Source organism: Cryptomeria japonica, chromosome 5 (genome assembly GCF_030272615.1).
Source record: "Cryptomeria japonica chromosome 5, Sugi_1.0, whole genome shotgun sequence".
NCBI lineage: Eukaryota > Viridiplantae > Streptophyta > Pinopsida > Cupressales > Cupressaceae > Cryptomeria > Cryptomeria japonica.
Window position 1 is genome coordinate 753,131,753 of NC_081409.1, and position 72,089 is coordinate 753,203,841.

Below are 72,089 nucleotides of genomic sequence, written 5' to 3' on the forward strand. Positions count from 1 at the left end.
TTGGATCATAACCAACTTTATGGGTCTAATAAGCTCCCTTTAACAACCATCTCCAAGTTTATGCAATCATCAACTTGTCCCTTCATTGTAGACTATCATTTCATGAGAGTTTGGACAATGAATCACATAATATCAGTGCCAAACCTTCAAAGATAATCTACCATTCATGTCATAGATAACATTTACTACCCTTTTCACCAAATCAAATCTTTCATATCATCTTACAACCCTTTAAACATTAATCAAGATCCAAACAATGCATTATGTTGTCCCAGTTATGAGAGTTTGGTAGACCAGTACTATGTTATTAATATCTTGCAAACCCAAAAATATCTAGAAGATCACTTCGGTGAGACTATAGAAAACTACATTTCTAATACCAATTCCAACAATCATCAAGATCCAACGGTTCATTTGACAGTTATGCCCCCCATACTGAAACGTATTTTTACTTATAACTTTATTTATATTTCACGTCAATGGCTCAAACTAAGTTCAAATTAAAGTTGATTCATTTCATCAACATTCCCAATCGATTTTAGGGTTCATCCAATCCATTTGATAAGACAAATATCCATTAGAGGAGCAAATACAACGTGACTGTCAACATAACAACAGATAGAGGGCTACACAAAACAAAATACATCTTCATTACTTCTTCCAAAACCATTACAAATATTTTATATTCATGGTGTACATTTCCTCCCTTGCAAACCATTTCATCCATCTCTAAGAAATTACATTCAAATTGGTGCCAAACACCATGACTGTCACCTTCAACCTGCAGATTGGGTAACAGGCAAAGGTATAAAGTTACTCCACTGACAATGTCTTCCTCCAACCTTGTCACCATGACTCAAATTCGACCATTACATGAAATATATAAGATATTTCCCCTATAATTGATTAAGTACCCTTTTAGGACTGAATGGAAACCTTTTACATCAATTTTTCCAACGTTTTGCAATGTTGCACTTTGCAACTTTTTGTCAATTTTTTGCATTTTTGACATAAATGACTCTAACCCTTACATGGACACTTTTAATACTTCAAGATGAACCAAATATGATATATTACATTTAATTTACCCTTCCTTGACACTATTACACCATTTTGACCTTCTTGACCCAACTAGGACCTCAATGCACACCTTGAGCAACTTTGGACAAAATGACTCATTTAGCCTTACATATTATGATTCAATGGACTCAAATAACCTTAATACATTATGAAAGAATAAAATACAATAAAATTGCTCATATTATGGCATTTGATCTCCTGGTATGCTTGTATGCTTAGGTGCCTCTGCACCAATTGGAGCAGTAGACTCCAACAACATTTCTCACCCAAGTTTTTTCCATCTTGGGTTTTCCTCATTTATGATGGTGTTATGTGATGTGCCCTTATGTATGCTTGCATTTCATTGTCTTGGTTTATCTTATAAATAGTTCTACTAATTATTAGGATGTTAACTAATACATATACTTAGGATTTTAAGGGTAAAGAATTTGGAAACCACTGATTCACCCCCTCTCTTAGTGGCACATTGTGTCTAATAGAAGATGTATCCATGATGAGGATCTCTTCCTTGTGTGGAAGGTGTGTATCCTTAATGATGACCTCTTCCTTTTTTTCAAGATGAGTCCTTGATGAGGATATCGTCCCATTGTTTGGAAGGTGTGTATTACTAATGAGGATCACCTCCCCCTTTTTCAAAAAGTGTGTATCCTTAATCAATGATCATCTTCACCTTAATAGGAAGATGCATCCCTAATGAGGATCTCTTCCTTATTTGGAATATGTACCACTAATGAGGATCTCTTCCACCTTTGAAAGTCGTGTATCCCTAATCAAGTATTTATCCTTCTTAAATAATAATTTTTTTCTCCTTCAGTTATCAACATTTCAACATAGAAATACAATAATATCTTAATGGGGGGAATATTGCCTCTTTAGGAATTGACTAAAGTGTCCCTATGTTGTGGTATTTTTATAGTACCTTATAGTTTATGCTATCAATATTTGCAATGCTGGCCAATTATGAAGATGAGGGTGATAGGTCTATTGTAGATGGAGGCAAAATAGAGTTTGATGATAATGAAGATGATGGGGATGATAATTTTTATATTTTGGATCTTTTTTTTTGAGGTGCATTTTTGTGGTTAGGGAGGTGAAAGGCATTTCTATGGTACACTATGGAGCTATCTTTACATATAATTTCTCCCCCATTCTCAGCAACAAATTTTTAATGGTATCTTTGTTAAGAGGAGAAAACCTATCTCTTTTAATTCTTCTTAGACAATGGACACTAGTGATCTCCATTATGTCATTAGCCTCTCTATTCCCTATCATTTTGATCCCTAATCTATAGGTGGGTGGGGCTTCTTATTTGTAGTCTACCCTAATTGGGAAGCTCTTAAAGATTAGACTCAACATTTATTTAATTCACATGTAGGTTTCTAAATGGTATTCTAATGTGGATAAATTTCATTTGAAAACCATACGAAATGGTTGTATGTTATTCTCCTTCAATTCCATCAAGAATAATGATAATGTTGTCATAGTGAGCCCTTGGTTTTTTGGGAATGTGTTCCTTTATCTATGAATTTTTTTTCTTATATTTGGTGTTTCCAAGTTAAATTTGATCCCTTTTTGGGTTAGCCTCCATTAGCTTCCTCTAGAGTAATGATATGACACTATTATCTATGGGATTGATGTTTCTATAAGTCAGTTTATTCCCATTATTAAGATTACTAAATTTATAACTAGATCATCCTTTGCTTGGTTTTGTGTTGTAAAACTCCATTGACTTCTCCCTTTTTAATATTATCATGTTTACCACTTCTAAATTGTGAGGAGGTACTCTTTGTTATTCTAATATTCTCAAGATCCTATTCACACTTTAAGGTTAAAAAGATGGTTGATGCTTTTCCCCAACCTCAACCTCCTATTTTAGGTGTTGGCACAAGATTATTCTTACTTACCTATATGGATTAAGTCCTTTTGGATAATCTCTTTACTGAGAGGTTCCTTATGATACCTAGGCCTGCTATTGGTTACCTTTCTTTTAATTTTGGCTCTTCTTGAAACCCAGTAAGAAATAACTTGTTGCTCATTATGGAAAAAAATCATCAAGTCATTATGATTGGACTCATTTATATGTGTTGTTATAAGGAGCCTAATCAGAGTTGGAGGTTAAATTTTCCCCCCTTCTATTGGTGTAGTTTCCCACTAGTTTTTTTGTTTCCACTACTTGAATTTAGAACAAGAGTGTGGCCACAAAAAAATGCAATGACATTGTAGAGGTGAATATGATCCACAATGTATTACCTTCATTAGCTCACAAATGAAACATGAGGAGAGTGAAAATTAAAGAGGAATCTTTCAAAACTTTCTCGAATATAATTTTTTTTGATTCAAGATAAAGGCTCAAATCTAACAATTCTTCATTCATAAAAAAATAATCCAAATTATTACATTGTATTACATTTACAAAAACTTCCAAAATATAACTACTTGACAACTAATTGATAGCTAACTTATTTATTTTTTAACAACCTACATTATGAACTATTTTTAACAATTATTACTTGATTCTATTTACAAATTCTTTTGTCAAGCATTATCCATTATCACCAATATCACTTGAAGATGTCTCAATTATTTTGTTCTTATTTTGTTTACTATTTTTTCTTCAAACACTCAATACAACACACTAACTCTTAATGCCTTCTACCTAAAATATTATATAGTGAAATACATCTATAATATCTTATACCCATTATTACATAAGTGGAAGAGAGATATCCTTTATAGATCAAAAGTCTACATTAATTCCTAAAATCACAATACTATATACAAGAAAAAATTGTATTAAAACATTAAGTGAGTAGTGATAAAAGTAGGATTTTTGTGAAGAGAAGCCTAAACTATGTAGCCCTCATAGTACACCAAAAATCGCACAATAAATGCTTAAACAATATGAAATGGATTGAAAATAATATATTATACATTGATCTCAATTATAGGTTTATCAATAATGGGATATCTCTAGCAGTAAGATATAACTAGCAGTTGCAGGTAAAGTGCCTATTGTTTATGGTGAAAGTAGAATAACAATATTGAAAGACTAAATGAATTCAACCACAAAGCCCTATCCTAACAACAACAAAGATCCACCATAACATCTGAAGATTACCTAAGACAATGAAAATCAAATAAAATCACAAAGATTATACCATCACATGTCCAATAGGGTTTGGATCTCCATTGATCTTGCTTGATATATTTGCTCTCACATTTTATGTGTGCACAAGAGCTCAACAAAGAATGGAAATGTGGTTGCAAGCTTGATCGTATATGAAAGTTCGAATGCTAGAAGGCTTCAAAGATCGATTAGGTCCCTAGTAATGAAGGAAGCATCTCCTTATATAGAAGACACTATAACAAATGGAGGGATAAGATTGAGAGGTGTAAAAGATAAATGGTCGGCTAGGATTAGAGGGTAGGTAGAGGAAATAAGAAAATAATGAGAGGATAGGTAGTGTAGGAATCAAGAGATGAATGACATATGTCATGGGTAGAAAAGATTAATGAATTAATAAAATAAATAAAGATTCATTTAATTAATAGAGGAAATGGGATCAATTAAATAAATAAGAGTATTTATTTAATTTAGGAAAGGATAATTTAAATAAATAAATGTATTTATTTGAATGAGAAATAAGGCTAGAAGAGGATAAATGAATTAATTAAATAAATAAAGATTAATTTAATTAATAAAAGAATTAGGCTTAAATAATTAAATAAAAAAAGATATTTATTTAATTAGACAAGATAATTCTAGGTGTCTACATTTTGCCCCTCTTTGAGACTATGCAACTTGTCGCATTGTTTCAAAGAAATAAGATGAACTGATACAAAATTGCCTCAAGATGGGAATGATATGCCCCCTCGAGAGATTGAATGAAAATATCTAAAAAGATCACAGACAATCTCTCAATAAGAAAGAAAGGCTAGAATGGACTGACCGGATGGAGGGACAGAGTCATGAGATCAAGAAGATTGACACGGGGGACTAGGGCTAGGGTACTCTATAAGATAGACTACAAGGGAAAACATCCTCATTTTTATCCACACATCGAAGAGATCATAGTGTAGAGAGTGCAGAGTGTAGTCAGCAGTGATGACATTGGTGCACAGATTCGATCACGTTCACCAATATTAGAGGCCAACAAATGCAGGAGAGTTGGTAATTACCGCAAAACCTCCTTGTACCTTGTTGCATTAATTGTTGTCATAAATTCATGCTAACTAGTGCAATAAATTCTCTTTAGATATGTCAAGCCGGGGGGGAATGCTAAGGCACGTTTGCATTGGTGTCAGGCACGTCTGGGTAAGATAGGCACGTCTGGGTTGGTGCCAAGTACATCTATGATTGCAGTAGCGTTTATGTTTAATGCGAGCGCGTCTATGTATTTCAGGCATGTTCATGTAGGACAAACATGTTTATCAAGTATGCAAGTGCATTTGCATCTTCAAGGACAAATCGACAGTCCTATGGTGAACATATGCTATCGATTGGATAAGCTGCTGAGAGGATACACTCAAGAAGGTCCTCTAAGGAAGACTAGAATAGAAGATAGGGCTAGGATTGACAATTTTGTGATAGAACATACATTGCCAATCAGGAAACTACTCAAGGGGATACACTCAAGAAGAGGCCCTAGGATACGATATATTGAGGCACTTTGTGATGAATAGGGAGTACCATAAGAAATTGACAATTCTGTGATAGAAAATACATTGCCAATTGGATAATGTTGAAATTGACAATTATGTGATAGAACATATGTTGTCAATTGGATAAGCTACTCAAGAGGATACACTCAACTAGGTGCCCTAAAGATAGGATCAAAGCAACACTTTGTGATGAATAGGAAATGCCACTAGGATAGAAAGCAACACTTTGTGATGAACATGGAATGCCACTAGGATAGAAAGTAGTACTTTGTGATGAACAGGGAGTACTAAAAAGAGAAACACTTTGTGATGAACAGGGAATGCCACTAGCATATAGTGCCATATGATAGATATAAGCACTAGGATAAAAAGAAGCACTTTTTGATGAGTAGGGAATGCCACTAGGATTGACACAATTGATTTGCTTACTTGTAGGAGGACTTACCTATGTTGGAGTCATGAGAGAGATTCCCATCAAATTAGAGTTTATGACCAGAGCTGACATTTGAGGATAGAGCAACAGTTCAGGCTATGGGCTTGTGATACATTATGTATGTGCCTGTGTTTCGAGCGAACATGGGATTGCTGACTGCATTAGCTGAGAGATGGCACTCAAAGACTTGCACATTTCATTTGTAGATGAGTGAGATGATAGTCACCTTGGAGGATGCATATAGGATATTGTAGATATTGATTGATGGGGAGTTAGTTCCTTATGATCAAGAGGGAGACAGGGATGCACTAAGATGAGTGTTTCAGGATCCAAGACTGGAGATGAGGGTTGGACATGTGGCTTGGGATACCATGACGTAGACAGGATTGGCACTATTAGCGGTACTGGCATGAGTGATCAGTGGGTTCCTCTATCCAAATAGAGCGACACATGGGTTGGTTGTAGGATGGGGGAGGACTCTGGAGACATTGGTGATGAAGCACACCAAGTTTGCATGGGGATCGTTTCTATTGGAACACTTTTACTATGAGCTACATCAGTTTTTATATCATGGATTAGCAGGATTGGGAGGCAGAGTGACCTAGTTGTAGGTATGGGCTTATGAGCATCTGTTGGTTACACGACCGATACATTTTAGAGGCAGAGGACATGGGAGAAGTTATGTACATCTATATGATATGATTACTTCTCAGCCACAGATTGGGAGGCTAGAGTATTGGCATAGGGTTATCAATGAGGTGCATAGTGTGGTATGGAGGCCATACCAGGACTATGAGGAGTGGGAGGATGAAGTAGTGGAGCTTTTGTATGTATTTTGAAGAAGGTATATGATCGGTCGAACACCATATATCATTGAGAGGTAGTTGATAGAAAGGGTATGCATGTAGTTCGATAAGATAAAATGGATGCCACAGGGGTCAGGGATGTATGCATAGATGGTGAGGGATCAGGTGCATTTGGGGCAATTATTGTCTTATGATTAGGCAGTGACATAGATGCTAGAGATGGTTCCCATGGATTGGGACATTTTGGCAGATGTGGAGGATGTAGGGATGGATGCAAAGTATAGTGCATATTGGGCAAAGCATCCATTTCCATGGCTAACGAATCTAGGGGAGTCGATAGAGGGTGATGGTGGGGATGATAGTGGAGATGGTGGAGGTAGAGGCTGACGACGAAGGTGAGGGGTAGTGGCAGAGTGAAGAGTGGCTCAGAGGAGAGATGGAGGAGAGGAGAGGTAGGTGCATGTAGTGAGGGGTAGAGGTGTATTACTGTTATAGGTGCCAGTAGCACAGGTTCCCAGATAGGTACAAGGAGGGGGATTGGGACAGGGACAGGGTGAGGGGAGAGGAATTAAGGAGGATGAGCTACTATCCTTAAGGGAGATCTGCTAGGGACTGGAATATGAGATCCATGATTTGGAGAGGGATGCGGCTAGGCTCAGGAGATAGCTGAGGGACATTGAGTGGGAGAGGGATCAGGCTATTCAGCGCTACATAGAGGCTGAGGAAGCACAAAGGGAAGGAAGAATAGGACACAAGAGCTGGATATGCCTATGTTTTGTGGGCAAGGGAGGAGATAGCCTACTGGGGAAACTTGTACTATGGAGTGGTGCCACCAGATCAGCAGGCTAGGAGCTTCTGGAGACCATCGCAGACTACAACGACCACTGGGGGGAGAGACAAGAGACAGGCGTCTAGTGCTTGGGTCATGGGTCCTCCACCACCACTAGATAGAGGGGGCATGAGTGATGATCCTGGGGCGGGTCCTTCCATGGCTCAGACTCTGTCAAGGCCAACTGGCTCTGAGAGAGGGAGTTCATCATAGCCTTAGAGGGCTCCCTATGTATCAATGTTGTACCATTTTGTATAATGACACCTTCAGGTGATTTTGTATCCATATATATTTGGACATCATTGTATCATGACACTTAAGATTTTTGAGATATATATATGAGATGATTCATGCAAATATGTACATGATGAAATGCAATATTTTTGTTTGTTTATGTTTTTAATATGTTGTGCAAATATGAATGTGAATGTATGAAATGCAGATGAATATGATAATGCAAATAACTATTTACATGATGAGAATATAAAATGTGATAATATGTGTTGTGTGCAAGATATGGTGCAATTGTGATACCTATATGTATGTATGAAATGCTAATATGTGGTAATCCAGGTGCAACTACATGAAACACAAATATGTTTGGTGTGTCATTATACTTAGTCATGTGATAGAAGGCTACACAGACTCAAGAAGGATGATTAAGGTCAATCAAGAAAGGGGGATGGAAGATAGAAGATATGAAAGTGAAAGAGCTTCTTGTGCATTATAATCATTGAGATTTATTATGGCAAGTATGTTATGGCAATCCAGACATATGTTTAATCGAGAAAGTCATTGTACTCATTTGCATGGAGATAAGACAGTCGCAAACAAGGAATGCCCCAGTTCACACTAGACTCTCAGTGTCCTCATATCCTTGGACAAGTCATAGCATTACTAAGAGACAATCCATAGACAACAAATAAAAATAGGTGACGATACCCCATCCTCGCCTTTCTAGTCAAAGACATCCTAGAGATAAAATCTCTAGTCAGAGACATCCTCGAAAACCTAAAAGACATGTCACCAGAAAGATAAAATTAAAAGAAAACCAAGACTCGACACCAACATCCACTGTAGTCCTCAAGTTTAGTGTCTCCTGTCACTTTTATTAGTCTATTTGATTGTAGTCACAATGCTTACTTTTACAAAAGGATAGATAGGACTGAACCATAATCTTGTCTCAGAGTGTTGAAAGATTTGATTTGTTGAAACCCATTGTTGCCTTTGTGTCTCATCACTAAATGAATCCATGAAATTGATACTTTATTGTGGAGGAGATGAAACTTTATTATGGATTATGATCAGATATACTAAAGAAAACTGGACTCCTCGGAATGTGTGATGCTCTCAGTTCCACACCCATCACTAGACGTAGGATTCTCCTTAGCTACAAATAGGAGCTGATTTATTATGGATGGAAATGGGTGAAAAGGGAGGTTTATTATGAATGGCTAACCAATCTTAGGTAGATCAATAACAAGCCATGATGGGAATGGGTAATTTTATTATGGATGAATAGGCTGTGAATGTGTGCAAAGTGAAAGGATGAAAGTGAATCCTGAAGGAGGGAGGACCAATGTCTCTACTCATGGTGTCGGTAACCTGGTTTTCACCACAGTACCTGCCCAGGGTGCCATCAAAGTGGTTTTCATTGTTGGAAAAACTTATTTCTCTTGAGTTTTTTCAATTTTTTTTTTTTTTGTGTCACAAGGCGCCTGTTTGCCAGGTTTTCACCAAGTAACGATTTTTTTTTTTTAATGATTTTTTTGTATTTTTGAATTTTTGATTTTTTTTTTATATTTTTGAGTTAGGATACTTTGAACAACTATGTGTAAAACCTGTGAAGGTGCATGTTGTTGATAGGATCCTCCAAAGGTTCACCATCTGGAGTTGAAAGATGATATGCACTGGATCCATAGGTTGTTGTAATGATGTAAGGACCAAGCCGATTTGATTTGAACTTTCCCTTCTTCTCTCTATCTTGCTGATTTTTATGATTTTTTCTGAGAAATAAGTCACCCACCTCTAATGTGTAAGGCTTTGCCTTATGATTGTAGTTGTTTCGTTCCTGGACTGAATGATATGTATCTCAAGTGTCTGTCTTCCTTGATGAAGGAACTAAGGCAAAATTACTAGAGTGTGAACTACATAGGCCCATATGCGTGTCACCTAAAGAAGTTTGGGCATCCTTGATAACAAAGTCCCTGGAGGAAGCTCCATTAAAGGTCCATGATGTATGGCCAGAAGGGAAAGGATGTGTGGAACAAGTGGATGAGTGATGAAGGCTTATGATTGCGAAAAGAAGTGAAAGTAGGATAGAATGATGGAGACTTAGGATGAACAAGTGTTCTTTTTTACTTGAAATTGTATAACTTTTGCCCCCAGTTATTTTGATATTAGGGGATATTAACTCTTTCTCTTTTTATTTCATAGGATTTTTATCCTTGACCTTGATTTTTGTAGAATCCAATAGCTTTTGATTTTTATTTGGACTAAAGGGCTTTTCTTTATTTTTGACTTTTAGATTTTTCTTTTAAAAGTTTAATTTTTGGTCCCCAATGTTTAAGGGCTTTTGTAATTCTTGTTGATCCAAGCCTAGGAGAGGAGTGAAAATGGAATGAGTGGATGAAATGGGAAGGCTATGTGAGTTCTCAAGAGGGTTGGTGATATACTCAATAGATTCTTTGTTGGAACCACTCTTAGAACTATTGATATCAAGAGTTGCTTGCACCACTAGAGGAGATTTAGATTAGGACTTAGTAGCCACAACACTAGGTGGTTCACACCCAATTCCTTGCAAATTGTTTATAGATTGTTCCTATCAAATAAATACCTTAGGAGATATGGGAGTTGATCAACATGAAAGATATAGTCACCACATCCCAGATCTTTAACCTTGAATTTTTCTTTGAACTTTGCCTATGTGGATGTAGAAGCTTTTAATGATTCTAGATGAACATACGCTGAAGATGGAACAACTTATTGATTGGCTGGAATTATTATTTCAATTTTTGGCCTCAAATTAATGCAGTATATAAATGGATTAGGATCACCATTAACTATTACTTCAACTCCATTGTGAGGAAACTAAATGCATCGATGATATGTTGATGGAATAGCTCTCATTTCATGAATCCATGGGCATCCCAAGAGTATATTGTATGTGAGATTTAGATCAAGGACTTGACAAACCGCATCTTTCGTAACAGGCCCAACTCTGAGGGACAAGGTGGCTATGCCCTTGGATGAACCCTCTTCATCATCATATGCTTTTATGGTAATTTTGTTTGTAGCATTCACATCTTTGTCTAAATATCCCAATTGTATTATTATGTTCAAAGTACATATATTGAGACCAAATCCTCCATCTATCAGGACTCATTTTATTCAATGTTTGTGTAGGAAGGCTTCAATGTGTAAAGGTGCATTATGTGGTTGGCTCATAGAGGCGTCATCAGCTTCTGTGAATGTAAGGGAGTGTGGAATAGAAAGGTATCCCACCATGGCTTGAAAATAGTCCACGTTCAAATTAGTGGAGATGAAAGTGTCTCAAAGTTTTGTCAAAAATGGCTTTATGTGCAGGGATATGCGTAAGAGCTCAAGGATGGAGATAAGCGAGGGTGTCTTCCTTAACTATTCTACAAGGTCATACTCAGGTTTGGTTGATGAGGAAGCGATGTTTTTAGCTGGAGAACCTTGCAAAGTGAATTTACCTCGATGAGTTGTAACATTACATTCATCGGTAGGTTCGGAAGAAGATCCGATGCCTTTTAGAACAACCTTAGGTCTTTGGGTAGAGTTTTTAGGCATTTTGTCCTTTATAATAATGGTAGAGACGTAATTGTCAATTTGAAATGTGATTGACAGTCGAGTCATAGTTATAGGATGCTCTGGTATAGTTGGTCTTCTCATCTTTGGCTTTAGCTTTTCCCTTGTCATGCTTTGGGAATCGTTCCTTAAACATCTCATGTTCTTGATTGGATGAGTGTCCTTCGATCTCAATGTCTCCTCTATCAATAAGATCTTGTATAATGTTCTTCAGTCGATGACAATTTCCTATTTTATGACCCTTGCTTTTGTGATATTCGTAGTATTCATCATCATTCCACCAATTTGGTTTGACATTTGGCTCATATGGAGGCAAATCTGGAATTGTGATTATCTTGTTTGCCACTAGCTTCTTGAAACCTGACTCAAGTGGTTCTCCCAATGGGGTGTACTTCCTTTGTGATTTTGAAGTTGTTTGAGTATTCACTTGATAGTTTATAGAGCTTGATCCAGAAAAAATGATTTTGGGTCGTATTGTATTGGCATCAACAACACCATCATTGACTGTGTTCTTGTTTTTATTCCAAAATCTTGGCTTGTCTGTTCCTTTAAAGTCTTCTTTGTTTTCTTTGAATACTTTGACGATGCCTTGCTCAATGAGGACCTTCTCTATTGCTAAGTCTTTTTCCATGACATCCTTGAAGGTGGACAAACAAGCTCTTCTCGGATCATAACCAATTTCTCTATGGACATTTTTTGTGAACATCTCTACCATTTGTTTTTGTGGAATTTTACAAGAGCATTTGTTGGCTAGATTTCTCCATCTTTGTAAAAATTATGAAAAAGATTCACCATCTTTTTGTTTGGTGTTGCACAGAATGGTTACTGATATATCTGTCTCTATGTTGTCTGAGAAATGTTGGATGAAATCCTTTGCTAAATCACCACATGACTTAATTCCAAGTGGAAGTCGGGAGAACCATTCCATAGCTTGATCATCTAAGCTTTGTGGGAATAATCTCATCAAATATGTATGTTCTGCTGCTACCTCAATGCAAGCTGTGAAAAATTGTCTTATATGTACCTTGGGATCCACTTATCCTTTGTACTTATCAAACTTTGGTGTCACAAAGTGTGTAGGAAATGGAAGCATTGGAATGCTTTTGTCAAATAGATAGGGACATATGTCTCTCATTTTGTAAGTTGGCTTTTGTGTATTTATTTCCTCCATTTTCTTTTCCAAGTCCTTAATTTTCTTCTCCAAATTGTTCTTAGGTGGAGACCGACTTCTTGGACCATATCCCATGCCTGAGCCACCGGGTGGAGGAGCAGCATGTTGCATATATGGATGGTATTGATCATACACATGTTCATATGGAGGAGGTATATAATGATGTTGCATATATGGACCACTTGATATAGAGTCATGATGAGGAATGGAATATCTGTTATGTCCATGTATACCATACTCTACATACACCTCATGAGTTTTTTCTAGTGTGTTGCCCCAAAATTTGATGCGGGGTTTCCTTGTGTCCAAATTTTGAACATGCCTTTGGATATCCAATTGCTTTAGTGGTTGGTCCTTAGCATTGGTATGTGATTGAGTATATTTTTCTGTATAAGACTTCCATAATGGTTTAAGAAGGTGAGTATCATATGCTTGACCATGTGTATGTGGGACCTCGGGTTTTTGAAACAAAGATGATGGAGAGTTAGGGACAAAACGTGGTCCTCTAGTACCTCCACTATTAGGCCTCCTTTGATCCATGTTGAGGTTAGGTTGTTGCATAGGTTGATTTTCCACTATTTGAGACATGTCAAAATCATGAGGGATCTTGGCTCCACTTTGCGCCATTACTTGTAGAAAATATTGTCTATCTCTCCTCATTATTTCCTCAACCAATCGATTGAAATGGGGATCCATAATGGAGTCTTCCACTTTTGCTGAATGTACATAAAAGTTGTCCATATTTTCATTGTGTGTATCATTTTTGTTTGTAGCGTCGATGTTATCAACATTTGGAATGTTTCTATAGGCATCCATGTCAGGTAATGTGGTATGATCAAAATTGAAAAATACATCATTGTCATACTCATAGGAACTCATGTTTGCAGACTCTTGAGGTTCTTTATATTCTCTCCTAGATTTTTGGAAATGGGTTTCAACCATGAGCTACGTCTTGACCAAGATGTGTGAGACTAGATGAAAATGGAAAAGAGTATGGAAGACCAAGAGTTGGATAGAATGTAAATAAATCTAAGGTTTACTTGCAATGTCCAAAGTGTAAGACCAAGTATGTATGTAGTAGTAGTTGTTGTTTCCAAAGAGATGATAGTTTCTCTTGATGAGGTAAGTTGACCTTGACTCTAAGTAAGACCAAATGAGACCCAAAGGTGATAGACCTTGACGAGGGAACACTTAGCAAAATGTTGTTGTATGTAGTGTGTTGACAAAGTAAGATGAGGACAAGCAAGTGATGTTTTGACTCAAGTTTAGACAAATGTGAACGTAATCTAAGGTGTAAAGCAATGATGGACTTTGTGAGACCCAGAAATAGGTTGAATACTAGATGTAAACCCGAAGAAATAACCTAGGAAGCTCAAGAATTCTAAAATTGATTGCTCTTGTTTACTGGACTGTAATTTTTTCCAATTTGTGAAGTTGTTTATTGAGACCAAATCATAATTTTTTGACTATTTTTCGTGACAAGATGACACAATGTTGATGAGGACTCAATGTTTGCAAGTGTTTAGACTCAAAATGACTCAAAGAAAAGTGTGTTGTTTGATATAAAAATGTTTTGAATACACTTGAAGAAACAAAAGACACAATGTTATGATGTTTGATCTTGAATGTTTGAATGTTCAAAAGAAGATAAGTACAATTCTCATGGCTGGCCAGGACAATAGTTGTTGATCCCACATGGGGTTTTCCTTGAGGCTATGCTATTTAGAGCGGATACTTAGATGCTTGACCCCACTGGCTCCACCCTCGACGCTCACTTCTCTGAGGCACCCAAGCATCAGTCCCCATGAAAACTCCCTGTGGCAAACTTTGTATCTCTACTAAGAACCGTATGTGTGTGGGCCACTCCAGAGGTTCGACCTCCTACCCCAACAACTAGAAGGGTTTTGGCTTTCTAAAACAAAAAGGTGCTAGTAAGGGCATCTGCTCGTGTGGCCAAACATGCGGCACTTTTAGATTTGTAAATATAGAAGGCTCCCAGCCGGTACGGGTTACAACCTAATATTGATCAATTAGGTTTGATCAAACGGGTTTATGGGGAGACATAGTGTCGATATGAACTAATTAGTGCTCGTTACCCATGGCTTTCACCATGGATATAGGTATTTATAGTGGTTCGAAAGAGGTGGATTTTCTTCTCTACCACTTGGGTCATTCTCTCCTCACTAGTAGTCCTAATGACCACATGGGGAGACAAGCCCTCTAGAGATTAAACAAAAAGAGCCTATTGCTCAAGACACAAAAGACACTGGTTCAATTTTAGTGCACCAATTGAAGTGTTTAGTAATCTATGAAAACAAGGCACACAATAAAGATCAAAAACCCTTACCAAAATTTTGCAAAAAATATTTCTTAGTAGTTTTGCAATAATACCCCTCTTGCAAGCAAATGAGTTAGGTAAATTTTAGATCCAAAAGACTTTGTGAAATAGGGGCCTTCAACAAGACGTTTTTTTTTACAAATTCAAAGATCTATTTTTTCATGAGTTCTTTTGCAACAAAATTTACATCATTAAAAAAATAGAGAACCTGTAAAATTTCAAGACATTTTCATAAATGTAAGAAAATCCAAAAAAATTGCTAATTTGCTCCAAAAATCAATTTTTTATGAAAAATCATAAAAAATTCATATAAAATGCACAATTGATCAAAAAAATCTGAAATTTTTCTTGGACATTCATGATAGAATTCCAAACTTGCATAAAAAAATTTCTTGTAATATTTCCACGCAGTTCGGAAGATATGAGCAAAATAATGCAAAACCTTAATGTTTAAAGATCCGATTTTTTAGGAATTATTTTGCATCAAAATTAAAATTAAAAAAAAAAAGATCCTATGTATAATTCTGAGAGATTTGCAAAAATGTAAACAAATCCAAAAAATTCGCTAATTTTCTCTCAAAATTATTTTTTTATGAAAATGCATAACAGTTTCATAGAAAATTCAAATATGCTCCAAAAAATCTGATTTTTTTACTAAGAGTTTTTGATACTGTTCTTGACTTGCAAAAAATTATTTTATGTCAAAATTCAAACCACTCTGTCAGATCTGATCAAAATAATGAAAAACATAGATTTTTGAAAATCCGATTTTTTATGAAATATTTTGCATCAAAATTAAAATCACAAACAACATATCCTGTGTATAATTCTAAGAGATTACCAAAAATGTAATAAAATCTGACAAATTTGGTCATTTTCTCTGAAAATTAATTTTTTATGAAAATTTATAAAACATTCATAGAAAATGCAAATGTGCTCCAAAAATTCTGAATTTTGGATTGAGAGCGCTTGATACTGTCTTCAACCTTCCAACAAAATTTGGTGCAAAAATTCTATGCTATTTGTGAAATCGGATCAGATCTCTTCAAGATCTTAATTTTGTGTCCAAAACCCTAGCTACACAAGGTTATTCTCCAAATTGTTTAAAAAATAGCAATATAGGGCTAGAAAAATCTACAAAAAACATAGATCTAACAAAAATTGATGTCCCACTGGGCGTGCCAAAATGTTTATGGTAAAAATGAAAACAACAATATTGAAAGACTAAAATTGATTCAACCACAAAACCCTAGCCTAACAACAACAAAGATCCACCATAGCATATGAAGATTACCTAAGACAATGCAAATCAAATAAAATCACAACGATTATACCATCACATGTCCAATAGGGTTTGGATCTCCATTCTTCCTATCTCCATTGATCTTGCTTGATATATTTGCTCTTAGATTTTATGTGTGGACAAGAGCTCAACAAAGAATAGAAATGTGGTTGCAAGCTTGATCGCATATGAAAGTTTGAATGCTAGAAGGCTTCGAAGATTGATTAGGTCCCTAGTAATGAAGGAAGAATCTCCTTATATACAAGACACTATAAGAAATGGAGGGATAAGATTGAGAGGTGTAAAAGATAAATGGTCGGCTAGGATTAGAGGGTAGGTAGAGAAAATAAGAAAACAATGAGAGGGTAGGTAGTGTAGGAATTAAGAGATGAATGAAATGTGTCATGGGTAGAAAAGGTTAATGAATTAATTAAATAAATAAATATTCATTTAATTAATAGAGGAAATGGGATCAATTAAATAAATAAGAGTATTTATTTTATTTAGGAAAGGATAATTTAAATAAATAAATGTATTTATTTAAATGAGAAATAAGGCTAGAAGAGGGAAAATGAATTAATTAAATAAATAAAGATTCATTTAAGTAATACAAGAATTAAGCTTAAATAATTAAATAAATAAAGATATTTATTTAATTAGACAAGACAATTTTAGTTGTCTACACCTATAACAGGTCGCCGATAGGCAAGGCAGACTACGGGGGAAAGAATTTTAAGAGTGAAATGACTGAAAGAGCAGGGAATGGTTAAAATGTTGCAACAACACATACAAGTAGATAAAACATCCAACACTAAAGCCAATTAAATTGAAGCAAGAACATAACTTAGAAACATCAATATATGTGATTGGTTGAATCATATTGCATAAATCTTCTTAAAAAATCATCAAATATATTTTGAAACTCTTATTAAGAGTGAAGCATCTGATGCATAATTGTGAATAAGAAACTTTACAATAAACCTTAAAAATTTTATAGATAGTCAAAGAGATTGGAAAAATCAATCCTGCAGTGGGAGGAAAGCAAATGAAGTGAGCAAACGTGTGCAATAAATTGTATATAAAAATTGCAGATGATAGATAGAAACAAAATGAATATTTTTATTTTTAGAGAACTGTCTTAGTTCAATTTTCCTTACCTTGCATAAAATGAGTTAATTCTATATAGGAAATGATTTTGGAACCAAAGAACAAAACTAATGCATAAGTAATTTGTAAAACATCTGGAAATTGAAGCAAGAACATAATTTAGAAACATTAATATAGATGATGGTCTGAATGATATTGGATAAATCTTCATAAAAAGTTTTCAAATATATCTTCAAACTCTTATTAAGAATCAGGCATCTGATGGATATTATTTCATAAGAAAGTTTATAATATATCTTAAGAGTGTTATATATTGTCAAAGAGATCATCTAACATTAGAAATAATTACTTACAACTGAACAAAACTCATCCAAAATAAAAATAAACCAAATTTGAAAAAAATTATATTATGAATTTTGTTACATAATATTTTATTACAAGGCTTAAAATATAAAGTAAAACCCTTAAAAAATATCAAACATCTTATTGCAAATAAAAAAATCTTAGATTTATACTTTAATGTGATGGTTATTTGTGTTTAAATAAAACATTGATGTACATACAGGATAAAATGAAGCTAGAATAAAAATCTTATACTTATACTTTAATTTAATGGTTATTTGTATTTAAATTAAAAATCAATGTAGAAATAGAGAAAATAAAGGTAGAAGAGTTTTTTGAAGCGTCAAAATAAATAATATATGGGTTAAATTTATGAAAGTTGAACTGTAAGGAGAGAGGATAAGCTGTTGTTACCTTTGATTTCTATGTGATGAGAAATGGACGTTGCCAGTGTGGATTTACCTAGTCTAGCGATGGCTATAATTCGAACCAGTTTGCTAGAACAAACTTATTAACATATATTCACTTGGTCATTAATGTCCTCTAACTTATTCTGAAGTTGAAAGTATAAAAAGAACGCATTACTCAGACATTGATGTGCTATAGCTTATTTTGAAATCAAAAGTATAAACAAATGCATTTCTCTCAGCCATGATCTAGATGTATCGAGAATATATCTAATGATACACACAACATGAATGATGAACGAAATAGTAAACCAATTTGTTAAGACAGTGACAAGCTTCATAACCTACATAAGGATTTATAGAAATCCTTATCTGTCACTTGTATGCTGAACCAATCATTTTTTATTAGACTTTCTTCTCTTTACAAAAATACTATAGCTCTGTGATAGGCATTATATTTGAAAAATAAAATTACACAAAAGTGGGCATGTTAGAAAATACCTTGGAAGGCGACATAGCTGCAAAAAGGATTTATAAAAATGCTTACCTATGAGTCATGTATGCTGAACCAACAATGCTTTATCAAACTTTCTGCTCTTTATAGAAACCTGATAGCTCTATGATATGCATTGTATAGTATACTTCAAAAATAAAAATTACAAAAAACATAGGTAAAACAAAATGGGTGAAAGAAAATAAAACATATTGACTTAGACTCACCTATGATACTCTTCCTTCTATTGCAGCCTCTAAACATTTGAATTGTTGTTATGTTTTACCTTCAGTGTCATGCCTACATCAAAGTTGCTCCTACCAACCACTTTTCTAGAATCCAAATCAAAATCAAAGCAAAGAGATGAATATAAACCTCTTAACTCAGAGCAAATGAAATTTTATCATAAAATTTACTACCCCAGTATATATCATATTGCTTGAAATATATCATAATCAAGGGTCCATGCTAGTGTTCCTTTCATAGGCAATTTTAATATGAAACTTGATCGTTATCCTGGAACTTTGTAATAATTCATAAAAGAGTTGATTCTACTAGTTGTTTGAAATTTAGAATGTATTGAAGGAGTGAAAGCATGAATAAATTTTTTTTAAATAGAAAAAATGGTTTGAAAGAAAGGTGCAAGAAAATGCATGGGAAAATTGGGTATTGGAATCGTAAAATGTGAAATGTGCATAGGAAGAGAAGGGAACATATAAAATTGTTGGCATACCTGATAACAGGAGGTAAAGCTTGAATGTTGTTGTGTGCAAAAATAGGAAGTAGAGGAAGAAAAGCCTTTAATGTAGCTGTATGTGTAAACAGCAAGTAGTGGAATAAAAGTTAAATGGACGATGCAAGAAAAGAATGGACGTCATTTATCACATGCATAGTAAAAAAGAAGAGAGTGAATATATTTAAAAGGAAAAAGGGAGGAGTGGCATACCTGATGGTGTTGTTGAGTAGAGTGGATGATTGGAAGGCGATGCAAAAATCTGATTGGAGAGAGCCAATAACCTGTTTTCTTCTTTCTTCCTAATACTTGTATAAACATTGCTTTGCAATTTTGAGTACCTTTCAAAAGTGAAAGGTGGGTCTATTCTTAGACCTTGAAGTGATTTTACTACTGAGATTGCAGTGAAGGTGAGGCCTTGTTTTTCAGTCTTTCCAATATCTACTGTGGCTCTGTCCAAAGTGAGACCTTGGGATTTGTGAATAGTAATAGCCCAAGCCATTGCAAGGAAGAGTTGAGTGTGGCCACCTCAAGTAATAGGAGGTATAGGTACATATTTAGGATTTGTATTGTCCCAATGAGGACCACTATAATATTCGAACTGAACAACGATGTACTTTGGCAAGTCAAGAGGTTTAGAATTAGTATCATAGACAATGGATTTGATTTGTCCTAATGAGCCATTGACCAGGCCAACTTGTATCCATAGATTAGCAATTAACATTACTTGGTCATTGAGGGAGAGGAGTATTTCAGAAGGGAGTTGTTCATCATTATCATATCCAACGTTAGTTTTCCTTGGTACTTGTGCAACATATCACACAACAAGCAAGTGCAACTATTATAACATTTTAGTAATGTGGTGTTTGGTTGATGCATTTGTTGCAAACAAATGAATTGAATTGTCAAAGTGTTTGTTATCCTCAACAATTAGTTTAGTGGAGGATCGAGACAGAAGAGCTTCCCAATCTGTTTGGAGCAGATTGGCATTTCTAATGTTCTGGAAGATTGCATGAAATTATTGTTGGATATGCGATGAACCTTGCTAGTAGAAATTCCTATCCAAGGTAACCACAATTTTGAAAGAGTGCCATAATAGAAGATTTGTTGAATGTGATGCATACAAAGGTTTGTCCATTACAGGAGGCAGTTGACCAAGGTCACCTACAAGGATTATTGTGATACCTCCAAATGGTTCATGTTGTTTATGAGGAAATGCTTGACGTAATCTGTTGTCAATTTTCAAAAGTAATTTAGGACCCCAAAATCTCCTTTCATTAATTAGAATATATCATAATTCTTTGTATTGTTCTTGGAAGAACATTAAAGATTGGCCTGTCAAAGATTGCATATCTCTAAGAGGGATGTGTAGTGCAACATGGATTGTTGCTGCTTGAATATTATATGTAGAATGCCTGTTGTGGCAAGCACAAGAAAAGGATTGCGCTCTAGATTAGTGGAAAGGTCAAGTTTTTTCCTAATGCATTCTATCAAATAGGACTTGATGAGATGCATAATGGGTAAGAATAAGCTCAAGTGCAAGTTTTTGTTTCGCTGCCAAAGGGAAAGTATCACTGCTGGAAGAAGTTAGTTGGTGAAGGGCAGGGTGGAAATTTATTTTACTTGTGGAAATGGAGTTAGCAGTAGTATGATGAAGTGCATCAATGGGCTGAGGTGCATTCCAATCAAAGCTTAAATCGTAATCAAGTCTACCCAACATCTGGAGATCAGTGATGTTGATTTTGTTAGAAGCACCCATTTGTGAAAGGTACTCCCATTCATACTAGTCTTCATTGTGTGAATCTAAGAAATCATTATCATGAGAGTTTGCATCATTCTCTGCTATGCATTCTTCTTCTATTCCATAAATATGCCAACGTGAGTAACCATCGATGTACAATAGCTTCTAATTTGCAATGATTTTGTCTGTTGATGTACCTATATTTGTAGGAATATGACGAAAGGGTTTGTACAAGAGAAACTCACTCCAATAATAGGCTTCGAAGTTATCATCATCCTCATTTGGAGAGGTTTTAAATTATGGGTAAACATTGTCAATTGCTTATTTTTGTAGTTTTTGCCATTTGTGCTTCTTATGTTGGCTATTGTATGATAATTGTTGTGCTGATCGTATTAGTGAGACTTTTTCCAATTCAACAGGCATTTCCATATAAGCAGAAATATAAGATTTGCAAAGTTTGGCACTGTCATTTTGATCAGTAACACAGTGGAGGACCTTCCTATTAACATTAACGGAGACAAAGTGACGGCTACAACTAATAAATGGTAGCTTTTGCAACATATGGCAAGTTTCATGTGCGCTGATGTCTCGATCAACAATTATCCCCATCATGAACTTTTGGTATGCTAGCAAGATGGTATCTTTAGTATTAGTTGCAACAACTATTTTTTTAGCATGTCAACATAGATTTCTTATCTTTGTTCTATTTTTTAAGCATATTAGGAGATATATTGTAGAACAACCATTTTGGAACAAACAGGATGGCAATAAATATTTGCACACCATATTGCTAGCATAATTGGGTTGTGAATATTTAAATGATTGCCATTTCTTGCTGGTTGATAACATGGCTTGCAGTCAATATCAATAACTAGTGTTAAAAAATCCTACTCAGGCCAAGGAGCTCTATATCAGCAATGGAGTGCACAACCCTTTTTTTTAAGCAAGTATATGTAGAACATTTTGTATGCCACTACACGATATTAACCAGCTCTTCATAATCAGAGAAGGGGTCAACACATAGAATTTGGTTTGTATTAACCATGCATGGATCAAATAGTGAAGCAGTGTGGAGTCTATTGTCTCGGTGAATTTGGTTGCGAGGATTCAATGCGATCACATACTTATCAAAAAAGCACTTAGCTGATTGCACCTCATCATAGTTAGACTAGTTTGTACTGTCCATATCAAGTGCATTAGGCAACCACAAAAATCCTTGTATATGTGCAGAACCATGATGTTGCCATTCATACCTGTACCAATGGTCTTTTGATTTCAAAACTTTGTCAATAATCTCCTCATGAAATATTATGAATCTAAAATGCAAGAACAGTGTTGTAACATGTGGATTGTGGACAATGTTTTTAATAAAATATTTTTTTCTGGACTGCAAATCTACAGAGGAGTTGGCTGGAAATAATTTATGTAGTTCTAGCCATTTTATATCAGTTGCACTCAATGTAAATAAAAATGTAGGTGCTCCCAATTGGTGTACCATTGTAGTGAGGTCTTTGCGTGATCTATTCCAATAAGTTGTAGTGCCTCACAATGAAGTTGCGAAACACAATAACTGGTTTGGCAATTGATCGAAAGGTGTAGCTTGCAATGTAGCAGGAAGGAGACTTCTAAAATGGTCCTTTTGAAAACTAAAGCTGATTGTTGGGAACAGTGCCTCATTATTAGATTATAAAGATAATATCTAAATCTAACATGTTGTCCAAATCTCTGGTCATGATATCTTATCAAGTGCAAAGCATATTAATGCAAATAAACATTTTTTGTTCTTGTTTGGAGTGGGAGTGCAGATCCGTTTGGGAACAACATTGGGAAAGCCATAGTGAACAACCCTTTAGTGTTGTATTCATTAATGGGTGAGCAGCTTATTTCAGGCCAAGCTGTAACATTTTGATCATCCTTATCTAGGTGCAATATCTTTTTAATGGTATCTAGTTCATAGGTTCAACATGGCAACTTTGGGATAAATGATGATGTGGTCTCTAATTCAACTTCATCATCATTATAAAGTGCCTCTTGAGTTGCTGAAGCAGGCTATATATCAATGCAATGTGGAAGGGTATGCAACAAATTAGATATATTGGTAGATGTTTCTGGCAATAAATTAGTAGTTGCAAAGTCAATGATAACATCATTGTAGTATTGGTCATGTTGAATTTTGTAATTCAATGCATCCATGACATGGAACCTGTTTACATAACAGTCATATTTTTTGCCTTCGAGATTTGTCCTTAGAACAATAATAATCTCCAAGTGTTGGAATTTGTGTGGCAAAGCAATTGCTATTTCTGAAATGTCTTGCGGGAAATTAATGGTGTGCCCTATATATTTGTATTGACCACCCCTGGCATGGCTAACTTGCAAAATAGGAGCAACCCTTGCTATAAGAATTTATTCTACTTGTGAAATCTATTTTAAAACCATGGGTTGTTCACCAGGATCCATATTGTTTGCAATAGAGAAGCAGTGAACACCCTTTTTCATTATAGCATCTTGAGCACATGACCTCAGGTTGAGTCAATTTGACATGCATACCAACATACTTTTCTTTGTATGCTGCACATATGTGCAGGTGCGACAAGCTATCTATTCTTGTTTGGAAAGAAGCCTATGCATGTGTAAATTCAATAGATCTGAAATGGTCTAAGATTGGTTGTGTTGTACCAATGGAAGATGCATTTGTCTGTTGATCAATTGGAAAGGTTGTTTGCAAAATTGCTCGTACTACGCAATTAAGTGGGGAAACATAGTTCTATGTGGTTGGAGCACATTTAAAGGATGGGCTGCAGAGGACTTGCACAACATTTGAGGTATGGAAACACCTGTAGACTAGGTTGCAACCAAATTTTGTAATGGCTGCAGACTATTGGAAGCCATTTTTTGATTAGGGTGTTTGTATCGACACTTTATAGAAATTTTTTCTCTATGTTTTTCATAGTAAAGACTATTTTGTTCTTTCTTTCTAGATTTTTTCAAATCATATTTTTGTGCAACAGGCTCTATGGAGATATGAGAGATATTCAAGAATGCTGGTGTGTTAGAATGAGAATGAATAAAGGGAAAAGAAACAAATAGAGGGGTATTGAGTGTGTGGCACATTTGTTTGGAAGGGTATTTGTGATGCAACAATCTAAAATGCAGTGAAAAGTCTTCAATTGATAGAACCCCAATTCCCTTCCAATGGTTCTCCACCCTCCTCCATCAATTGAAGATGAATGGAATTATATTGTATGCATGGCCTATCAAGAAGGGCCGCACCTTGGCCAAGTGTGGTTGTGGAAGGGTATATATGGATGTGGTTGTCTACTTATATGCACTGCATGGCTTTTTCAGAAGGGGTGCACCTCGGCCAAGTGCATTTGTGCAAGGGTATATATTAATGTGGTTGTTTATATAAATGTAGAAACATATAGATGTAGATAAATATGTATATACATATATATGCAGTTGAAAATAGTATATAGTGAGATATGTGCAAATGCAAATACATATACAGAGGAGGCCATATATCTATTCGCATATACACATATGCATATACACCTACATAAATATATATATATACATAAACATATACATGTACATCGTCAATCATAGAAAAGAAAAACCATAGACATGTACATGGGATTAGAATTATGCACATATGTGTATGCATACAAATGGGCAAATATAAAGCTGTGATATGTTTGCAATGCTTTTTGAATCAAATTTTAAATAAGGCATATGAATGAAGCCAAACCATAATTGGATACAACAATGTTTATTTAGGTACAATAGTGGATTGCACTACACATGTATATGAAGAGAAGCAAAAGTTCTTGAAAAATGAGGATAAGTAATTTTTTTTAATCAACTTCAAAGAAAAGTGCTAAATGTGTTTTTTTTTGCAAACAAAAAGTGAATTGATTGGAGGGCCGAGACTTTAAAATTGTGGGTGTTTATATATATACACATACATACATGCATACATATATATGCATATACATATATGTGTATAATGATATAGTATGTAGTTACATATGTTCATATGCAGATAGATATATAAAGGAAAACATATTAACATATTAATCTGTGTATACACATATGCACATATACTTAGGCACACACACAATGAGATACATACACATGCACACAAATACACACACACATATATATATAAAGACAAATATTTAAATAAATTTTTATAGTAGTGACTTCAAGTTCAATTTTATTATGTAAAAATCAAATACGTGGCATAAAACTGTAATCAAAATTGCACTTTTAATAGTATAAAAATGAGATGCACATATATATGTATTTAAAAAGAGTTTTAAAACAATGTAGACAAGTTCAGGTATACTTCAAAATGTAATTTTGTAAAGATGCACATATCAACAAAGATTGTCTGTATATGTCGATGTCAAAATGGAATGTTATTAATATTGACATAAAGTGTTTTTTGAAATACAGGTTTCTCACAATAAAAGCATGCATACAAAAAGAGGTTGCAAACAAAATCAGACACAGTAACCCCTAGCCTCCATTGGGGGAAATAAAATCAATTAAAGTTTTGAGAAAGGCATATAAAAATACAAAACAACAAAATAGTAATTTGTGGTTATACTTAGTAGATTAATGTTTCAAATAACTGCGACTGAGTTTGGAGGAACAAAATATTGTTAAATTGTATCAAAATTCATAAATATGAGCTTCATATAGTGTATGTATCCAAAGGGAAATCCTTTTTTTTTTTCCCTGTAGTATAGAATCATGTGGTTGCACCCATTCAAGCAACTGTAAGTAGATAGCTACACTCAGCTTCAAAATCAAGCCTCTGCACTTTGTTAATTGTTACTTTTAATCTACGCTCAGAGTTGTATGTGTTAGTAGACACCAAAACTGCAAAGTTGTACTTGGTGAACATAGCTTTATTAAGTATGCTACGAGGTATTTTTTCTGCCATCAAATCATATTGCAGCATGTAGAGTTCCTTTGCAGATAGAGCCAAGAGTTGTGTGCCAAACTCATCAAATGTATTATCCCAAAGGCTACTTGTTTGATCTTGTAATTTCATCTATAGGAAGTATTTGTAATTACATCCAGGGAGTTGTGTTTGACACCTAGAGCACATCCACAAATTGTCGCCTAATTGAATACATTTTTTTTACATTCTTTACCAGTGAACTACAATGGGGAAGCTGTATAATAAAACTAGTCTTCTTTTATGAATCACAACACAATTGTAATAGTAGTCTCAAGGGTTTCTAGCTTAACGCTAAGACATTGCAGGATGGAAGTAATTTTAATTCTTTGATACTAGCCATGACTATGATGGATAGTTGAAGAGTGCATATCAATGCATGGTAGTATAGGCCCTCTCGAATGTAGGGGTTATGCTTTAGGAATGCAAGGCTTAATTTCAAAAGTTGTTGAGGCAGAGCTATTAATAACATTTCCATTGAAATAACCAACCCTTTCATTTTGAATAGCAAGGATGAGTAATGTTCTAGATGTATGCATATTCTTCAAGTCATTGCCTAATTGTTCCGATGGTGGTCCCCAAAGGTTAACATCAATTGTGAAAGTTGACATGTCATTTATATCATGTATTGTTGTATACATGATGGAAGTTTCATAGCAACAATACAGATATGATGAAAGAAAACTATGTTTGGTGAGATATATATATGTATATATCCAGAGTGGTGCTAATCTGTATATCTATTTATGTAACTAGATAAAAGAATGCCACTCATATTAGGAGATGGTGGAGCACTTCTGAATCAAAGGATGTATCTACATATGTTTTTATAAGTCAATATGTTTGCATGGAAAATGTTTCTTTTTCCAATGCATGGTCATAATATATGCCCACACTATGAAACACATGAATGATGACAAGTATTTGGATGCAACCAAAGCTGTATACATCAGAACTTTTTTTGTTGCTGAAACACCCAAAAGAATGTTCATAACTTGAAATTTGCAACAACATACAATGTATTATCTTATCGAAGTATCTGGGGGAGGCTGTTGCGAGGGACAAGGAGAGCTAGCCGAGGATGACATAGTTCTTAACACTCTTCACAATTGGAGGAAGGGATCTTATGTGAGAGTAGAGAATGTCTATAGAACAATAAGCAGCATAAAGAAAGTTTGAATAGCATATTCAAATAAATCCTTCAAAGGAAAGTGCAACATAAAATACAAACACTCATAAATATAGAGATTAATATACATGCAAACTTTGACTACTCAACAAATTCAAACATTTATTTCCTATTTTTCCATGTTCTGATTTCTTTATGGGTTAGTGTTTTGTTTGCCTTACTGAAACAAGTTGTAATTGCTGCTGAGCAATACTTTCATATTGGTTTACATGCCAGCAATTCAAATTAACTACTAGATGCATGGGAAGATAGTCTAAGCAACTGCAGTGTTGTCATCTTCAAGAAAAGGCAAAGTGAGCTTAGGGTGCATATTCAAAGATTCATCCAGGGCATTTGCTCAAGATATAAATTAGAAGATTTAAGAGTGTATGTCACAACAAAGAGCTATAGCACAAAAAATTTCCTCTGAATGACTCATAAACACAAAAACCATCTCAATATTTTCAAAGTGTTATGAATAAAAATATTAGAGAATGCATCATATGCTCCATCGTTAATGCAACAAAGGTAGCACTTGCAGGGAAAACAACATAGTTTCTTGTGTTTGTAACATATCAACACTGAAAGGCTATAAATAATAAAAAAAATCTCAGTATCTGTTTCGTTTCTCATCTCTCAAGCAAGTCACTCACTTGGACAAAAAGAATGTCTACATGGTAGAAGAGAATATACAAACTTTGTGACAAAAAACATTGTCTACATTGTACATGGTACGAGAGCATATACATCATGAATATAAAGAAATATGGATTTTGGCCCATAATAAAGTTTTCACAGACATACAGACAATAATAATATTTGAGCTAATGTTATTAACATTTAAGATATCAAGATGCTTATTTGGGATTACATAAGTATTGAAGGGAAGAGGAAACTCTGCAGTAGATAAGACTGATAAAAGGCAAACACCAAATCAGAAATAGTTAACCTGATCAAAGTGATAAGGGCAAAGTTGATGAGAAGAAAGTGAAACCCATATGTGTATTTCATATCCTGGATAGGATCATCAAAGAAGCTATTATAGATAGTTTGAAGTCTATTAAATGACATATCTTAAGAGAGGAAAGTGAATTGTGAGGGTGGGTATTGTTATTTAATAAACAACCTCATTTTGGGTTGGGAAACCAAAGAATGTACTTGTACTATTTTAAATATAGTAACACTTATATCCAATGTAGTTTGATCTTTGACCTATATCGATGCTGAGGCTTTGGTCCCTAATGTGTAAGTAGAAATGAAATGATAGATTACAAGGTGTTAGTAGGCTTTGAACTTTTGAATGGTAACATTTGACGTCTCCAACCACCTTTAACAGTGAAAGTCATTCAGAGAAACACATAACTCAATAAGGCATACAAAATTGAAAGATCAAGAGCAAGAGAACCCACTCTATTTTGTAGTCACAAGCAAGGCCACACATTAAAAAGAACCTTCTTAGAATTATCTATTTATTGGATAGATATCCATATATGTATGCATCTACATGTTGTATGACTCTAAGACTAAAATTAGCATCGACCAAGAGTTTTTTGGCAAAGCAATGACTAGGCATCACACTCTTTCTTGATGAAGATTAATACTCTAGGAGCATCAAAAAATAGTTCATTCTTGTTAGACCTTTGAGCATTAAAAGATAGATTTAAATGAGTTGATGAGCTCCTTTATAGGTCTGTAGTAATGGTGGACTTTATGTGAAATAGGCAATGTTGGATCTTCTCTGCCTCTAATGAGAGATATGGAATTCATCTAATTGCTCAACACAATCAAATGTAATTTCTAACTTGTAGATATTGATAGTGTTTGTCCTTTGATGGACTTTCACTTATAGGTTGTTAGCCTATAGGTCCTTTCAAGCATTCTTGACCTTTTATCTTGTGTGGGAGTTGTGATAAAACACTTTCTACATGGTTGTAAATTCCATTAATCTCTGATTCATTATTCAAATCATATGCCCAAAATAACCGAACTACATATTCTCTATACAGGCATAATAAAAGACGAACAATAAAAATGCCTTTGTGACAATCATGCCACTGCCCGACAAATCAAAATATTTAGCACAAGTCCCTAATTAGACCTAAAACCCAATTTTTTTGAAGGCCGTTAAATTGAATATCCTCTCGAATGCCAACAATTTTTTGTAATCCACCAAAACTAAAGAAAAAACCCTCGAAATGTCTCAAATTGTTATGAAAATTTCAGAATTACGTTTCAAAAACACCAAATAATACTCTCCAAATGTTTGTTAAATAGAGAATAAACAAAATCAATGTACCCATCTCTTCTTTGTGGCATTGCATTTCTGTTGTTTCCAACTTGAAATATATATTTCAAAACTTGAATTGACATGTCCAATGGCTATAAACTCCTCATACCCTTTGCCGAAAAAAAACTAGTTATTGTTAATGTTGTTACAAAACTCATTCATGCGCATCAAAATCCCTCTTTTTTCCCCCACCATAGTAAATCAAAACTACAGTTATTGGGTGTTTTCCCTTAAAACCCATTGTTTCCCAATACTCAAAATTTTAAACGACAACTCAAGAAATTTTAGATGGCTCTAGTCTACACACCTAGAAAAAATGGTTTCAGCCCGATCCTTTAAACACTTTCTTTTTTTCCACAGAGATTACAAACATAAAACCTATGGAAAGACAAAAACCAACATGAGACACTAGTCATAAAGAAATGAATTGCACACAAAATTAGATTAAGGTGTCTTCATTGTACGAAAACCATAAAAGTTACCTTAACTCAAAAAAGTTTAAACCCCAACTGTAGATAGCAGGAAATCTCCAGACACCCTCTTCTTCTCCAAAACCAAAACACACAGCAAAGTCACCGAAAACTAAACACAATACTAATATACCCAACAATTGTAAAACAAATTGTAGATACCAATGTAATTGATGAAACTCAAACCTCTAAATTCCTTCTTCTCTTCTAAAAAACACAACAAAATGTGAAGTGTAGATAGTAACAACATTTTCAAAATACCCAAAAAACTGTCAAGACTGCAATGACAAAAACCTATATCTCCTCGCAAAACCACAGAAATAGAAAGAATGTTTTGAATACCCTCACTCTATAGGCTAAACACAAATATTGTTCATTGCAAGTGGATGAATGTTTAACGCAAACCAAAAATATTACTGTGTCCAAAACCATCAATGCCCAGGCCAAACAAATTAATTGTATTGTTAGATGTTCTACTTCCACCTCAGACAAAAATGTTCTTCATTGCAAGCAAATGAATGTTTAATGCAACCCAAAACAATTACTACGTCCAAAACCATCAATGCCCAACCCAAATGATTTAATTTCATTGTCAGATGCACTACTTCTACCTCACCCAAAATTAAATCCAATTTCCGATCTTTAAAAAAAAAAAACACGACAAAAGAATTGACAGAAAATAAGAAATCCGAGAAACTGACAATTTTCTAGACATAAATGCCCCCACTAAAAACCTATCGACTTTATTATAACTATAATGGATTAATTTATCTAATTGGCTTCTCTGTCATGACCCTCTTTCGTTAATTACAAATAATTTATGCTTATGTCATTTATAGATTTATTTTGTTAAATTCTAAAAACAATAATTAGAAACTATATTTAAATCAAATATATATTCTTTTTATTATAAAGAGTTTAATTAATTATTTATTAAATATATATATATATTTTCAAAACTTTAAAAAAATTATGAATTTAAGTTTACTCTATTTATTATAAGATAATATTTCATTTTCTTATTAGTAAAGAAGATTTATTTTAATTTATTTTTTTAAATAAATGAGATATTTTTATTTTATTAGATAAATGATGCATGGTTTTTTTTATAAATAAAGCAGCATGCTATAAAGAAAAAAAGAAAATAATTTAAATAGAACTAAAAGTGGTTCTTCTTAAAGAAAAGGGAAGGGTTAAAGGGCACGTAGATTTTTATTTTTTTCTTGGGTAAATACACCTTTTTAAAGGTAAAGTGAAGTGAACATTTTTATTTTATTTTATTTTATAATATAAAAATTTGAGAATTAAGGAATCGAATGACTTTTCGGAAAAGTCACTTATTTACTAAATGTCATGGAGAGCTAAATATAGCTATGGTCGATGAGTGGAAACTAGTTTTAAATTTATTCATTTCTTGCATGAATGGGAACCGGCATGTATACCTTATTTCATGAGGGAGCATGCGAGAAGAATGGAAGGCGAGGGTAAAAAAAAAATTAACGCCAAATCCACGTATTCAGAAGGCCATGCAATAGAATTAGCATTGATTCTTAGCTTAGAAGGAGCCCTTTTTTTTTGGTCGACACCTCTATAATATGCATCGATCTTTCTTTATGAGACACACATGAATAGCCTTGTTTAATTGCATTGATAGCCCTGGGTGTTTTTTTTTTGAGATCAAAACCACTCGAGAGGATATCTCGAGAGGATATGCTTAGAAGGAAGTTAGTTTTGGGAACACCGAGCAATAAGAGAAAGAGCTCAATTCCTAAGAACTATTGAAGATGTAGGATACAAATTTTGGGAGATGCATCAGAGTCACCCATGTTGAGGTATTGACCCTTGCTTAACTAAGCTTCCCCAAGGGAACGTGGCCTATGCCTTGACAACATAGCAGGAAGAGAGGTAAGGATCTATCCTTCATTGCATCCAAATATGGTGTATCAATACTTAATAATAAATTCGTATGATCTCTGCTTCTTTATTAGTTTTACCAATAAAATTTAGCGCTCATAGATTTCATAGCTACAAGTAAGTAAACCTTTTTCTAATATTAAAAATCTTGTTTCTTTACATAGCGAATCTTTGGCTGAATACACATCTTGAGGATTGAGGGACCTTGTCTCTTTCTTAATATGTAACTTGAGATCTCCTCATGATGCATATTTCAGAGAACTCGTCCATTTAATTGGTTTCCTAAAGCTCTTTATCTGCAGTTTTCTTGCTTAGATTCTTCCTCTGCCACATAATGAGTAAGGGAAATAGTGTACTCTATAGATAGTATTTTGCACCTCATTACCATCTAACATCCTTTTTATTCAACCATACTTCTTCTTCCATTGATACTTGTAAATCTGATAATAAATATTTCTAAGTATCTTTTCCAAGTTGAGTCATTATGATCAAATTCTATTATTAGATCTAAACTCTCATTTCGTACATGTAAGAAGAGATGATCTTCATCAATCTTGACTTCATTCACTGTGGCTGTTATTTTGGAAGTATCTTGAGAACTAGGAAGAATTACATTCTTTTTAAGAAACCTGCACAATATGATGAGTTGTTCCTTCGTGTCGTGTCCTCATAATCTTTGAATTCATGAATATTAGTGTATTGAATAATTGGTCATCATTTTCCTTACAATCCAAGTTATCATAACTCGTACCCTTATGACAAATTCTACCGCTTAAGGAAACTCTTTAAGTGAATCATCACGCGTCTCATCTACCATCCTCTTTCTTTAGGATGTGGGCTTATTTAGGTATTCTCATACTATCTTGTTACCAAGTACTATGCAAAAGAATGTGAATTAATAGTATGTTATCCTGTATTCCGTTGATGCTGATCTCATTAAGATTATATTATGTAACTCATAACTTGAAGAAGTTTGGGTGTAAACCCTTTTACGCATTAGATTCCCTTTACCTTCTTTATGGCATTATGACTAATGATTGTTGTCCTATATATCTATTAAATGTTGAGAAAATCGAATTATGGTAATGTTGAATGAATGGATTGATGTTGTTGTATCCTCTTGAATTCACTTATATGTTCATTCAATTCTTGTATTTTCTCTAAGTTTGAGATAAATTCAAGTTATGTTTACTTGTAGACATAAATGTGATTTGGGATGAATTGAGATCTTGTTATGATCTTAGATAGCTAAGCAAAGATTGTTTCTCCTATCTTCATACAAATGTGAAAGCTTGTGGTTCATTGTTTGATTAAAGTATGCCTTTTCTTCAATTAGATATTCAAATATGTTTGCTGCTATTTGATTATGTCTACACTTATGTGTCTTGTAAGTGCATGTATTCTTTTGCAATCTTTGTATACATCATAGAATTTCAATGTGTAAATATATGTTTGTGTACATAATTGGCTATTTTTTTTTTGAGTAACTATTAAATAGGAAATACATGGATGGATGCTTTGTCTGCTATGTATGTTGCATACATGTTGTGCACCCATGATGTTGTTGCATTAGTGTTGCACAAATTCCATTACTCTTTTCAGTATCACATTGTTAGTCTTCCTCATGCTGGGTCGGGTATCTTTCATGTCACGAAAGATTCTGGGGAAGTGTAACTACTTCATGGTAGGGTGGAAACGCACTCCGACAATGTTCTTGCCCATGATGTGCTCGATGGAGAGATGTGTTGGGAGTTCCTCTTAGGGTGGTCTTCATATTTGTACATTATGTATTCATTGTATTTGACCTTGTGGTTTAGTGCAAAGGTATATGTTTCCTTATGTTTATCTTCTTGTCAGCTTATGTTATTTAACTTTATATGTTGAAATGTAAATTCTTGTCTCTAACCTTGTGTATTTGAACATGTGGCAATGATTTATTCTTTATTATGTGTATTCTGTGAATTCTGTTAATTTAAAATTATGTCGGTCCTTACATTTGGTATCAGAGCTCTAGGTTCCACACTAGGGCCATGAGTTCACTATGTTAAGTTGTGACAGTTGATCACATAACCCTCTAGTTAAATTTCTTAGCGCATTTATGTGTAAGTCTTATAGATTGAGTCAACAGTTGAATCGCTATGTATCAATTTGAGTAGTGAGGGAGATAGCCTCGTACATGTTATACATGACAGGAAGGGAAGGTGTCCCTTGCTTGAAACCCCTTAGAATAACTGCTTTCATGGGCAAAACCCTTTTTGCATATACGTTCTAGCTAAGAATTTATGTGTATATGTATTAAGTGATTATTTGGTTGCTCAAATTTGATTGTTAGCTGCAAAGGTTAGATAGAACCTTGAAATGCTTGTTATACTTGTGCACTCTATTAATTATTGTGATTGTGCAATTTGTTTTCTTAAATAACACATCTCTCAATGATGATTGAAAATATGAATTGCATTGTGTGAGGGATGCATTTATGGTAAAGAGTAATGTTTGTAATTTTCCATGATATGTAAATTAATATGTTTTATTCATGGTTGTATTAATCCTGATGTGGAAGCATATTACTTGTGTGATGCAAGAAAAATGTGACTTTTTGTAATTGATCATTGAAGAAAATATTTATGATAGCAAATCTGCATTAGTTTCTTTGGAAAAGAAATTAGCATATCAAATGCTTGAAATTATAGAAGGCAATAAATGAAAATGATAGACATATGATCAAATGATGGATGATTGTTGCATAGAGATATCATTAGATTACACTAAGACTATATAAATATTTGTGATGGAGTTTGAATACTGGATTCATAATGGTTAATAGATATATGCATAATATTATAGTCTTATGACTTGATTGTTGTGGAATGGCCATGCTCTCTAGCACATCTTGGACGTAAGGTGTCATGTAGCTTCTATTCCCTTGATGTGACTAGTGTTAGTCATGCAATGTTTATGTGAAACTATTGTTGCATGTTTGATGCTTCTTCTTTTTTATTATTGATGAAAAGTTTTGAGTTATTGTGAGGGCTAGCTGTGAAATTTCTTTTTAATTTTTCTTGTGAGAACTAGTCACCAAAATTTTCTCATTTATCTATTAATTGATTCTTGAACACACCTTATTTTCTATTGATTTCCACACTTTTGTAATTTCAAGTTGTAAACTATTTACATTCCATTTGTGATTTCTTTTACATTTTGGTGGTGACTAGATTTGTGATTTATGTTGCTAGTCCTCATATATGATTTTGATGTTCTCTATCATGTTCCAAATGAACATTGATAGATTGTTTAAGGGAGTAGATAGCGGAGAATATGTCAAACCTGAATGAGTATATATATATTTATGCAATAGGATTAAATCAGTATTGAAATATGGAAAAGAAATTAAAAACAATAAAATTATAATAAATATTATCCTGATATTAATCCGCGGAGGGTTAATTATTTTTCTATCTATGAGGGATAATTATGGAACGAGAGTGCTTGTTATGGGCTAACCAGGGAAGGGTGATTTTCTTCACCTCCACAATAGGGTTAAAACTCGGCCGAGTACTTTATTTATTTCTCCCTACCATAACACATGTAGTTAGTTCAACCAGGATGGGTTGTTAGTTCTACATGATTGCACAGGATTCCTTTACTGCCAGTTGGTACCAGCTTGCTAGGGAGCTTCGTCATGAGGGACGAGAGCTTATAGGCATCTGGGAAGCTTATGCTTCATTTGGTTGGGTGAATAAAATGCCTGGGTCATATGTCTGTCATCCGGTTTGCGAGAGGAGGTTATCTAGGTCAAATGGAGACGACACATCCAGAGACAAGAGAAAATCAAAGATCCCAGATAAATTTTATGAAATTATCACATGATGTATATTTTATCTTATTGTAAAAAGCCAGAATGGTCACATGTAAAAGTTATGTAAAAGACCTATAAGGTCCATGATGTAATGCGACAGGAAGTCGCTATGCAGTGTAACTAACAAAAGAAAGAAGAGAAAAGCTACTAACATACTAACCCACTAACATGCATGATTTATTTCCCTTAGATTTGTTATCTTTTCTGCATGCATGCATGGTTGTGTTTAATTTTCAGTTAGTTGATTTAATTATAGTTTATGCATGTTATTTAATCTTCACACACACTTTACTTTTGTTACTTTTACTGCATGCATATTTAGTTTTGCATGTTAGACATGAATTGCATAGATGTCAAATTCCCTTATTTATTATTTGCATGTCAGTTAACGTAAACATCGTATGTGCATTAATGATAATTTAACTTTAATTGTAATTGTGAGTAAGCATGGAAGATCTCTAACACACCTATCTACCACTTGTGAAAGGGTGCGTATAAATGATTTATTCACTAAATATTTATATATGATCAAGTTGTCATATAGCTTTAAGCTAGAAACCTAATAAGAATTTATAATTCTTAAATGATTAACTTTTGTCTTTGAATGTTAAATATCAAAATGATATTTACATGAGGTAATGATATTTTTGAAAGATCTAAAAATAGTGCAAGTGTGTATAAGGACATGTGAGGAATATTGGTGATAAATACCTAACAATTTGGCCAACTTATCAAACTACTCAGGTATGCTAAGCACATGTATGTGTGTGCATTAATATGATTTTTATAGTTATAGAAATCATGCAAATTCAACTTCTTGCTTAATCATTGGGTCAAGAAATTATTATTTGGATAAGGAGTAATGTTTTGAGGAATAATTTATTTCATTTTTATTATGGACTAATGTTTTGCTATTGTTCCCAAGAGTGTGACAAATGGGATGATGCATCAAAAGGAAGAGAACATTGTCGGAGAAGGGGCAGCCTAGCTTTGTGAAATTGAATGGTAGTAATGAAATTCACACACTCACATAATTGCATTCATCTTGCATTTGAATGATTTATGTATTATGTCTTATCTTAAATATGTTGTGTGCATATCGTATGAATAACTTAAGCAATGATTAAGAAATAGAATCTAGTTGATGAAAATAATAACCATGCTTGATATAAAAATTTGTTGACTTTATCAAGATCTCATGATAATCTTTTTATTGATGCATCGGGACGATGCATGTTTTTAGGGGGGAAATATGTCACGACCCTCTTTCATTAATTACAAATAATTTATGCTTATGTCATTTATAGATTTATTTTGTTAAATTCTAAAAACAATTATTAGAAATTATATTTAAATCAAATATATATTCTTGTTATTATAAAGAGTTTATTTAATTATTTATTAAATATATATATATATATATATATTTTCAAAACTTTAAAAAAATTATGAATTTAAGTTTACTTTATTTATTATAAGATAAAATTTCATTTTCTTATTAATAAAGAAGATTTATTTTAATTTATTTTTTTAAATAAATGAGATATTTTTATTTTATTAGATAAACGATGCATGGTTTTTTGTATAAATAAAGTAGCATGCTATAAAGAAAACAAGAAAAAAATTTAAATAGAACTCAAAGTGGTTCTTCTTAAAGAAAAGGGAAGGGTTAAAGGGCACGTAGATTTTTATTTTTTTCTTGGGTAAGCACACCTTTTTAAAAGTAAATTGAAGTGAACATTTTTATTTTATTTTATTTTATAATATAAAAATTTGAGAATTAAGGAACCGAATGATTTTTGGGAAAAGTCACTTATTTACTAAATGTCATGGAGAGCTAAATATAGCTATGGTCGATGAGTGGAAACTAGTTTTAAATTTATTCATTTCTTGGATGAATGGGAACCAACATGTATACCTTATTTCATGAGGGAGCATGCGAGAAGAATGGAAGGTGAGGGTAAAAAAATTAATTAACGCCAAATCCATGTATTCAGAAGGCCATGGAATTGAATTAGAATTGATTCTTAACTTAGAAGGAGCCCATTTTTTTTGGTCGACACCTCTATAATATGCATCAATCTTTCTTTATGAGACACACATGAATAGCCTTGTTTAATTGCATTGATAGCCCTGGGTGTTTTTTTTTTGAGACCAAAACCACTTGAGAGGATATCTCAAGAGGATATGCTTAGAAGGAAGTTAGTTTTGGGAACACCGAGCAATAAGAGAAAGAGCTCAATTCCTGAGAACTATTCAAGATATAGGATAAAAATTTTAGGAGATGCATCAGAGTCACCCATGTTGAGGTATCGACCCTTGCTTAACTAAGCTTCCCAAAGAGAATGTGGCCTATGTCTCGACAACATATCAGGAAGAGAGGTAAGGATCTATCCTTCACTGCATCCAAATATGGTGTATCAATACTTAATAATAAATCCGTATGAGCTCTGCTTCTTTATTAGTTTTACCAATACAATTTAGCGCTCATAGATTTCACAGCTACAAGTAAGTAAACCTTTTTCTAATATTGAAAATCTTGTTTCGTTACATAGCGAATCTTTGGCTGAATGCACATCTTGAGGATTAAGGGACCTTGTCTCTTTCTTAATATGTAACTTGAGATCTCCTCATGATGCATATTTCAGAGAATTTGTCCATTTAATTAGTTTCCTAAATCTCTTTATCTACAGTTTTCTTGCTTAGATTCTTCCTCTGCCACATAATGAGTAAAGGAAATAGTGTACTCTATAGATAGTATTTTGCACCTCATTACCATCTAACATCCTTTGTATTCAACCATACTTCTTCTTCCATTGATACTTGTAAATCTGGTAATAAATATTTCTAAGTATCTTTTCCAAGTTGAGTCATTATGATCAAATTCTGTTATTAGATCTAAACTCTTGTTTCGTGCATGTAAGAAGAGATGATCTTCATCAATCTTGACTTCATTCACTATGGCTGTTATTTTGGAAGTATCTTGACAACTAGGAAGAATTACATTCTTTTTAAGAAACCTACACAATATGATGAGTTTTTCCTTCGTGTCATGTCTTCATAATCTTTGAATTCATGAATAATAGTATTTTGAATAATTGGTCATCATTTTCCTTACAATCCAAGTTATCATAACTCATACCCTTATGACAACTTCTATCGCTTAAAGAAACTCTGTAAGTTAATCATTGCACATCTCATCTACCATCCTCTTTCTTTAGGATGCAGGCGTATTTAGGTATTCTCATACTATCTTGTAACCAAGTACTATGCAAAAGAATGTGAATTAATATTATGTTATCCTATATTCCGTTGATGTTGATCTCATTAAGATTATATAATGTAACTCATAACTTGAAGAAGTTTGGGTGTAAACCCTTTTACGCATTAGATTCCCTTTACCTTCTTTATGGCATTATGACTAATGATTGTTGTCCTGTATATCTATTAAAAGTTGAGAAAATTGAATTATGGTAATGTTGAATGAATGGATTTATGTTCTTGTATCCTCTTGAATTCACTTATATGTTCATTCAATTCTTGTATTTTCTCTATGTTTGAGATAAATTCAAGTTATGTTTACCTGTAGACATAAATGTGATTTGGGATGAATTGAGATCTTTTTATGATCTTAGATAGCTAAGCAAAGATTGTTTCTCCTATATTCATACAAATGTGAAAGCTTGTGGTTCATTGTTTGATTAAAGTATGCCTTTTCTCCAATTAGATTTTCAAATATGCTTGCTCTTATTTTATTATGTCTACACTTATGTGTCTTGTAAGCACATGTATTCTTTTGCAATCTTTGTATACATCATAGAATTTCAATGTGTAAATATATGTTTGTGTACATAATTGGCTTTTTTTTATGTGAGTAACTATTAAATAGGAAATACATGGATGGATGCTTTGTCTGCTATGTATGTTGCATACATGTTGTGTGCCCCTGATTTTGTTGCATTAGTGTTGCACAAATTCCATTACTCTTTTCAGTATCACATTGTTAGTCTTCCTCATGCTAGGCTGGGTATCTTTCATGTCATGAAAGATTCCGAGGAAGTGTAACTACTTCAAGGTAGGGTGGAAACGCGCTCCAACAAAGTTCTCGCCCATGATGTCCTTGATAGAGAGATGTGTTGGGAGTTCCTCTTAGGGTGGTCTTCATATTTGTACATTATGTATTCATTGTATTTGACCTTGTGGTTTAGTGCAAAGGTATATGTTTCCTTATGTTTATCTTCTTGTTAGCTTATGTTTTTTAACTTTATATGTTGAAATGTAATTTCTTGTCTCTAACCTTGTGTATTTGTACACGTGGCAATGATTTATTCTTGATTATGTTTATTTTGTGAATTCTGTTATTTTAAAATTATGTTGGTCCTTACATTCTCTCACTTTAAAACATATGCATGATCAACTTGCCCAAACTTTAAATTCCCCTTGACAAATCTTCTTTACAAAGCTCACAACTCACCTAAAACTAAAATTTAGATTCCTAGTGGATGGCACATACACATGATTAGGCACAAAACCATACTAATTGTATTTACTGCTACTCATTCAAATATTTAAAATTATCCAACATGCTAACTTCATTAAATGTAACATTTAAACTCTCTCGTTGGTTACCTACTCACAACAATAAATGAAAGGATGTATATCTGCCCTAAATATCCAAAGCCATCACTCTAGTTGCAACCCTATGGGATACTATCTATGCTCCATCAACTGACTATGGTGGAGTAGTTTGCATTGTCTATATAGGGATACAAGTGGATGTTTAATTAGTTGAGAATAATAACACAACTATTTTTTATTTTAAATTAACTAAAAAATAAGATGGAAGGAACATTCTGATCCTTCCATATGTCTGGTTCTCTTGCACCTAAATATTTGTCTTTTCTTTTTCTTTTTTCTCTTTTTCTTTTCTTTCTTTTTTGATTTTTTTTAGAATTTTTATTCATTATTAACTTAGCTTAAAGATAATTTTTAATTTATAATTTTTTCCTCTACGAAAATAGAGACCTATGTAATATAATTATTTCAGTAAGTTAAAAAAAAAAATTACATCTAACAAAATATTATAATTTTAATAAATTAACATTTATTATGCAATTAATAAAATACTTTGCAATAGAAAATGCAATATATTAATTTTACCTACGAGTTCACTCATAAAATATTAAGTATAAAATTAATCATAATATCAATATTCTATATCGATTGCACACATCGAAAATTGACTATGCATATTCATCATAACATCCCTAACATTTTTCTTCAAGCCTTTATTAATTTTTTTTTAATTCTTCAATTAAATTAATTTTTTTAATAATTAAATATTTTTAATTTATTTATTTATTTATTTTATTAATCTTTTCTATATGTGACTAATTAAATATTTTTAACTAATTAATTATACCATTTTTCTTAATATTAATCAAATTATTTTATTATTTAATTTGTTCCCCACCTTGAATAAATCAAACTAATATTTTATTTATTCTCTCTATGCACTTACATCTTATCTTATCCTTACACCTTATCAATTCATGTGCATTTTGGATCTCACTCTCCATAAAATCCAACACTGTCCTCTTAAATTAAATAAATTCAATTATTCCACCTCAAATAAATAAAACTACTATTTTATTTATTTTCTCTATGCATTTATCTATCAACCTTAGCAATCCATGTGCACGATAGATCATACCCACCTTAAATAAATTTAATTAGATTATTTAATTTTTCATATCAAATATATGAAATTAATATTTTATTTATTTTCTCTATGCATTTACACCTAACCTTATCTATCCACCTTAACAATCCATGTGCATCAGAGGTCATATCCATATTCAATAGATTAAATTAATATTTTATTTATTCTCTTATGCACTTACACCTCATCTTATCATTACACCTTGTCAATTCATGTGCATTGTAGATGCCACCTTCCTAAAATTTAACATTTCCCTCTAAAATTAAATAAATTCAATTAATTTATTTCATTTTCTACAAATAAATTAAATTATTTTACTTAGTTTCTCTTACATTTACACCTCACCTTATCCCTCCAACCTACCAATCCATGTGCATTATAACATCTCTTAAAATTTCTCAATCATTGATTTGTGCATAGATATTATACTTCATTTTGTGTTTGTGCGGATTTGTGAGCTTTGAATTTGCATTGCATTTATTTCCATTATTATTTTGATTCACATTTACATGTCATTCACATATATTATTAAATTAATCAAATATTCTTTTTAATATAAAACAAAATTAGAATACATATTTAAATTATCTAGTCAAATATAATTTATAATAAATAATTTATCATCAATGGAAACTAAAATATTTAAAATTTAATTAATATCATCTATAATAAATAATAAAATATATTTTAATATTTATATTTTTTTATATTTTACACACTTGTATAATATAAGCATTAATATATTTTAATAAACTTATTTGATTATTAATATAATATTCTTGTAACCTATAAAAATGATTTGAAATGCATTTATTAATAAAAGTTACTAAAGAAATTGAATTAAAAATTCTCATACAAATTTTCTAGAAATTAATTTTTTAACTTTACATTAAGAACATTCGTCCATTAAAAAACCTAATATTCGTTCGTAACTGAGAACTGCACAAATCTTTCCCTCTAAATGCTTCGTGCAAATAATCGAATGGCTTAACTACGATGTCGAGGTAATCAGTAAATTGACGAGTAAAGATAATTACGAGCCATTACATTATTTTAGGAACCCACATACTACTAACTTCCCCAATCCGATTGCTATTCTGATAGATCTCCTTCCAAGTAATCTGATGATCTCTCTTAATCCCTAACTTAGAGCAAAATCATCAGATGTCCAGCAATAAAAACAGAGAATTTTCTAATCCGTATGAAACCCTACCGAGGAAACACGTGAAAAAACTATAATTTAATAATAAAAAAGCTCTCGTTATTAAGTCGCCCATCTAATCAAGTTATCTCGCCAGATAAATATATATTATCGTAATCATTCGCTCATATAAATCCTTCTTGGATAATGCGTGCCCTAAACTAGAAATTCGATGAATCGCTTCCCAATACTTGCGTGACCTTGCCAGTCTTCATTCTCCATCATGATTTGTCGGTAGGCATGTTTCAGATATATTATAATATACGTCTGTCAGAACATTCTGATTAAACATCCTATCTACTTATCCGCGGAACCAGATAAAACTTTTGGACAACTAAAACTGAGAAGCTGCGTGTAGATCGTTTACTGAAGAAATGTGCCAGGTTAAAGGTTATGCCATATGTTGGCAACATGTCATCACAAGTTTACATAAGAAGCTGAGCGTATATCGTTCACTCAAGCAGTGTGCCCAGGTTAATTATTGTTTCACGGGAATGTTGCATATACCTTTGAGGACCAAATTAATTCATGGGGCTTTCAATTTGAGTTCTCATTCCTATTATAAGGAGTTCTATGAGAAGTCTAGCATTTCTTCCATGTATATGCCATTGACAAATGTAAGCGATGGAAGCTAGTTCTGAGACTGAGCAAGAGAGGGAAAGTTTTCGAAAAATCGAGCATTCGAAATGAGGACGAAGAGGGGAATGAAGACGGTAATGATAATGCTGGCAGAGTATACTCCGTTTCCCACAGTGCCATTAAATGCCTTGTTGGGAGCCTTTTAGGTTTTGTTTTCTACCCTGCGTTTGGGACTCTGGTGGGTGTGGGCTTGTTGGTGCTTGGGCTGGAGAGAAGGGGGTTTCATTGCTAGTCTATTAGCGGTGAGGTGGGTGCGGCTACTGGGCTCTGCATGTTTTTTCTTTTATCTGCCCCTTATTTAGGTGCTGGTTTCGGTGGCCTCGGTATTGGCGTGGGAGTAGCTGAGGGGGGCTCGGCAGTGGTAAGGCCTCTTAGTGCGGTGCACATGGTGGTGATTGAGCTTTATCCTAGGATGCCAAGGATGAGGCACTTGGAGTTTCCTTGCGACAACTCTGGCGCTAGAGTTATTGAAGTTGTCGATCCCCTCTCTTTTGGTTGGAGGTGAAGGGTGCTAGCTCTATCTGTTGTGTGAAGGATGAGTTGCAGCTAAGGCCCTAGTTGTTAGTTTACCTTCGGTTTGGTTGATCCTTTCTTGCGACCTTTAGGGCAGGGTACCATCCACACTTTTCGTGTGTGGGCTTCTATTACCTTAGATGGCTCTCTTTTGCTCCTGTGTGGGCTTCTATTACCTTAGATGGCTCTCTTTTGCTCCTGTGTGGGCTTCTATTACCTTGGATGGCTGTCTTTTCCTTCTCAAGTTCGCCTCTATCAATGGAATGACTTCCATGTTTTTCGTTGGAGGTTTTCCCCCCTATGCCCTTTCCTCTAGAGGTGTTGGTGGTTGTTTGTTGTGTTGACTCTAGGTCAGTTTGTTATTTTGGAGTTTTTTCAAAAGCGGCTGATGATTATGAGAGTTATGAGAGTTGTTGGGTCTTTGGCTATTTTTTAGTATGATTTATGGCTGTTCTTTTAGTTTTTAGGTTTGGTTCTAAGCTCATTCATGCAGCTTATGTGCTATTGTAGCATCTAGGACGAAACATTTTCTTCTCATTTTTTAGATGTTATTTATTTGTTTTTCTCCCTTGAAGCCTCTCCTTGTCCTTGTAGGGGCTATTCTTTGGTTGATAGGGTATTTGTTGGAAGTATATATTTGGGCCTTCATGGCTTAATAGTGATGCGACCCCACTACCTTTTCCTCAGTTACTTCTATTCCCCCTCCTATAAAGGTGGATTATGTTTTTGTGGGTATGGTTGGAATCTTTTCTCTTGTGGGTATGGTAGGAATCCCTTCTCTCCAATAGTTGGAAGAGGGTAGCATACTTGGTTTTATTTGATGGCCTTGGTATGAGGATTTCAAGCACCAAAATTATTTCCATTGGTTACAATAAGGTGACTTTTGTTTCCTTTTCCTATTGAGGTGGATTATATGATGCGTGTTGCTCTTGCTTATCCTATTCACATGGACTTTGTTATAGATTTTATTGGGGTCTTGTCTCTACATCAGAAGGAAGTGGCTAGATGATTTTATTTCATCAAAGCCCTTTGCTTGATGGTTTTTTCATCTTAGGGATTTAGTTCTATGGAAGTTATTCTATTAGGTTTCTAGCATGATGTCGTATTCCTATTTGTAACATTTTTCTTTTGTCTTTATGTTTGATTGCAAGTTCTTGTTGGTTCTTTTTTGGCCCATTCTTTGGTTGTTTTGTTATAGTTCAATGTACTCTCTCTATTAAGGTTTTGGGGATCGTTTCACAACCCTTGTTCTAGTATATAGTTCTCAAAGAGAAGTCTTAGTTATAGACCATGATAGTTGTTTCCCATCATTTTGTTTCTTTGATCTAAAGCTTTTGTTTAGTCTCACTTCTTTTGAGCCTCTTTGGTCTTGCATTTGAGTAGAATGGAAGTTTTTGTTTTTACCTTATGACAACTTTATAAGTGGTTCGATCCCTCTCCCACTTCACCTAATCAAAGTAAATGTGAGGGATGCCATTGAAATTAGGGTACATGAGCGTATATGTATAAGATTTTTGTTATAATATATACAAGTTTCATCACCAAAAATTGTGTGTATGTGGTCCTCAATCTTATTATAAAGTTTCATAAATTGTTGTATAGAATGTTTTCTATTTAAAATTGAACCATTCTTAATATGGAGGAATGATTATATAATACTTGGTGTAGGTGATAATTGTATGACTTTATGTACTACCAAACATGTTTTTCTTTGAAAGTGACATTCAAGAATGCATCAACCTTGAAATGAAGACTATATAAAATAAGAATTTGCACTTTTATTGCTAATATTTTTGCATAGGTGTAGTTGGCTTTAAAATTTGTTAATATAAAAAATGGTTTGAATGATGCATGATTCTAAACAATGGTTTTACCTATATTATGTGGCCTTGAATTGATATTTTCTTACCTTAATGATTTTTATCTTAAGTTTTTCTAAAAATTCTCTATATCAATCTCTACTCCTTTACCTACTAGCAAATTAGGAATGGTTCAACCCTAAGTTGCTTTATGTATTTTAGCTACATGAACACTAATGACTATTTGCATACATGACTTTAAGTTAAAATGAAACATAGTTTTTTAAAAGTTTCTCATGAACTTAGGAAGAGAAACTAGAAAAGCAATATAATTTTTTTCATACATTAGATCCACATTTTAGATGACCCTTCAAAATTCTTATTACTTGCATAAGAAATCATTGTTACATTACCTACAACATCTATTTCAAGACCTAGTTAGTTTGGTATTTAAAATACACATAAATTATAAATTAAAAGACTCAATTTTCACAAAATATTTTTTCTCAATTTTTAGAAAATCATGTACACATATTTGTTTGAATATAATTCTCTCAAAGTGACTTAGTAATTTCTTGAAATTTTTTGTTATATTATTACAAATGTTAACTTGATGTAGGAGAATGATACTAATCCATTAATTATTTATCTAAATGCCAAGAGTTGATGGGTATCCATTACATTAAGGTCACTCAAAGCATGATTTTCACCTCATCATTTATAGTGTTGGAGACCTCACACTCATCAAGACTTGATTCCTTAATTCATAATTTATTAAACATACGTATAAGACCCCAAATTTGAGATATTCTTTTATTTTTTCTTCTTGTTTATTGTTTTATTTAGACATTATAATTTATACATATTTTTCCACGAAAATAATTTATTTATATTTATCCAAATCATCATTTTCAATGGAACAAGAACATGAATGGGAAGGGTGTTCATATTTTTCCACATGTATTGAAAATAGACCTTTATGTTTGATAAAAAATCACTTATGTTCACTACAAAATATGAAATAAATATATTATCAAATAAAAATGTTATAAATTATAATTTTCAAAAATATTTATATGACTATTGTGATCATGTAAATCTTATGTAATGATAACTTTACATGATTGTGGAAATTAATGGATCAAATTATTATTTTTTCTCAAATAGAATGTGACGTTATTGGATAGGTGAGACTTAAGGACTAGAAAATGAACTTACATTGGTTGTAATGGGTCATTTTGGCTTAAAATGTAAATTTAATAATATTTGATTAAAGGTATTTTTATCAAACCTAAGTCAAATGTTGTGGAAGGTAGAAATGTTGGCAACAGTATAGCAAACTGAGAGTTCGGAGTGGGGGGGCTAACTCAGTTTGCTCACAAAATCTGCACATCTCAAACTTAAATTCAGATCTGATTATTAACAATGAAAGCACAAATCAACACCACATCAATAACACACATAACACCAAGATTTTTGACATGGAAAATCTGGTCAAGGGAAAAACCATGATGGGAACCTACCCATAATGAGATAATACCCTATTAGGAGTAATTGAAATATTACAATGGGGAATGCACATACATTCAAGAACAATATCTAGAGCTCATTGCTCAAATTACATAACATGAAGGGCTACAACCTTGAGGAAGGCTCACTGCCTTACAAAAACATTTGGATTACATCTCGAGGATCATGAACTAATAAAATAGCATCTCCTCATGCCTAGTTATAGTTTTGATTACTCACATAACACAAAATCTTCTCTTTCACACTTCTTCGCACTTCTCCTCTGCTACTAAAAGATCAAATAATTGTTTGCACACACAGATACATCTCTCACATGATTATTACATGTATTTATACAAATCATCAACCTATCTTTCAATGTTGGCTCAAAACTCATCACACATTAAAATAATATAACAACACACACTACAACAATACATGTGGACCAAAACAATGTCGGCTAAGACATAGTATTGACCTAAAACAACACCTCAAACAAGAACACCTTCAACAATTATGCCTCAAACATCTGCAACATGCTACAATCATCTAGTTGGCCAAGAACACCATATAACATGAACATACTAGAGAAATCATCCACAATGAGCACAACGATCAATGCGAATGATCAACATTGATAAAACATGATCTAGAAACATCCACAAGCATCATGAATTACCACAACACCACCACTTATTAGAATCTTCATCATCATACCGAACCTCAAGAACATCAACTAAACTAATTGTCAAACTGAAAGATTCACTTGCAGACCTCCAAAGCATGAACCATCTGAATTAAGGACACATATGAACATCCCAAACACTGCCAAAACTGCAAACCAAGATATTGCAATTTTGGAGCAATGTGAAGCAAAATCCAAAACATCCCAAACACTGCCAAAACCACAAACCAAGATATTGCAATTCTGGGGCAATGCGAAGCAAAATCCAGAACACTGATCAACACAAACAACTAAAAACCAATCTCAATACCGGATCTCATAACCTAATCAAATCATCATGCAGACCTCTGAAACTTTCGACGAATCCACTAGAGATACTTATCTCAAATTTTTTTAATTTGCAACACATTGGCCAAACCAACTCATCCAATTTGACTGCAACACAAGAATATGTTGACATCAATGACAACGCATCATTCCAGCAAACTTCTCAACGATATCGAACAAGAAATTCAAATAAAGGTGTATTTTATTGGATTTACTTCCAATGAGATGTATTATAATGTGTAAACATATTTGGGAGTTTCTAAACAAGCAAAATGTGATCCAATATGTAGTTTCACTATTCGTGTCTTAGAAAATATTGGAATTTATGTGTTACATAGTTAGGTACTATATGCATAAAATGGGATTGTGTGCTTATAAATTGACATATAAAACATTCTATATATTAATTTATGTAGGTGAATAGGAATAAATTTGATTTATGATGTTAGTTTCTCTAATGTTATAAATTTATCAAGATTTTTTCTAGTGTACTCTAATGCTGCTAATTAAACCAAGGTAATGCCATTTTAGTACAATCCTACACAAATTTTCTAAAACTAATTCCTGGATACCTTTTTATGATGCAATAAACATACTCAAAATAATCACTACGTATCTCTAACACATATCTCCCTTTGCCAACTAGTAGCTTTTAGAATCACTTAGGTTGGTATTCAATGACTACTGTATACACATAAAAATTGGCTATGAGCAATTAAATAAATATTTTAAATTTATTTAATAATTATTCTTTTATTAAATAGTTAATTTGAAAAGATTAATTTATTTAATTCATTTTTAGTTTCTTTCTATTAATTAATTCAATTATCCTATTCCTCTAGTTAATTAAATATCTAATATTTAATGGTTATCCTCCTATCCTATAGTCTCATATATTAAATGATTTCTTAAATTATTTAATCTTTGTTTTCCAACTCACCTTCCATCTCCACTTCATCTTCCCTTTGCCAACTCATCAAACATGTGGCTAAGGAAATTAATTAAATATTAATTTATCATTTATCTCCAACCTCCAAACTTAATGAATATTGTGTACGTACACATATTTCATAACCATTTCTTATATTCTTTGCAACACCCACTACATATTAGGAAGGACTTGAGTCCACTTGTCCTATCATGCCTAAATTTCCTTCAACCATCCCTAGATTCTCTTAGTGAGCAACCCAGTCAAGGTGAGATGAGTGACACTTGTCTTCTTCTTCTCCCTTTCTCTCAACCTTCACCTTTGCTCATAGCCATCCAAAACTGCAGATCTAATCATGTCCGTTAATCTGAGCCACATCATCTAATCCTCTCAAGGTCTATAAAATCAAGAGCTTTAGTTGAGAGAGAGTTAGTCTTCAAATCAATCATATGCATCTGTGAGTTTTTGAAGCAAATAGCAAATAGAAAATAGAAAAGATAAGATATCATTTAGCATAATCATTTTAGCATAATCATGTAGCATTTCATATCATAGTATCAGTTAACTACCAGTTATCAGTCCATTCTTTATATGCCATCTTGGAAGCCATCAATGCATTGTTTGAGAGCACACCATCTACAACCAGGAACAGTGGAGTTAGGACACAATGAGACATCAGCCATGAAGGTAATATTAGTATTTTATTTTATATGTACTTCATGTAGTTTCATCGGTTGAATTTGGATTTCCTGTAGCATTTCCATTGGTATTTTGTGAAACTAACTTATTGCAGGTAGCATTCCAAGGGTGAAATTCAAGTCGACACAACTACAATTAGTTGTTAATTCAAATATAATAGGATATCTCTACCACCTTTTTGTTATAATTTAAACCAACATGCATATTATAATTGAGATATCTATTACTAAAGTTATTTAGTTTTAGAGTTGTTTTCGAAAGGTTTTGGGGATTCAAATATATAAGTTTTTTTTTTTTAAATCAAAGCTTTATCAAATATTTACCATATCTTATTTAGATATTTTGTTCCAAGAATTGAATATATATGAAGTATATCAAAATAAATTTTGTGTTATATTTAGATGTGTATTAGCTAACAAAGTATAAATATTCAGGTGATATAAAAATTTAACCAAAAAATAACAAGATATTTTATTATATTAATATGTATGGAGTGTATATCAAATACTTAAAATTGAAGGAACTAGAAATTAAATTAGTTTCATTTACTAATATCTTATGAATGTACATGTAGTTCAATTTGTTTATTAAATAATTTCATTTAGATTTTATAAAAATAAATATATTAAAATAAAAAAATTCATTGATTTTTTTTCTTAAATTTATTTTTTTGATATGGTGTACATGTATGACATAATTTTGTACCTCTATTTTTAAGATTTTCACATTGTATTAGTTATATTTTATTTGCAATAATTGCAGTAACCGCATTTAAATGTTTCATTGAAAATATATCTATTATAATATAGATGTGTTTGTTGTGTTACTATTATAGAGTATTGACATAATGCAATATATTCATTACTGTAAATAATAATAATATGTGGCTCACAAGACTATAATAATTTATCTTGGATTCTTGTGTGATATAATAATATACATAGTGCATAATAGTTGACTCCAGTTCAAGTAATAATTGGCCACTAACTTGAGTGTGAAATACTCAGATATGCATATTAGTGTATTATATAAAGGTAAAATTCTAATTCATCCTAGAAAGAGTCATTTGTGATTTAGTAGATATTTTTGAAATATAAATTTTATATTTAGACATAGATCAAAAATTAATTAAATGTTATATAGTTTGTTGAGGGTCCATGCTACATAGGATATGGTTATGTCACATGACTTAGTTTTACACTAGATTGAATCAAGCAGCTTGGTTGGTTGTCTACTTGACCTCTTTCAATATAATTCTTTTTTTCTTTCATTCTAGTTGTATTGAAAAGAATAGTGAACCTATTCTAATATAAATATAAGACCTTTTATTTTATTGGATAGTAATGAAGCCCTTTAAGAGTTGTGTATACTTTAAAAAATGATCTAAATAGAAAACATAATTATGACACATTTAAGTTTGATGGTATAGAGACTAAAACATTTGAAATTTCTTTGTATATTTTCTATGGAAATACTTGATGATCCTAAAAACCTAACAATTAATTTTTTTAATACTATTTGCATATAAAAATATACAGATATATTAATTTACCTTAGTTTTTTTTCTAATTCTATTATTCATATAATTACTTCAAAAATATTTTTTCATATACATATTCATCACATCCTTTTTATAATTATCACACAATAAATTTTACTACCATTGGAAATCCTCACTAATAAATAATAATAATAATATAAAACAAAATTAAAAAATTAAAAAAATAAAAGGAAAAAACATATATAATTTAAGTCTTTATTAAATGAAAAAATAAGGGGATCTATGAGGTGCACACCATAACACATATAAGGAATTTAGCAGACCATTTACCATGGTGTTCGTGGAAGGGGATATTCCCAAAAAGCAAGGCTTTGCTCATTTATGTCTTTTCGTGTGATTTCATCGCCTCACTATCATGGACTCCATCTCAAGCCTAAATAGGCCTATTATTTTTACAAAAAAGGGATAAGATAGTTTGGTGACATCTGTGACTTCAATGCTCTTAACTAGACCAATTGGCAAATTTCTAAAAGTTCTTTTTTGTCTAAATAATAGAGGTGAGGATTTCTTGGTTTTTGTTTAATCTTTGGTTCCTATGAAACTTCTTCTAAAACTTTGCACACCCACAAAGTGTAATTTATTCAAGGATTGGGGTGGCTTGATAACTATCCATTTTTTTGTGTTGCTTTGAAGAAGTTTTGCCTTAAATTGCTTTTCTAATTGAAATTAAACCCAAGACTTAATAACAAATAGAACTATAGATTAATAGATTCAAATTAGAGGAGCTTGTGTGCTTAAATTTGGAGGACTAAGGTGGAAGAAAATGCTCAAATACTATCTTGGAAAATCTTGCACCATAAGTTACCAGTAGGGGAAAAATTACTTTTTTAAATTACAATCAGCTAACTACCCATTTTCTCATAGTAAAGAAAGTTTAAAACAAATATTGTAAAATAAATATGAAATCATATTTTATTGCTTTCCTTCTATTTTTGGTTCTTCCTTAAAGTGGAAAGAAGCACTTTTTGGTTTGAGACTTCATAAGAAAATGATTGATGATTCTATGAGGCAGCATATTTTGTTGAACATCTGGAAAAGGAGATGTTCTGCAGTATTTTGTAATCACATTTTGCATCAAGAAATATATATTCTAAATTTTTACCATAACATTATATTTCATTTCATCTTTTTTATGTTTGCAGCTAAAGAAGAAAACCTGTAGTACAAGTTTTAATTTTCAATGTAAAATGTTACTCTAGTTCATGAGTTTGGTTCAGCTATATGTAGCTGGACACTCTTGTATATCTTGACTTGTTAGAGTCTTGTTGGCTATGCTATGTTGGTTAGCTAGTTGTAATTTTGTTTTCTTTTTTTTTGTGTATTCCCATTAGACTGCAATTATTTCTATTGTATCTATTTTTGCACTGATCAATAAAAAGAAAAAAGAAAACATTTTTCTTTCATTAAGTATTATAAGGTAAATATGAGAATTCTTTTTTAATTAGAGAAATAAAATAATATATTTTTACAATATAAAATATTATCTAGAAAATAGGAGAATTAAAATTTAGGGAGATTCTTTAAATAAGGAATTGTGAAATCAACTATATCATTAATTAAGCCTATCCTTTCCTCTTAAAATTATAATATTAGTAGTTGAATCTTTGTTACAATGAAGCTAATAAACATGTTGATTGATTGAAAATAAGAGGATGTAAAAAGAATGAAGGTCTCCTCCAAGTGTTTTACGATGTAGAACTCTCTAAATTATAGTCCATCAAAAACATAAATAAATAAATAGCACTAGGAGTTTGATAGCACTATATTTTATAGAAAACCATTGATGATCCTAAATAGCATGGCTACATACTAATCCATTGGTTTTTCGTTTGAAGTTCTATTGAAGTTAAGCTTATGCATTCATTGAAGTGGAGGAAACCATGCTATTTGAATTCTAGTTGAATTTTATTTAAATTTTGTTGAGATCACTACATTGAAAGGGGAGAGATAGTTGTTTCCATTTTATTAACTCTCTAAATCTAAAGAGGATAGATTTGAGCCAACTTAACTTTTTGAACATGAACGCATTAAAAAAAATTGGTATAATTTTTTATATATTTTACAATTACTACGAGTTTTGAGGTGTTCTCTATTCTAAATATCCTCCCAATCCATTCCCAAAAAATATTAAATATCAAGATATAAGGGGAAACTCTCCAAAATTATCCAAAAAGAGTTTTAGAATACATGGACAACTAGATAAAAGTTCCCACAATGTGTTTGGCAAAGGAAAGGGAAACTCTATTATAAATATCCTCCAAATCCATTCCTAGAAATTATTCAATAGAAATAAAGAAGGGGAATTATGTAGAGGTATGTCCACTCCAAGGGTTCAAACCCTAATTCAATTGGTCTACTCACCTTTAACCCTTCACACAAGGCTTCCTCGAAGTACTTAACTCCAAAAAAGCAACTTAAAAGGCTTATAAAATACCTCATAGGGTGTCTACATACCCCATTAAACATTACCTACTTCCATTGAACACTCTTGCAAAAGTTCTTCCAAGTTACTCCTACCCGGTACAAACTAGGTTTCCTTTTAGCTCTACCAACACTATTTTGCTGACTTTTCTCTCAAACTTCCCAAAACACTTGGAAAATACATTTCAGATTCAAATACCCTTTACTGAGATACACAATATATTTCAAAATCACATATCATTCATTTGGACCAACTACACGGACTATACCCTCCCAACCCTCAAATAGGCCTAAACTAGCCCTCTTTTACAAAGAAAGTATTAACAAATCAACTCCCTTCAATCAAAAACCTTGAAAAAGTATTTAAAAATGGTCTCAAACCACACATTTCCCAACTAATAATACTAGCCACATTCATTTTACAGGTTAAACACAAAACACTCCCATTTAGACCCTCAAACTAAGGCTTTCTCAAACTATGCTCTTCCAACACTTTCAAAACCCAAAAAAAATTGATTAACCATTTATTAAACATTCAAAATCATAAAAAAACATAAAAATGTGCCCTCTTGAGGTCAAATTTTCCAATCTAATACCTACACCTCTCATACCATGTCCTTTTCCAAGGTAAACTCGGTTCAATGGTGATCACCAGCATCAACCTTTTCTCTCCTACATCATTTCATGTTAGTAGAGGATAAAATACATCAGTTATGACCCATTAAACAATGAAAAGCAAGAAGACATAAAGTACAATGGGCCTTTATGCCATAAAGACTCTCAAAACTATGTATTTCCCAACGTTGTCAACAAGACAGTCAATAAAAGGTTTTGGAAAAGATTGTTTTAAGACTTAAAATGGATTTAAACATGAATAGAAATATTTCCCAAACAATCTTGAATATTCCCCAATACATGTGAATGTGGATTTGAAGTTTTATGAACAAGAAACATAAAAATTTTATCAAATTTGTAGGAAATCTGAAAACTCTTTATTAAAACTGTAACAATACATTCAACCCTCATTCCTCTTTCTTTCCTTGGCCTTAAATATGCATGAAAAAACCATTCCCAAGCCAAAAACTAGTATAAAACTCATCAAACTATCCAAACTACCATTTATCCTCGCATTCCTAACTAACCGTTAGGATTTGAAATTCAAATTTGTTTCCTTTGACAAATGGACTTCTACAACTCCCAAACTAACTCAAAGTCTCTTGATTTGGCCTTATTACATCATTTATGATTAAAATCACCCATTATAACCCTTGGTGTCCTACCCAAACCCCTATTACATAGATTGGTCCTATGATCCTTACTAGGCTCATTAGGACTTATATTCATTTTATGCTTTTCATTACATCCAAATGCCATAATAGGCTTTAATACATCATAATTAGGTCCTTGAGACCCTAGATCACATTGATAGGGCCACAATGACTTCTTGCACCTCCATGCTTCATTGGGTGCCCCTGCACCATACTTCCCCCCAGGAAAAATCTCTTGTCCCAAGAGAAGTGAGGTCCTGGCCTTACTCTACCCATTCTTCTAGATGGTCCTCTGCAACTCATTCCTTCATGGGGCTTTTGTTGCAATAATAACTCATTTGATGAGTTAGCCTTCCACCCATCACTTGCATCAAACTCATGACAAACATTATACTGCAAAAACATGTTCTTAAACCTATGTCTTGGATAGTCACATTGTGACTATTGCTACACCATTTTCCCTATCTTTTTGATGTCTAAATGACTCCCCAACTCATTCACCTTTGAAGGACTACCCCTATCCTTAGTCTACACTCCAATAGGACATTCAATTATCTCCACTTTGACACTATGTTGTACCACCTTATACTATAGACCTATCCATAGTTTACTATCATTTCCCATTTGTTGTTATACCATAGTTTGCTCATCATTCCTTTGATATTCATTAAGTGTTCCCTTTGTCCTAGGGACTTGCAAAATAAAAGTCCTAGGGACTTGCAAAATAAAACTCTTTCTTACCAGAGAAAATAACTCTAGATTCAAATGATTGATTTCTTTGCAAAGGTGTTCGTGTAAACCTCTTCCCTATAGTATATGACAACATGTCATTCAGACAATATCACATAATACTTTATCATGATAATCACCAATAGAAAACTATACAAAGAATTGTTCTTGGACTACAAGATTTTGTGCTTCTATTACCCAAGTTGCTTTGTAAGGTCTACTATGTGGTATTCTTCCTAAATTCAACTTGTCATCCATCTCTTGAGAAATAAGGTTATCAAAAGAACCTGAACCAACAATCATTTTGCAAATTTTACCTTGGCTCTTCCATTGGGGTCTGAAGATAGATACATTTGGTTGTGTTCTCTACAACATTTGACCTCTCCTAAACATCATAAAGTCATGTTAAAGTACTGGAGCAAAAATACCAATTCTCTCTTCTTCTGGTTGTTCTTCCCCTTGTATTAACTGAACTCTCCTTTCAGCCTTCTTGCCACCTTGTTCATTCATTGGACACTTGAAAGAAGGGTGCCCAACCTCATTACATGTAAAACACCTACCTATAAATGCTCATGATACTCTACCTGCCCCAAATCTGCTTCGACCTCTATATCCTCCTCTTTGATCACATGTAGACTTTGTATCCTTATCATTGCTACTTTGTCCTTGCCCATCATTGTTAGGTCTGCTACCCCTACCTCTATTTCCATTACCTCTACCACCCCTTCCTTGTCTCTCTTACTTCCTCTTTACCTTTTCTTCAGCCCTTATAGCCAATTGGAAACACTCTCCAAGTGTCTTTTTCACACTCAACCCTATCTCATCTTGCAAGTTGTATCTAAGCCCATTAAGATATCTTGCAACCTTTTCATCTTCATCTTCCAATCCACCTCTTATACTCAACTTGTGAAACTACTCAGTAGAGGTCATCACATTAATATCTTTTTGCTTCAAATTTTGTCTCCACCTCTTTGTTTGAACATCATAATCAGATGGAAGGAATTGATCCTTCATCATGGCTTCCATCCTTCTCCATGTGGTGATCTTAGGCATTCCTGTAGCTAATCTCTCAGTTTGTACACTAGTCCACCAAGTTAGAGCAATCCCTCTTAATTTTGTTTTAGAAAATTTCACCTTCTTCTCATCATCCATGTCTTCATACTCAAATTAGTTTTCTAGGGCATCAATCCACCCCAATACCTCTTCACTATCCATCTTGCCATGATAGATGGGAAAATAAATGGTTGTCCTACTTGCACCTCCTTGTACTTCTTTTGATAGCCTCACCATCCTTCTCTCTTTAGGGTCTAGTTCCCTTTCTCCATTCCCTTCATTCTGATTCTCATTTGCTCCATCATTTGCTTCAACGTCTTCTTCCTCATTCTCTCTTTGTGGCCCTCTTCTAGATCTTCTCTCCAGGGCTTCCAACCTTGCCTACAATGCTGCATTCTCCCTTCTCATTTGTCTCATCTCTCTATCCCTTGCTTCTTCCTACTCTCTCCTTTCTCTTCTTTCCATTTCCAAGGTCTCTTTCAACTCTTGGTTCTCCCTTGCTATTTGTTGTTTTGGAGCCATCTTGTCTATACCCCAACTCACTACAAAACTTTTCCCTCTTCCTTACTTCCCACAAGAACCTACTAGTGGCTATGATACCAATATCATGCAGATTTATGTCCACTCCAAGGGTCCAAACCCTAAATTCAATTGGTCTACTCAACAAAGCACTCAAACTCCCAAATTACTCACCTTTAACCCTTCACATAGGGCTGCCTCCAAGTACTCAACTCTGAAAAACCAAGCTTCAAAGTCTTATACAATACCTCCTATGGTCTCTAAATACCCCAGTCAACATTACCTAACTTCCCTTGAACACTCTTGCAAAATTTCTTCCAAGTTACTCCTACCCCGATACAAACTAGGCTTCCCTGTAGCCGTACCAACACTATTTTCAAAATTTTCTCTCAGACTTCCCAAAACACTTGGAAAAAAATTTCAGATTCAGATACCCTTTACTGAGATACAAAACATATTAAAAAACTACATATTATTCCTTTGGGCCAACTGTACAGACTATACCCTTGCAACCCTCAAATAGGCCTAAATTAGCCTTCTTTTACAAAGAAAGTACTAACAAATCAACTCCCTTCAATCCCAAACATTGAAAAAGTCTTGAAAAATGGTCTCAACCCACATATTTTCCAACTCATAAGACTAGCCACATTCATTTGACAGGTTAAACACAAAACCCTCCCATTTAGACCCTTAAACTACGACTTACTCAAAATATTCTCTTCCAACACTTCTAGAACACAAACTAAGTTGATTCACCATGTATTTAACATGCACAATCATTAAAAACCATAAAAATGTTCCCTCATGAGGTTAGATCTTCCAATTTAATACCTACACCACTCATATCATGTCCTTTTCCAAGGTAAACTCACTTCAATGGTGATCACTAGCATCAACCTTCTCTCTCCTACATCATTTCATGTTAGTAGAGGCTAAAATACATTAGATATGACCCATTAAACAATGAACAATAAGAATACATAAATTAAAATGGGCCTTTATGCCATAAAGACTCTCAAAACTATGTATTTCCCAATGTTGTCAACATGGTATTCAATAGAAGGTTCTGAATTGGATTGTTTTAAGACTTTAAATGGATTTTTTTAATATAAATATTTTTCAAATAATCTAGAACAATCCTCAATACATGTGAATGTGGATTTGAAGTTTTATGAACAAGAAACAAAAAAAATGTATCAAATTTGTAGGAAATCTGAAAAACTCTTTATTAAAAATAAAACAATACATGCAACCCCCATTCCTCTTTCTTTCCTTGGCCTTCAATATGTATCAACAAACTGTTCCCAAGCCAAAAAATGGTACAAAACTCATCAAACTATCCAAACTACCATTTACTCACCTATTCCTCACTAACCATTAGGATTTAAAATTCAAATTTGTTTCCTTTAACAAATAGACTTCTAGGACTCCCAAACTAACTCAAAGGCTCTTGATTTGTCCTTATTACATCATTTATGTTTAAAAGCACCCATTCTAACTCTTGGTGTCCTACCGAAACCCCTACTACATAGATTGGTCCTATGATCCTTACCAGGTTCATTAGGACTTATATTCATTTTATGCTTTTCATTACATCCAAATACCATAAAAGGCTTTAATACATCATAATTAGGTCCTTGAGACCCTAGATCATATTTATCAAGCCAAAATGGCATCTTGCACCTCCATGCTTCATTGGGTGCCCCTGCACCAAGGAAACTCTCTAAAATGATCCAAAAAGAGTTTTAGAATAGAGAAGCATGGACAACTAGAGAAAAGTTCCCACAATGTGTTTGGCAAAGGAGGTATCCATTCTAATTTATATTGTATCCATTTCCAATAGAATTGGCATAATTCACAATTTAGAAGTAATTGATCAACTATTTCTTCTTTAATGAAATATATGACACATTTAATGATTCTATTATACCTGACTTAACCAATTGAGAGCTAGTCTAAATTCCACTTTTCAAAGCTAGTCATGACAAGGAACTACCTTGAGAAGTACAACATTCCAACATAGATTTAAAGCTCTATTATGTGTATTCACCCTAAAACAATTATATATCCTTTTTTTATAGTGTAGTTACCTATTTTTGAAGGAGCTAATCCAAGTTATTATAACTCACTTTTTGAGAAGATAAGCCTTTGTGATAAAATTTTGGTAATATGATATTTCTACATTTGAGGGACTAGAAAAGTTCACTAGAATTGTTTGAGACTATTGACATGAAAATATTATTATTTGAAATTAAAAAAGAGTCTTTAACTTTGTCTCCCCACTCATGTTTTAAAAACAATGTATAGATTATATGTATAATTTAAAGTATAATGTTCATATAATTATATTAAAAATTATTTTCAAGTATAATATAAATTGTGAAAATTTAATATTTGTTATAATAGAAATATTAGTACACAAATAAAAAAGACAATAAATCGATTATAAATTGATTACAACATATTATCTAAAAAAATAAAAAATAAAAAAAACAAAAACCAACATAATCTATTAAAACATTATAAAGACTGAAATATCTAATAAATTTTTTTTATAACTAATCAAAATAGGAGAAAAATTCATTTAAGGATTCATAAACATCCAATTTAAAGATTCATAAACATCTGATCTAATCTTTTTTAGTGTTTGCAGGTATCCCCAATCTATTGTATGCATGCAAATACAAAATGATTTGTTTAGAGATAAATTTAATAGGTGGTAAAAATAATCGAAAGCCTAACTAAAATTTATAACTAGAGCACAAAAGTAATAGAATAATATTTCCATCAATAAATAGATGGGGGGAGATAAGTACGAACCATTACATTATGTTTTGGAACCCAACAACCAAGCAAGATCCAAATGGTTACGAATTTAAGCAGAAGAAAATTGACATATCACATATCAAGATCACCACATATCTTAGAGAAAAATGTAAAGCCATTAATTGTGGCCGTAAAAGCGATTATAAAAACACATGAATATTAAACAGGTCGAGTGATTAGAGACTCTCAACAAATAAATTTATATTTTATAATAATAATAATAATAATTTGATTACAATGAATGATATGAAATGGTATGAATTGTCAAACTTGAGCGACCTTTTGAATCATTTCTCCCTCCACCACCAAGCTTTAGTGGACACCTTTCAATTGCTTTTTTAAAAATGTATGTAGACTTTTTCATATAATTTTAAAAGGCGTTCATATTGTTTGTTTGTTTTTTAAAAAAAAATTAAAGGCTTTCACATAGTTATAATTCACTCAAATTTATTTTTTTCTATTGGTGGGTGAAGTGTACTCATTACTCATTACCTTGTTTTTAAGGGGATTTTTTTTCTTAGTCTAGTCTGATTTAAGTGAGGTACATAAATATATAACGTCAACACAAATAGTTCAAACTTGTTAGCATAATAGCTTAACAAGGACACAAAACATGTGAGTGCACTAGCCTAATGAGTGTCTTGAGTAATAAGACACTTGACATAAATGCCAATAGTATCAATATGAAGGTTCAAACTCACCAACATATTGAATCAACAAGAACACAAATTCCATGATCACAATGGTCTAGTGCAAGTTTGAGCCTTGTTGAACAACAACACATTTGAACCATTGTTAATAAAAAACTAGACCTACTGACAACACTAAACTCAAAACACCATAACTTTACATGCCAATTGAAATATCACTAGAAAATTTTACTAGAACATTGCACAACCAAATAAATATGTCCTCCAAATTGGAACACTTAAGTCCACATATGTGAAAGTAATCGAGCATTCTTTAGACCAATTTTGATAGACAAACACTGTTAGAAACAACAACAACAATCACTTCTACCATCTGAGCAACAAAGAACCTACAAACCTGATAGTGCAATATACATGGAACATAAAAATTATATCGAAAGTTTCTACACATAATCTTCACATACTAGAGGAATGCAAAGCATTCTTCCACAATGACATTAAAAATTCTTTACTATGAATATTGTTTATTGCATATTGAAACATCCACTACCCCAAGCTTTTGGAAACCTCTCAATATCTTCACTAGACCACCTAACAATACCAAAACACTCACTTTAGGACCATCTACAACACACAAAGACATCAATGACAACACAACAAAACAAATCATTTTTTTAACAATTTCCCCCTTTCTAATTGATGGGAACACCACCAAAAGAAAAGAACACACAAAATTGATCTCTCTCCCAATCTGTATGCCTCTCCTCCTTTGACATCAAAGACAAAGGGCATTCTGCTAAAATCTCTTTCATTTATAGATAAGGACTGATAACTATAATAATCACTAACCCCCTTGAAATAAGCCACCACATTAATCTAGGAGCAAAAGATGAACTTGAGAAATCCCCCTAGATAGATGCACCACCTAAATGCATCTACTTTAAAAAAGGGTGGGCAATAACCCCAAAATTTTGTTAGAGATACTCAAAGATATTCTTCACCAATGCTTTAGTAAAGATATATGTAATCCATTCCTTTGTAGTTGCATACTCCAATTTGACTTCCTTCACTACAACTTTCTCTCTTAAGAAATAAAACTAGATTGCAATATTTTTAGTCCTCGAATGCATTACCAAATTATTTGAAATTTTAATAGTACTTGTATTATCACAAAAAATAGGAATCTCTTCATCATACACTACCTTGATATCTTTTATAGTTTTTTTCATCCACATGACCAAAATGTACTAGGATATTGTTGCAATGTATTCAACATCTGTGATAGATTATGGTACTAATTCTTGTTTCTTACTCAACAAAAGAGATCAATTTGTTTCCTAAGAAAAATGAACCACCACTTGTACTTCTTTTGTCATCTACACATCTAGCCCAATCAACATCTACATATGATTTTGCATATGGTGAAATTAGGGTGTTAAACTAGATTGTAAAACCAACAAAGATCCAACCACACAAAAACCCTAGTTATACATTTAAAAATCCACCATACACCAATAAAGAAACTAAAACATGCAAAACACAAAATATTGAAAGATTATACCACTCACATGCTTAGTAGGGTTTGATCTCCATTGTTTCCTATCTCCATTGATCTTACTTGATATTGTTGCTATCAAATTTTGTATTCTACATAAGAGCTCAACAAAGAACAGATTGTGGTTGCATAGATTCTTGAGTGATTGATCACTATGAAAGGTTGCATAAGCATTGATTCACTTGTTAGGGATCTTGATCGCATTAGGGATTGATAAGGATAAAAGAAAAATCTTATATAAATAGTACCTTAGAAAATGAAGGGCTAGGATTAAGAGATGAAAGGATAAATGGTTGGCTAGGATTAAAGGGTAGGTATGGAAAATATTAAAATATTAGGGAGGTTGTTAGAGGTAAACTAAGAGATGAATGACAAGTGTCATGAAGGAAAATAGTTAATGAATTAGTTAAATAAATAAAAATATTTATTTAAATAGGGGAAGGCTAGAAGAGGATTAATAAATGAATTAAATAAATAAATAATCTATTTAGTTAATAGAAGGCTTAGAATAAAATAATAAAATAAATATTTATTTAATTAGGTTAGGATAATTTTAGATGTCTACAGATTTAAGTGTGAAATTGTCATCCTTATAATATAACCAATAATTCAGAAGGCCTTACATATATCACAAAATAGACCTCACTACTTGATCATATGATTGTTTAGGAGTAGCCTAATATCTAGCGACCAAACACATGGCCTAACTAATATCTAGTCTTAATGCAATAAAATACAACAATCCTCAAATAATAGATCTATACCTTTTTTGATTAATAGCCATAGATCCACCATCCTTTCTTAACTTACAACTAGTAGCCATAGGAGTAGAAACTAGTTTAGAATTATCCATCTCAAACTTCTTTAACATCTCTTTGATATACTTGGTCTACGAAATCAAAATGCCTTCAATTTTTTATTGACTAACTTGTAGACCAAGGAAAGATGACAAATCACCAATAATAGACATCTCAAATTCCATTTACGTCTCTTTTGCAAACTTCCTACATACACTATCATCTCCTCCGAATATGATATCAGCAACATACACAACAACAATAAAATATTTATCACATTTAATTTTGAAATAAGGATTTATATCTATAGTACCTTAGGGTTAGTGTAGGATTAAGGGGGGGCAAAAAGTGGCGATGTGAAAAAATAGCCTTCTTCACTCGCCTAAAAACCCAAAAATTTGTGTTGACTTTTTGCTTGGCTTGGGTGTCAGTACACCTTAGCCTGGTAATTACCTATGCAAATCAAATATCCGATTTTTATTTGTAGTTTTAATTTAAAAAATATATTATGTGTTACATATTATATAATATATAATCTATTATTATATTATATAATATATATTATATAATAATATATATAATATAATAATGTAATATTATATTATATTATATATAACATAATAGTGTAATATTATATTATATTATATAATAATATAATATTATATATAATATAAGATATTATTATAATATTATATTATATTATAATATAATATAATATTATAATATAATATTATATTATAATATTATATTATAATATAATATTATATTATAATATTATATTATAATATAATATTATATTATATTATAATATTATAATATTATATTATATTATATTATAATATTATATTATAATATTATAATATAATATAATATTATAATATAATATAATATAATATTATAATATTATAATATAATATAATATTATATTATAATATAATATTATAATATAATATTATATTATAATATTATATTATAATATAATATTATATTATATTATAATATTATAATATTATATTATATTATATTATAATATTATATTATAATATTATAATATAATATAATATTATAATATTATAATATAATATAATATTATAATATTATAATATAATATAATATTATAATATTATAATATTATATAATATTGTAATATTATATAATATTATAATATTATAATATAATATTATATAAACAATACGTATTATATTATATTATATATTATAATATATATAATATAATACAATACGTATTATATAATATAATAATATATTATTATATTATATAATATATTATTATATTATATATGTTATTTAAAAATAATTTAAGTATAAAAATCAGATATCCGATTTTCTGAGACATTTATATTTTGACAGTGGCAACCCGTGACTCATTTTTAACTCACAGGCTGCGCGATTTCATCACAATCCGATATCTGCTCCTTCCAATATCCGGTTTTTTGACAAAAAATTGCTAAATGATAGATTTAGAGGTAAGAATTTTATCGTTTTGTATCATTTTCATTCATTTTTTGTATTTTTTGTTAATGTTTATTTGATTTTTCATTGAAAATATGGTTTTTTTAATGGAAACTAGGTTTTTTTAAATCAAATACCTAATTGTTTAAGTTTGTTAAGTAAATTTAATTGTTTACATTCAATTATGTTAAAAATGGGGGATAACAATGAAAACATTTATGAACCACAACTATAACAGCCAAACCCTCATTTGCCAAACCTCACCTCAATTCAGGATTTGATTGCACAAAATTTGAATGAATTGAGGGGGATTGCAGAAGTATATCGTAGGATCCCTCGTCGAAACCCAATGTTTGATCCTCTCACATCGATCATAAAAAGTATTGAAACCATGACTAAGAAGCATGATGCCACACTTTTGCGATGAGATTCTATGAGGAAAAAATATGCAGATGGCTTATCGTATAAGGATATCAAGGATCTTGAGATATCCAAAGCCGAAATTGCCTCATTGTTTTTCAATCCCCTTACTGGTTAGCCCGTAGATCTTAAAAAAGCAAAACTTTCTATTAAATGGTGCATAAATGATGGGATTGTGAAAAACTTTTGGGATCGTTGGTGGATTGTTTTCAACAAACCACCCAACAACAATCTTGATATCCCCTTCTATTTTATAAAAAACTTGTATGCTGAGTTTGTTTTACACAAACATGTAAACTACTTTGACATCCAACTTTTCCAAGGTGTAGGTTTAGGTATGCCCTAAAATAGACCTGGGCCAGTCAAAGTAGTCCAAGGGCCGTATGTGCCCCCTCCTCCTGTTGATCCCCCACCTACAGTGCAGCATCCTAATATCATTCGTATGGCAGCTTCACGGACCATATCAGCTATTCACTCTTTGAGTAACCTTTAGGTTTCTCAAGCTGTGTTAGTAGCTCAGCCTACTCTTGATGGTAGCAGTGCATCTGGTGGCGTTGACACATCATCCTCGGCTCCACACATATGCGTGCCCCATAGTTGTGTCATGTGTGGGCAAATATGCTTGGGTCTAGTAGGACAGTGCAGATTATAAGGTGCATGAGATGCATGATGCACCAGATGTTATTACATAGATTGGAGGATACCTTGGGGAGTCCTCACATGCTAGAGGCGAGGAGGCACCATCATCATACATTGATGATGTAGTGGTAAGATTTGTATTTTCATAGTTCATGTTATATTTTAATTAAATATTTATAAATTAGATAATATTAAGTATTAATTTTTATTTACATGGTCTATTTAACAATTGATGATTGAGGATGAGTTGAGACAGATTCAGAAGGACACCTTGTTAGCCATTTCATTTGGCCTTGATAGCTTGATAGTACATATATTATTGCACCTAGTCATTTGTATTTTATTGTACATACATGCTCATCATTTATATTGGTATTAATTAGATTATGTAGTAACTTGCATGTATATCTTATTTTACTCTTATAGGGCACAAGCAGCATGAGTGTGGGGTAGTGTGATTTAGGATCTGGTAGTGCAGTTGGAGACAAGGGAAAGGTAATTCAATGCAAATATGATTGAAAGGTAGTTTAAATAACTTATAGTGATTATACATGTCTAGACATAGATTGATAGTTTCATATACTTGTTGTGTATATATACAGAGAATTCTTGGCTTCATATCCTTGATGACTACACCCAGTATACTTGAAGAAGAAGAAGAGATGCCTCAAGTAGATGTGTGTTTATTTTATTTTTTGATTAGTAGATATAATTTGTTATTATCAGTGACAATTATATGCTAACTTGTATCAACATCATGTTTCTGAACATATGTAGGCTGTGTATGAAAATATTCAAAACATAACTTCTCTACCGAAGACATACATCAAGAGTCCTGCAAAGTTGAAGAGAAAATGTGGAGATGAGGTAAACATGAATAGTTCATTTTTATGTTAACTTTTCGAATGTGAATTATATAATATAACTAATATTAATCGTGGTTTGTTTTTCTTGTGCAGGATCCTTTAGAGCCGAGCAATGTGGTGAAGAGGATCAATTTTGATGATCCATCAACAACTTAGGATGTTATAGATAGTTTTGGGATGCTTACATGTCTAGTTGGCATGTATATTTTGTATATGGACATACATTCACGTATTTAGACATACATTTTGTTTCAGTTGGCATTTATGCCATATTTGTGTATGGACATACATTTGTAATCATTTGACATTTTTGTATATATAGAAGTTGATATTCAATCATATAAATTGTTGCTCATCTATGCGTGGTGTTATCATGGAAATCTTTAATCTTCATTCCAATAATCAACAATGGTTAATAATGGCTATTTAATGAACAATACAATTCATTTAATTTCATCGTAAGTGTTGTTTTTATAATGAACAATATAATTCATTTAATGCACAATACAATTTATGAACAATACAATTCATTTAATCAACAATACAATACAATTCATTCAATGAAAAATATATTTCATGAACAATTCAATTCATTTAATGAACAATTCAATTCATTATTTTGTGGCTAGGGCTTGATCCAATTTCGATAGATTTGGTGTTGAGGATGGGTTTTGTGGGAAGAGGAAAATGGGTTTCTTCTTCCCTAATCTCCTTTGATTTCTCTCCTTTTCATGAAGAAGATCCAAATGATGAAGATGTGCTCCTCATGAATATGTTTTTCGATTCTTGTTCAAAAGCTAACAAGATGGTCGAGGTGTCGGTGCTAGAGGTAAAGGATGGTGACCGATTTTTTGGTCTAAGAATAGGGTTACTTTCCCCTTCTCCAAGCCCTTTATCCTCCTTGTTGAATCAAAAAGTTACTAATCTATAAAAAACCCTTAATCCTACTCAGGTTGTTAAGGTTTTTTCTCCTTTTGAGATAGACAAAAATTATTATGGAAAGAATATTAAGGAGACTTCTTAGGATGATAAGGTTTCTAAGAATGTTTTGTCTCCTATTAAGAAGGTGGGAAATGATACTAATAAGCCTTCCAAGGAAGGTATTCCTTTGGAGAGTTTCAAGTTACTTTCAAGCTTTGAATTGTTTTAGAAGCTACTACTTTGGTTGTTGTTCTTGAGCCTATGGTTGTTTCTCCTGACCGAATGCTTGCAGTCTTCCTTGATGAGGATCCTAATTTTAGTGATAAGAGTGTGGATGATGGATATTACGTTGGCCATTCTACTTGCGGTAGAAATCCTATGGATATGTTGGATGATTAGGCCTACTTTGATATTCTTGACTCTCTTCTAGCTAATTCATTTGCTTGGCTGATGAGTTCTCTTGTTGGGAGATTTTGTGAGAATCAACCCAATATTTATATTGTTAGAAGATGGATCTATCATGTTTAGGAATCTTGTGGCAAAGTAAAGGATTTTGCTATACCAAATAGTTTTTTTTTTTCTTTCCAAGAGGAATGGTCTAGTATTCTTAATGAAAGCCCTTGGTTTTTGGGTTTAAATGGTCTTAGTCTTCAATATTGGTTTCCTAGTTTCAACCCATGGAAGGTAAAATTGTTGTTTCCTCTTAGGGTTTGGTTGTCTGGGTGGCCATTGGAATTTTGGAATGAAAATATTTTCAAGATAATTGCCAATTCTTTTGGGAAGTATAGTGCTATAGATAATATTACCAAATTTAAGAAGCACTTATTATTTGTTAGATTTTGTGTGCTTATGGAGAAAAATTAGTCTCTCCCCACCTAGATCACCTTAACCTCTAAATCTGGGAATTGGGTACAACAATTTGAGTATAAGACTCTCTAGTTCTTTGTCATGCATGTGCAATATGGTGGTTCATGGCCACAATTCTTGCTTAAACAATGAGAAGTAACACTTTGTTTGAAAAAATATGGATCAAATGTTGACGCATAAGGATGAGCCTATCCCTATTTTACACAAGGTTCAAAATACTAATTCTAACAAACAGAGTTTCCTTTTGAATTCTTCTATGATAGATAATGCTTTGGGGCCTAATCAAGGATGTGCCAGTGATTTTATATCTCCTCATTGCCTCAAGAAAATGCGATTTGGGGAGTAGGATCCTTCCACAGTAGTCAATCAAAGAGCTTTGAACCCATTTTTTAAACCACCTTGATTTTGAGCTAGTTCTTGTTTGCTTAAGTGTTGTTATGCCTCTTGTTGTTTTGTATCTATTTTGTTTTTAATTATTTATTATTTTGCTGGGCTAATTGCTTTATCCTTCTCTTTGTACAAGGGATCAAGGCCTTTCAAAATCCCTACTTACCTAATTAAAAAAAATTAGTAAATAAGAGATAAAGAGATATGTTATTGTTGAGATGCTATATGTCTTTGTTCATTCTATTAATAGCATTTTATAAATAGATTTCAAATCTCGACAAAATTTATTTTTAGAGAACTACGGATCTCTTCAAAACATAATAGAAAACATCTTTATTAAATAAAAGATAAAGAGATCTAATATCAACAACTTTATAAGGAATTTGGCATAACACTTATTAAGTGGGTCCCTTTTGTTTGGTGGAGGTGGATGATTTCAAAGCAGCAAGTCTTTCCTTATTTGTGTGTTTTCCTCTCCTCTGCATGCTTTTTTTGCGTTTGAATGTCTTCCTTGTCAATTCATCCCTATAATGGCGTGAGGGGCCCATAAAGGTTTTCACGATTCGGAATGTCTGGTAAGGTTTCCATTTCCTTACAATTCGTTTTCATGAAAATTTGGAAGCAATTAAATAAATTGACCGGTGAAGATAACTACGAGCCATTATATTATTGTAGGGACCAATCCGTTTGCTCCAATGATAAATCCAGTGAAGTAACATCAAGAAGTTAAGAGAGAATTGAGACATATCGTAGAACAAGAACATGACCACATGTTCATGTTGAGCACCAATAACACAGACTTAAGTACTACGTGTCAAAAACACAAGTGCAGAAAATGTAAAGAGAATAACACAGAGCCATCCATTATGTGGGTCAACTGATTAGATGTCTCACCAATTAAATATATATTATAATTATTATATGATGACCTTTTTGGGTGTGGAGTGACTTAAACTAGAAATCAAGTGAATTGTCCAAATATGGAAGACCTTGTCACTCATGTATTTCTCCACCAGAAGGACTAAGTGGGCATGTTTTAGTTTTTTTACTTTAAATATATATAGGGTTTTTAATATTATTTTATAAGGTGCTCATATTAAAATCTATTTCTCTATATTGTATATTACAATATGTTTAATATATGTAAAATTATATTTATTTATTAATGTAATTTTATTTTTTTTAAATTAGGGTAAAAGATCTTGTAGTTGAGCATGCTTTAATAATTGTGATAGCGTTTGTTGATTTAAAGTTGAATATTTTTAATAAAATGGAATAATAGTTGTGACTTTAAATTTGTTAGGTAGCATTCATCATGAACACTCATAATTGAATGAATTGTATTCTTTACATATTAAAAAGGCAACAAATCATGTGATGTCACATGCTTACACCAATAAAACATGACTTGGTGTATGACTAGTAGTCTACCTTTTTTCTAGCATTTTTTAGACACCTCCCATAAAAAACAATGTTGATGTGATATCATACTTTATGATGTGGTCCTAAAAATTTAGTTAAAAAAATGTAACTTGCCAAATAAGCTACAATAAAAAAATTGAGAGTGGATTGATATTGTCGATAAGATTTTGACAGCATGAAGTACTCTATTTTATTATCAATTTTATAATTATCTAAAAAATATTATTTATTATATCATTTATTAGTGTAAATAACTATTTATTATATTGTTTACTAACAATTTTATTTTATTGGGGAAAAACTCAAAATTACATGACACTAGTTAGAATACAAAAGATTAGTAACAGAAAGTTGAAATCTAATAAAATGCTACAATAGTCCCCCAAAAAGAAAATAAATACAACTCCCAACAACAACGTCTATATACTTAAATAGAATTTTTTATTTTATTTTTTATCTTCTAAAACTAATAGAAACATTCAAATGTATAAATTATCTTTATTTTATAGTAACATCCTTTATAGAAAATAAATTTAGAAATACAATTCCACATTCTCAAAACATAGTTTTAATGAAGGTCACAAGGAAAGCTTTATAATTTAAAACTGAACAGTACTTTACTTTCAATAGAAAGTAATAATTTCTATTTTGATATGTAATTTTCTTCTTTTAACATACCATCCAACCAAACATATGTTTGTTTGTATTATTGATTAGTATTAATGTTTTTATTCTTATGTCAAACATTTAAATTGATATTTACTATGTGGTGAGTTTTTTTTAAACAAAATGAAATAGCATGAAAATAAACCAAAAAATATAAAACACGTCAATTGAGATTAATGATGTTCAAATGGTAATGGAGTGAAAAAGGGATGAAAATGGATAAGGATTGGAAATACAAGATTTGATATGAGATTGAATGAATGGTTGAGATTGGAAGATGAAGATCTAAGGATTGGAAATACAGGCTTTGATATGAGATTGAATGAATGGTTAAGATTGGAAGATGAAGATCTAAGGTGGAAGATGGAAGAGAAGAATAGAGGAATTAAAAAATCCTTTTGGCTGGTTGAGGGGACCATCCCATATGATTTTGTAAGGGACCCATGTGCTTGATGTGATGAGTGTATTAGGAGGAGATCATGAATAGAATTAGGAGCCGAGTGGAAGAGTAGGAGGATATGATATTGGATGGGGACTTAAACATGTAGAATTTATTTATTTAATTTATAGAAGAAGAGAACAAGAATAAGGGTAGATAATTAAAGTTAATTATTTACCTTAGGTTAGAACTTAGGAAAAATAGGAGAGAATGCATAATATTAATTAGATCATAAAATATTATTTAATTAATATAAATTTTGAGAAACGAGATGAAATAAGTGTGAATTGACCAGATATGGTAAATTTTAGGTGTCTAAATTTAAAAACTTTGAGTAAATTAAGAAGAAAAAAATGATTTGTTAAAGATATTTTTTTATGAAGTTTCATTATTACATCTCACTTATTATGTCTATGATAAGTGTATAGATGTCTAACCATTTAAGTTGTAAATTCATTCTAGAGACATTAGACTACAATCTCTAAAAACATTTTCTAATCATGGACATTGATTTGACTGGATCATCCATCAAATATCATTTACCATAGTATTTATTAATTGTGATTGATTTATCATATATTTATTATATATTATATATCACATTTTAATCATTTATCATCAATAATCATAAATTAATAAAATATTATTATTTATCATTTTTCATAGT